The sequence below is a fragment of the Passer domesticus genome, chromosome 2 (genome assembly GCF_036417665.1).
Source record: "Passer domesticus isolate bPasDom1 chromosome 2, bPasDom1.hap1, whole genome shotgun sequence".
NCBI classification, from domain to species: Eukaryota; Metazoa; Chordata; class Aves; order Passeriformes; family Passeridae; genus Passer; species Passer domesticus.
Window position 1 is genome coordinate 125,591,376 of NC_087475.1, and position 71,203 is coordinate 125,662,578.

The 71,203-nt window shown below is 46.1% G+C and overlaps 1 long non-coding RNA gene across 1 annotated transcript; it reads right to left on the bottom strand.

The window, feature by feature from the left end:
* Window positions 1-39,786: 39,786 nt before the first annotated feature.
* Window positions 39,787-46,173, bottom strand: LOC135295068 (uncharacterized). The gene is made up of 3 exons (XR_010357135.1): window positions 46,046-46,173; window positions 40,875-41,020; window positions 39,787-40,719 (listed from the first exon to the last, which is right to left on the bottom strand). It is a non-coding gene; the product is annotated as an uncharacterized LOC135295068 (long non-coding RNA).
* Window positions 46,174-71,203: the final 25,030 nt, after the last annotated feature.

Here is a 71,203-nt window from a genome sequence, read left to right on the forward strand (position 1 = left end):
CTCTGAGATTACTGACACTGCTTTTATTGAGGGTGAAACATGGGTCTTTTATTAGAAGAGTTAATGTAGAACATAGATGTATACAGATGGCATTAATTAGATAATATTTTTAAGCTTTTTTTCCAGAGATATGCAATGTTCCCTAGATTCCCTAATTTCCAGCCTCCTTGTCTATCCCTCCCTTAGGTAAAGCACAGCTTTGGCTTGACATTGCCCAGTGGCTTGAGAGCTTTTCTGCTTTGGCTTTGGTCTAAGGAAGCTCTGCTGTGGTTTGAGAGATTCCTGCTCCTTTCATTGTTCTCTGTCTGTTTTTCCCCTGCAGTTTCTGCCTCTCCTGCCTCACCCCATCTCCCAAAAGCCTCTTCCAGCAGGTGTAGCTTGGGCCATCCTTGAATTTCTGTCTTCTCACCTTGATAAGGTATTACCACTCTGGTTCAGCCTTTTCCATTTGTCCATCTGTCTTGGTTGTGAGCTGCAGATGAGTTTTAGCCTTTTCCATTTGTCCATCTGTCTTGGATGTGAACTGCAGATGACTTGTAGCATATTTCTGCATTCCTGAATTGATTCCTCTCACATCCTCCTACCCTCGTCCCTGTCCCCCTTCCCCACACACTCCCAGGTTTTTGAAAATCTGAGTGTGTTACACCGTCTGATATCTGGTAATTTATAGCAGAGTCTAATCCCTTCCCTCTCTGTGGTTCCTGGCTGTACCCTAATAATAACTCATTAAATGATTTAGACAGCTAAGCAGTCTGTTTTGGCTATCTCAGATCTGTGTTTCAGTGCTCAAAGCCCATGTGGTTTTGTTTTCCCCCTGTCACATGTGTGTCCACTTGTTTGTCTTGCTCTGTTTCCCGAACTCCGCCATTCTCACTCTTTCCCCAACCCTGAAAGCCTTTCCATGCCCTCCACACTTTTGGAATTCTCCTTTCCTGATGTACCTGCCCTCCTCAGGGGACACTCAGCTCAGCTCAGCCCAGCAGGGAGGTCCCCCATGGTGCTGCACAGGTGGTTGGTGTGCACAGCCACATCTGGGGGCTCTTCCCAGGGTTATTCTCTCTCTGGTGACAAATACAGGGCTGACTTCCCTGGCTGCTGTCAGGTTTTCTAGTCAGAAGATTGTCCCCAAAGTCACTGCAGAGGTTTCCCCTTAGAAGGGTAACTGTGACTTTGCAAGGCATGTCCTACAGTGGAAAGTTTACTGGAATAGGAATTTACTTTACAAAGGAATGTGATTTTTTTTAAACTTGTTTTTAAAAGAAATACTTGGACCAGCAGACAGGCTATGATAGGTGGAACAGTATCACTAAAATGTGCTGATATTGGAGATTGGGCTCAAATTCTGTGTCTTCCTCTGAGCAGAAGTTTTTCTAGATTTTAACCCATAAACTTTCTTGTTGCACCAGTCCCTACAGGCAACTATAAAAAATTCTGGAGAAATGAGCATTTTTTCCAAGGTGATGTAAAACTAGTAACTTTAGGACCTTGCAATGTCATGTTTATTGATATTTTTAGAGAGGGACTTCACTGACCAGCTTTGTGCCTTCAGCCATTCTCTGAGGAGTTATTTCTGAAGTTAAGTGGCATTCCAACCTTTCTGCTATCCATACTGACTATTTAAAGCAAGACATTTTTTGCAGAAATTCTACTTGCAAAATGGAACAGTGTTTAAAATGTGACTGCTTGAAGAAGCCCTGCAGGCTCCTCAGGAGGATTGTCAGGTTAGCACAATGTGGTGGAGAGAGCCCAGGCCAGGGAGGTTATTCCAGCTCCTCAAAAAAGGGGAGAATTCTTGGTGGGGAGAGTCATTACCTAAGGAATGCAATGACAAAACAGCACAGTATTCCAGGGTAGTACTGGACATTTTGCAGGATCATAAAAATCTTGGCTTCCATTCACGAGGGCCTTTAAGCAGCTGAATGATCCAACTACTTTCAAATGCTTAGCAGAACAAGTGTTACATTAGTAGGGTTTGGAAATCTAGCAAGCAAAACTACGTGAAGTTCATTAAAATGAAAAAGAAAGTATTATATTTCTTCGGGTAGAGAGCTGTGTTCCTCTGTAAATGAGAGGATGATCAGGGACTTTAAAAGAGTGCAAATACCTTCTGGCTTCATAGAAAGTCATTATTGTAATTCATAGTTTGAACACAGGCTCCTCTCAGGAGAGATCTGGAGATTACTGGATTATTAAAATTAGTTGTTTGTTTTTTGGGGTTTTTAAAAATAATTGAGTGGAAAATAATTCTTGTTTTCATTCACAGTGAAAAAGATTCATGTGTTTGTTCCAGTTACACTGTTTTGCATCTTTCAAAGGTTGGGATGGATTATTCATGTTGCTCACAGCAAATCTCTGTACAGTAGTAGAATAGTTTGGAAAAGCTGATCTTGATTTTAAATGCTTGTTGCTGTAATGTGGCCATTACCTGGTCCTGCAAACACTTGAGTTATAGCACAACTGAGGCTTTTTTGGACAATTACTCCAAATTTTGTAGGCAGGCTTTGATAACAGTTTGGCTGGACAAGTCTGCCAGTCAATTATGGACAACTCCTCCATTTACCATAAACTCTAGAGAATTAAATGTATGGTGGGGTTTTTATTGATATTTAGGGTGTTGGATGAGCAGGATGGATTTCACGATGGCAAACCAGGAGACAAGAATGCAGGCCTGCACGTGCCATGCTCCTTCCTGATTCATCTTTTAAGGGCTCGTTCTAAAAATCTTGGATTTGTCGGTGTCAGTTTATCCACAGTGGGGGAAGGGTGAGCAAGGTATGAACTGAAGGTATTTACATTTGAACACTAAGCAATTTCTGAAGAATGAGGTAGGAACTAGTTATTGCAAGAACTGTTGCATAGTTTAATTAAACCCAGCTGGGTCTGGAAGAGATTCCAGCCAAAAGCCTGGGGCTGCTTGCCAGGAGCCTGTCACATTTGATAGCTCACACTGCTCTGAACTTGGCTGAGAGGGGTCAGGCACACAGCACAAACTGAGCTCTCCTCCTCTGTATCCAGCTCGCTCAGAAATGCAGAGATGCTGCCAGCTGACTCGAAAGCCTCTCTCCTTTCAGCCTTGTTTGAAGAGGCCCCCGGGTTCTTGGAAGTGAGGGAGCCCAGCTCTGGGAAGGCACGGGAAGGTGTTCTGCACATGGAGCCACGGGAAGGTGTTCTGCACATGGAGCCATGGGCAGGGCTGCTGCGGGATGCCCCAGGCATCTGCTCCCAGCAGAGCCTCCCTGTGCCTCTGAGCTGGCAGCTGGAGCCAGCCCCTGTTCTGGGAAAGGTGCACAGTGTGTGCAGCACTGCTCATCCACTGCTGCTTTAGATATCCCTGTGCCAGAAATACCACCTTCTTTTTAGGGGACCTCCCCCTCGGGTGTTTGTAGCTTTGTTAAAGATTAGGAAAGTTTGTGCAGCGTAATTTGGCACAAACTGTCACAGCAAATATCCCACATCCATCCCATTTTAAATCTCATGAATTTCACATTCCTTTCCCTTCTTGATAACTACCTGAATGGTAGGATAAACCAACAATTTTAAAAGAATATTAAGCATGTGGTTAAAGGCAATTTATTTGCTATTGAACTGCAGCTTTCCTTGTAAACTCGCGTGGTGAGTATAACTGTTTATGTTGTTTGAAAGAGCTAAGCAGGCAACTCTTTTCCCCATAGAGATCCCTTGGGTTTCCTATGTCCATTTTCTCTTTTTTTACCTCTCTTATGTCCATAACCACCATGGGAGAACTCTCTCAGCCTCTCCAGAAAAGCATTTCCACTTTGCCTAAATAATTAAATATTCCTTGGACCAGAGGACTGGAACCTCTACAAAGGGCTTATTTTTTCCCGTTTTTCTTTATTCTTTGTTTCCCTGGTACTCAGTGAATATTTAATTACAGGCTGGAAAAGTCCAACTGGAGAGATGAAATCAGGGAAGATCCTCTAGGTCAGGGGAATTGGCTTTCAAACAGCATTGTCCCACTGGAGTGAAACAAAATAATCCTTCCATAGCTGAAGATCTGGCTCATTTAATCCAAAGCACTGCCCTTCTCCTTTTTCATAATAAAGACATTCAAGGAACACTTCTGTGGAAAACTCAAACTGCTATGAACCTGATTGCTAACTTCAAAATAACTGTTGCACAGGTTTGTTATTACTGAATTTAGCAAGTAAGATACAGAAATAAAGTGTTTAAAGTGAGGGGTTTACCTATCTGGGGAACAAAGAATGGGGTATGGAGATTCAGAAGAGAACTCTAGGGATGTGAACCATCCAGATCCATGTCTGGTTGCAAACAAAGCTTGCTGCTACTGCAATTTAGTGCTACTAAATGCAAAGATAACCTATAAAACTTCTTCCTGCTTGTGTGTACATAAATATGTAGCATCTTTGTCATTTTTGGATGGTATTCTCATCAGACAGGCAGCTGTAGAGAATGCATTGTCTTCTCTTGTATTTCTATTTAACAGCATCTACCTAGGTAGAGGGAACGTGTTTCAGATGTGGTCTGGACAGAGACAAAAATCAGGAACAGATTTCTTGGCCACTTCATTGTGTAAGCAGAGAGAAACACTCTGAGGGCAAAGTTGAACACTGGGTGTTCAAGTACAGTAATTTTGGCAGTCAGGTACTAGAAATAGATAGTTAGATGCCAGATGTATGTGTTTATACTTGAACTGAGTTCCACCTTTTTGGAGCACAACACCTGTTTTCATTTGGTCAGGTGTAAAAATTGTTTACAACGAGGAGAGGCAAAGCTCTGACCTAAGTCTGGGATTCTAAAGGTGTGATGTGGGTGGCTGGGCAGAATCAGGCGGAGATGCATCATTGATTATTTTGTGTCCTCTCATACATTGCAAAGGTAGAAAATCTGCCTAATTGAGCCCAGTTCAAGCTTTTAATAACTTGGGTCCCTGAGCATTTGCCCATTGCTGGACTGAGATAGAGCATGCAAGTCAGTGGGGATCCAGTTGAGGCCCGTGACTAGAAGTCTGTGATGTTGTAGGACATTTTCCCTGGTGTTCATGTTAGGAATTCAGCTGCCTGATATCTGCTGGCTTAAGCAGCACTCACAGTTTCTGTGGCTACAGCAGTCCTGTGTTCTCTCAGGTACCAGGTGAAAGATTCAGTGTACTGTAGGTTCTTGACCCCAGTCCTGTTTAACCTGAGCAGTCCTCCTGTGGCATTCCTACCTTGGCTCTTGGTCTCAGCTGTAGCAGAAGGACTGCAAAGGCTTTTCATTCTTTGGTCTTGCTTCAGTGCTCACTGTTAACCAGCAACAGGGTGTAAACAGAGCAGCCCATCATGCCTGTGATGCCTGCTGCAATATTAATTTATATTACACTAAAAGCAATGATGTAGTCTATTAAAGTGACCTTGTGGATTATAGCCTGACCCTGAGTTTTACATAAACAGCATCAATATTGTCAATTATGGATTAATTCTCATTTTCCCCTTCCCTGGGCTCCAGGGCAATATTTTAACATACTGTAGAGGGATTGTTAAGGTTTAGGAATGGTATTCTCCAGTTTAATGTTCCCATTGGAACACCCCGCACTCTGTCCTGGCCAAAAGGAGCAGACAGGATTTTCTTTACTGCTTCTATTCACTTCATAGTTTTTGTTTTCCCTTTCTTCCCATTACGAGTTTTCTTTGGCTTTTCTTTTTTTTTTTTGCCTCTCCTGTCATTCAGTTTTTAAGTTTTCCCATGGCACTTGAAAGACACTGAACTGCAATAATGTTAATCATAGGTTTAAAGTGCACCTTAATTGTAGATATCTCTACTTATTTCCTTTTTCTTTTCTACTTGTTTTTTTTAAACTTCTTTTATTGATAAACAGTGGACAACTTCAATTTCAAATCTTGGGTTGCATTTTTTTATTGTTTTTATTTCAAGCTCTCTATTTTAAAGCTAATTGTATATTTCATCTGAAGTCTAGATACCTCCTTAGCAATCAGGAGCATTTTCCAAACAAGTTTTTTCCTTGTTTCTGACCAAAAAGCAAAAACTGACATTTATTTGTAGCAGCACTAGGTTGTAGTACAGTAAAACTAAAAGCAAAGCACTGCCAAGTTTTCCAGCTGGAATTTCCCCCTCAGCTGTGCTGATCCTCCTTTCTGTTCCTTTGGATAATTAGTGATGTTCCTGAGTGCTTCTTTTATCAGCAGGGATAATCTCTGTACGTCAGCCTTGCAGCTTTCCATGCGGTCCAGGACATGTTTGCCTCAAATATAAACAAATCTTGCAGTACACTTTGTCCACCCCAAATGGCAGCACTTTTTGGATGGGTACACTGCAGACCAGCACTGCCAGGACCAGACTTTCCTCAATCTTCTTTAACCCCATCTCTTGATGGTTTAGTTATTTTTGTGTTGTCGCTGCAAAGTTCTCCTAATGCAAGGACATATCTCAGATTTTTGCATCATTTGTCATATCCAAAAAGGAAAAATAGATTTATGCTGCTGGGAGATATTTCAGCTGCTGGTGATTCAGCAGCTCATGAGAAGTTCTGCAGCTCTGATGGTGCATTAGTGAGAAAAGTATGTAGAGACTAATCAGGATAAAAAGGGGCAAAGTCTTTTATTAGTTTTAGTATTGCATCAATGTCATGCTTGATGGGAGTTTACTCATGTTCATACATATTTAATGAAATAATAAAAATCAAGGATAACTGAATCATATTTGACTCAGTTTTGTCCTTACTCACACTTGGATAGGGAATTTAATGGTAAAGATATAAAATCTGTTTCCACTTCATGCCGTACATTCTTGGTGCAATTATTTGTTACTATTTTCACATCATCCTAAAGAAAAATTTGCAATGTAATGTCATCCTGCAATGGAACAAATGCCCAGAGATTGCCAAGAGTCCTGAAACTTTCGCCTATTCAACATTGTCTAATGTGAATTTTATCTAACTTTTACTCTAGTTCCTGTTGTTTCTTTTGTCTAGAAAAAAATCCAACCTCACAAACAAAACACCTTCAGTTAATTCCTGTATAGTAAAACCCAAACAAATAAATAAGAAAACAAAGAAAACACCGTCAATATGTCTTGGTATTTGCTCAGAGACACTCCTAGTGAAAGAGCAGAGTGATGACAAGGAGGGAGAATGCTGAAATTAAAAAGACTTGCAGGCAGGAACAAAGGTAGAAGCATTTGCTTTGAAGCTGGGAGCCTCCCAAGCGTGTCCCAGGTGTGGGCCACATGAGCTGGGGAAGGAATGTGGCTCTGAGGGGTGATGACAGCTCCCAGTCTGTTCTGCCTGGGTCCCAACATGCACCGGTGCAGCTGTTGTGCGTTTGCAAAGGATTTGTCTTTTTCTTGCTTTCTCTTTCCCTTGGTGAATTATTCAAACAATTTGAGTAAAAATTGAAACCATTATTCTGAACAGAAGCACAGAAAGTCTCTGAAAGAAGATGTCTTCTGTGAAGACAGGTTGAGGGAGTTGAGATTATTCATGCTGGAGAAATCTTACAGGATTTTCCAATACCTGAAAGGAGCCTACAAGAGAGCTGAGAGGGAAGTTTTAGGATAGGACAAGGGGTAAGCTCTACCTCACCACTCAGGCCCCTAAGCATTAGAGCCAGACTGAAAAGATAAATGTTAAGAGCTATGTAAACAGTTGTGTGTTCCATCCATTTTCATCAGGCAAGAAATGTAGCTGGTTTTATTACAAAGGAATAATAAACAACATAATTTAATGATAGCATACTCCACTTATACTCAACTTATATCACCCAGTCATCAGTGGGGCCTGGATCCTGGCTCAGAATGTTACTGTGTTTAAGAGAAAATGCTATGTGGAATAGAAATCATAACATCATTTATGTTGTTGGAAAAGACCTTTAAGACCGTTCAGTCCAACTGTAAACTCCATAAAACAACTCCATTAATAATTTGTTCAGTTTACTGTGAACACCAGTAAATAATAGAAGCAGGACTGTAGGATAAAGTGAGAAAGATTAAGAAATAGAGAATAAATGCTTGCTTGGATATTGTTGTGAAGTTTATTTCAGAGAGTCCAGTTATTGCATGGAAATTAAGAGCTATGACCTCAAATGGTTGACAAAATTCATCCATCCATCCAAAATTCGCCTGTGTTCCAAAATTGCTGATAAGTGTTAAAGTTTTAGAAGGAAACAAACAAACCAAGCAACCCTCCCAAATCTAGGGCTCAGTCAGACACCTGCAGAGTCCCAAGGGAGGGCTGGCTGTGCAGCTGGCTGAGGGGAAGATTATTTGTAACCTCCCTGGTCCCTTCTCATATCCATTTATCCAGACCATTAGGGCTTTTTTGTTGTCCCCAGAGCTGGAATTCAGAGCAGGCTTGTGCTAGGACAGTAAATCTGGTGTAGAAAACATGAGGTTCTGAACTCACTTTGGCAGGTTTTTAATTTCTTTATGATTTTCAAAAAGTCCTGCAGCCAAGCAGAGAGGGACAAAGTTGAGGTCTGTGCAATTGCCAGTATTGAGTCCTTGCCTTATATACCAGGGCTGAAGGGAATCATCTGCTCCTCAGATGTTTTTATTTATTATCTTTGTGCAGTGAGAGCTAATCTGCAGTAATAACAAAGATTTATTATAAATGTAATAAACTGCTTTTAAAACTCCAAGTGACTGTGGAGTGGCTTTGGTTCAATGAACCAGTGGAGGTTTCTGGACTTTGAGCATCCCTCGTGAAGGCAGAAGCTTCTGAATTCAGGATTGCACTAAAGCAAAAAGAAAACCAAGAAATACACACTTGCAGGAGAAGATCTCAGGCAGGGTGGTCCCCAGCCTTGCTGGTCTCAGTGTTTCTGTTTTGCTGAGGAAAGCAAGAGAAGCCATGTGAGACATTGTCCCAGATGTGGGGCCTTCACAGTGGCCACCGGCCAGGAGAAAGCAGAGAGCAAAACCAATTTCTAGGATGAGATGGGAGAGGGGGAAAGAGGTGGGAAGGAGCAGCACCCAGCTGAGCCAGCCAGCAGTGTAGGTCTTTGCCTTTCTGCTTTTATTGTGGCTGTGAAATGCACAGAATTGCTGCAATTTTGGGGAAAGCTGTGGAAATCACCCCATTTCTCAATTCTTTTGGTAGAGCCTGAGCCTTCTGTTCCTCTTGGCCCCCAAGACACAGAACATCAGGCCCATCATTGAGATCTCTCCTCTGTCCTTTCCTACTCTGTCTACCTGTATGACCATGGTTGTGTGGCTTCTGAGAGCAAAAAGGGGACATTTCCTACAGTCCTCTCATTTGAAAGTAGTGTGAGTAATCTGACTGGATCTGTAACTTTTTTTCAGATAACAAAAGCAAAGCAACTGGTAAAGACAAGGTCATTTGACCCTAAAATTCATAATGTGCACTCTGCCTCAAAATATTTAGGATGGAGTTTTCATAGAATACTTTCCTACTTGTTTAGAAGTAGAGATCAAACAAAGCACAACTTGAATTCTAGGTAGAAAACCCCAAACAATTTTAACATTAAACCAAAACCTCAGACTGTACCGAAATAAAATTTTTTATCTTCTCTCTTCTGTCCTTTCTTTCCATAACATAGAATTGTTCATAGTTCCCATTCTCTATTGGACAACTTTTTCTTTTTTTCATGTGCTTAAAAAAATAATTAAGCAGAGTCTTTTTTGCTTAAGAAAGGGACAATAAGTGCCCTTCTAAAAGTATCATTATAGATTTTCTCTTTCCTAATGCATGCAGCTCCTCCATTAGGATGATTAAACTCATTTTAATGCAGTGCCAGCTGGGTGGAATTGTTGCCTTCCATCAGAGAACCATTGCAAACAGATAACCTGCTTTGTTTATATTATTCTCATGTAGAAGGCTGGTTTCTGTCTCAGGACCTGCTAAATCTTTGGGGATATGTCAGCTCTTTCATCTTTTCCCTGAGCTTGTTTTAGAATGGCATTCAGTGGCACTGTGGATGTGGTGGGATTTGCTGCACAAGTGATAAGGTTATCAAATTTTGAGTCCTTCTCTATGCAGCAGTTTAACTCCCCCTTGTTAAGTCAAGTTGCCTTTGGGGTTTTTTTCTGCTCTCCATTCCCCCTCTGTGACAGTAGCCAAAACAAGGAGTTGTTAAAATCTTTACAGATCTGAACAGGACCTTGAAAACTGGTACCAAAAATCATGGCACCTTATTCTGAGATTAATCCCAGCTTCTTGACAGTACTGGGTCTTTCAGAAAATCACATTTTCCCAGGTGCTAAAGGCAGTGGTACCACTCCCATCTCTTCCATCACTCATCAGACAGAACAGGATTTACATACACCTCCATCCTGTATTAATATATGCATTCTATACAGTTTTGCCATCCTTATTTGCTAAGGAACAGAATTTCTTATCTCATCATGAATTTTCAACCCTTATCTGTAGTGGGTTTATAACTAATTGGCTCTTTTCCTATTATGATCATATTTTTCCATTGAAATAAATTCTAATTGGATTGAATCTTAGCAAGAAAGGCCAAATGTTGCCAGAGAAAATGTGCTCTAGTCAGTAAATCTTGTGGTTGCACACAGATGACATTACTGAAATAGATAATCCTCTACAGATGCATTAATTTCATAATCTAAAAATGCTCTCTAAAGTATTTTACAGGAACAAATAAAGGCCAGCTAGATGACACAGCTTACAATGGTAAATAAATAATTGCTAACGCAAGTCTGTGATTTGAAAAAAACTTTTGAAACCAGCATTTCCCACTCGATCAAAATTTGTAACACTACTTTTCCCACAGAATGTCTCTGTAACCATATTTACAAACTCAGTTATTTTACAGAAGTAGGTGATCAAAACTTAGAAGAACCTGTAGCAAGTCCTGTTTGCTTGACACTTGGAGCAGTTGGCATCCAGCCTGGTGTCCTGAGGATGTGCTGCCAAGGGAAAAAAATATGACATGCATCCTTGTAAAACTTGTGCTGCTTTCTTTGGCACTCCCCCGTCCCAGGGCCCGTGTCCATGTGGTAGTTCTGCTTTGTTTTTTCTAATTACTAACAGCTGAGAGAGCTGGTGGCCAGGGAAAAGATCTTGAAACGGCTCTAACAGGTGTTCCAAGGCCAAAGTTTCTGTGCAGCACAGGTGTAAAATGAGATGTTTGCTGCACCTGATCCACTGTTGATCAAATGGAACAAGCACTGGACAAGAAAATACAAGCCTGTTTTCCTAAATGGCTGCATTGTCCAAGGCACTGTGCTGAAAGAGGTGTGAACTTTCCTTTAACAACTCTATTCTCTGTCTTTTCCAAAGGCTTTCAACAAATGGGTTGAAGTCTCTTATCTGTCATGGGCATTTCCAACATGCTGGAAGTGTTTCAGTACTCTGGAGAACATGTGTACCTTTCCTGAAATGCATCCTTTTGTTGGCTCTTCAGATATTGCTGGGATCATGGACATGGGCAGCTTTAACTGAGGTTCCTGAAAACTACTTATGAACCTTTTTCCCTTGGAAAATGTTACATTAACAGCCCTCCTTATGCAATGTTTGGAAACAACTGAAATGTTTGTAGCAGATGATAAGAAATAGAAAATATATTCTGCCCTTCTACTGCAGTCAACAACACCTGTGTGAAGTTAAGGCTTATTTCTTTTATGCTTTGCAATGAGTAAGGTTTTGTACAATCAGGTTTTATTTTTATATTATTTTTGGTAAGGTGTTTATGAAATCCAACATGTAAATTTTAGTACCTGCAGTTAAGTCCAGTCTGTTGGGTCTCAGTGCATCCAAGGGGTGTTTCAGGCCATGTGTGAGCAGTATTTTCACAACTGGGTGTTTTGTTTGGATGGAGTGACCTTGACATGATTCTTTGAGCCCTAGATTTTTATTGTGTTCATAGTGGAAACCTTTATCCTGCTCCCTGCAGTGAGTGCTGGTGTGCTGCCTGCTCTGGGCCTGAGACAGGAGTCCTTCTCCTCTCAGAGTAAGATGCAGGGCACTGGGGTAGGTTTGTCCCTTTTCAAAGAGTCACTGGTGATTATTCTGGTGCAAAAAGTATGGAGAATATTGCAGAAAAAGTCAGTACAAAAATAGGGTGTGGAGTCTTGGAGTGATGGGAAAGGACTGGCTTTTCTATGCTTATATATGTTTGTGCAGATGGTGATGTTCATAGCTGTGTGCTTTAGAGCTGTTGTACCTGAGCCTGAAAATGGAGCTGTGGCCTAAACTGAACTAAATTTCAGCAAGAAACAATAAATTCACTGAAAATATTGTGATGGGACCTGCCCTATTATGTCAGCCCCCTGACACAAGCTGCAGGTGCTCTGTACTTGGCAACTTCTGTGGGGTCTGGAGGATTTTTGTATGGAAGCTCTTATGGCTGACCAGGGACTGGGGTTTTGTGTAGCAGGGTGATGCCTGAGTGTGGTTTACTCTTTAACACAAAGCTTGCTGCAATGGCAGTTGCTATTAAATTCATCAAAGAATTATTAACACTAAACCAAAATATCTACATAGAAATCACTGTCCAGTTTCTCTCAACAAAGCACCAGCGGAGGAACAGGCAGGAACTGATGCCCAGGAATTCCCCCTGCACAGGAGGCAGAACTTCTTCCCTGGGCACTGCCTGAGCCCTGAACAGATTGTCCAGAGGGTGTGCAGCTCTTAAATTCATGCTAATATAGCCAAAAACAGTGAGAGAAGCCTCGAAGCAAAGAAGGAGAGACCCAGAAGAACAAAAAATATTGGCCTCTAGACAGAATTTCGAGTGTTCTGGCAAGGATGAACACAGAAATTACTCTAGAGGGAATGAAAAAAAAAAACCCAGGGAACATTTGGAAGAGAAAGCACAATAAATGGGGAAAATTGGCAATGAACAGCAATCTTAAATTAACTGCAACCTTGTGTTAAGTCTTCTGTTTTGTTGATTCTCACTTCAGATTTATGTGACACCTGATATGTTTCAGTTTCTCAATAAAGCATAATCTTGCATTAAGATAATGTAAAATTGAAAAAAATTACTGAGAAAAAATATATATCTAGGCATATGAACTGTGTTCATGTGTATTTTTTCATAGTGTAGTGACTGTTAACTACTGCTGACTGTTATGCGGAAAACCCTGTGCTCTGCTTCATCATGTGCAAAACCCCCAAGTGACAAAAAATATACAAATAGATTTAAGAAATAATCATTAGCTAATAAGGAGTAAAGTAATAGTTTTTGAAGACTTGTGTGTTGTGTATTTCAAATAACAGAAATAGGAAAGGTAGAAAGAGCTGGCCTCAAGGTCTATGACTTTCTTTTCACTTTTGGACAAAAATTTAGTGGGCAGTAGGAAGTACTGGTCCCATTTAGGGTTTCCTCCCACATTTTGTCTCATAAAAGGATAGTTAGTGAGCACTTGCCTCAGAAATGGCATTGGTAAACTCTTCCCTTGGCCTCTTTTCCTCAGCTTTTAGGAAATTAGAATTTTCTCAGATCTCTGTTTAAGACCCTTAACACCTTCCATACTTACCTGAAATCGAGTTTAGGGCAAGATTCCTCCATATATGAACACACACTGACCTTAAGTGCAGTAATTTCTTACAGATCGGGTTAAAGTTTTGTCCTAAGTCACTTCTGCTCACCAAACCTTGGGAGGGCTGATGTACCTCACTGCCATCCTCATTTATTGGGCCAGACTTTCTGCCTTTCTCTTAAAATTTGTCCTCCTTTTTCACAACACCTTTCTGGGTGTAACAATCTCTGGGTTCTCTGCTTGTTTATCTTCATGGTGCACTGGCCCTCTAACAGATGGTGGAAAAAAGCTGATAATAGTTCACTGGATTACGTCCTTTACCATGGGCACTGTTTTGAGCAGCTTTTGGAAATCTGTTTTATCAGAGTTATTTAATGATAATGTCAGCAGTGAAAGTTCTGTGATCATCTGCTACATTCTAAATCGTGAAGAATTTCTGTTTCGTTCCAGGCCATCTGTGATTCTTCTGTTGCTGTGAAACATTTGTTTCACTTGTGCTACTAAAAACCTGCAGTACCTTCAAGTTTCTAATTATTGTTATCGATCTCTCAGCAGATAAAAGAGTCCTCCAAGCCCATGTCTGGCTTCTCTTTGGTGTATTGAAATTATGTGGGGGGCAAAAGGGCCTTTTTTCCCATTTAATAATGAAAAAAACCTATTGGCCAGCACATTGAATTAATGCTTTCATGTAAGATGTGTTTTCTATGGAGACCTGCCATGTTTGTTTCATGTGAAGAGAATCACACTATTTTAGTGTGCAGGAAATGTCTGATTATCTCTCCATCTTTTCTCCCAGAGCAGTGATTAATCACTCCCTTTGAAAAACTTGTATTTTTGCAGTTGGAAGGAAAACATTGATAACTGATTAAATTCTAGCTCTGCAAATGCTGCCTGCACACAAATACAGCATTTACACACATAAATAATTATTTAGGTTTTAGACAGACTTGCCTGTAATTTATGCTAAAATACCTGAATACTTGGAGACTTTGTGAGTTAACTTTGGAGTTTGGAGGTGTTTCAATCACTGTTATGGAAGACCCACATATTTTGAGTAGTGGTGAGTTTTCCAGCTTTGATGATTCTATGAAACTACAGATCCCAGGACAAATTCCTGCTGGAATTCCACTGGTAACTGGCTTTCAACCAGGGTGAAAGAAATATTCCCAGCTTCTCCCAAATGCTATACCCATGTATCTCTGTTAAAACTTAGTGGATCTTCCAACATTTAAATGTTCCTATAACTCCAGCAGAATTTGCTTGGTGACTCCCTGAGTACCTATAGTTTGTAACCTGGCTTATCTTTTTGCTCCATTATTCTTCTTACTTACATTATTCTCTTACTTACTGCTGAGATTTTGAGTGCTGTAGACTGTGAGCTGCAGTTATTTCAGATTCTGTGATAAAGGCCAACACAACAAGGATTATGTCTCAGGTGCTCCTTATGCAAGGGACTGTCTCCTTCCATCACCAAAATTGAATTTCAATTTGCTGAATTTAAATGGTGTCAGGAATTCACTGCTTCTTTTTGGAAATTCAGGAGTGGCAGCTGAAGCATCTAACACCCACTTAACAGCATACACTGGAATAATAAAAGCTCTCAGAAACAAACTACCAAGCTCACTGATTATTGCATTGACTTTGGCATCCTGTGGCCCAAAATTTTTTTGCAGCATTTCATGTGCTGGGCAGCTGAAGTGTGTGTTCCTCCACACAAATGTTTATGTAGATAGCCTGAAATGTTATGTAAATAAAAATTAACTCCACAGCCTTATCATGATTTATAAAACCTACACTGGGATTTGGAAGCCTGTTTTGCAGCACAGTTTGCAGTGGAACACGAAATGGGACTGGAATGGAGCCTGGTTTGTGTGAGAGGCACAGTAAAGTGAGAGGGAGCCAAGCTACAGTCACCAAGCTTGTTTCCTGCAGCACCCCATCTCTTTTCTTGGTGGTCTCCTGCTCCTGGCCAAAACAGGAGCATGGCAGAGGGGCAGGTTTCCTCCAAGCACCTCAGATTCCTAGCACAGTGTAAATGGGAAAAGCAAAGGCAACACTTAGGAGCATTATCCTGCTACTCAGCTGTGTGTAGGGTGAGGCAAACATTAAACATGTTACTGTCCTGTATCCCCAGGATGAGGTAAATTTAAACACTTCATCTTGTTGGCTTAAAAACCACGCTGGAATTCACAGGAATTTTCACGGGAGTGTTCACAGGAATATTCACAGGAACCTGTGAGCATTCCTTAAGAATGATTGGACTAAAAATTCTGTCACAAGTCATTCTGGTGTGACCTCATGCAGAGCCAAGATTTAGCCAGCACATGTCTTGTTGGATTTCCCTCTGGAAAGCTCACACTGTGGTTTGATGCTCTGACCATTTCAATGCTGATTTTTTTTTCTCCCCCCACCTTACCAAATTACATGGAGTAGTTCTTGAATTTTGCAGTGGTTGTGAGAAAATAAATGTAATCTGAGGGCCAGATCTGTTAGGAACTGGCAGAGCTCCATGGACTTGCTAAGGTTGTGCTGCCCCAGCATTCATAAAGGTCAGATGGTTACAGACTCAAGAGAGCAGCACAACATTTAGGGCTTTGGCCAGGTTCCAGATTGGTGTGGTCAGTCTTGCTTTTCTTCAGACTTTGGGGCTTATTAGCTTATATCTACTTGCCCTCTGTAAATATGCAAAATAACCTTTTTAAACATGGCCTACTTAGCAAACCAGAACACTCGGCTTGCCCAAATATGTCTGTGCTTTCTCTTACAGCTTGTGGCTCTGTGTGGAGTTCTCCTTCAGTGATTTTGCACATCTACAGCTTCTGTGGTTGTGGGTGCAAACCTCACAAGCAGGTGAGTGAAATTGTAGTTCCAGCTCAGGTCCTCAGTCACAGCTCTGAGACTGCAGATGAAGATTTTTCTCCACAGAGAAATAGGGAGGAGTTATGATGTTGTGACTTATTCTATAGGACAGCAGCACCTCTCTTATGGGCCTCATTTTCTTGAAGATGAGAACAAAATAATTTTAGATTATTAAATTTGGATTGTTAGGACTGTCAGAGTACCTCATTCTTCCACAATTTCATTCATCTTCCTGAGGAAAGAAGCCTTTGCATCCAGCAGCTGACAGGAAACAGCAACTAATGATGATTATTTGTATAATCTAGAAGTACTTTCTCTTCCTTTCATTTGGGAACACTTGCACTCTCTCTGTGTCCCTGAGTTCAGCTGAACAGCAGCCAAACTGCATCACTCAGTTATTTCTTCAGTCTTTTAGAAAGGGCAGGACAAGCAAATGAGCAAGACTGAAGTAAGAAGGGCTTAATTTTGGGGGTGGAAAAGGTTTCTCTGTGCTTTGACACTGAATTGGAAAACCTGATTTTTTCAGAAACACAAGAAAAATATTTAATATTCCTGATTGTAAGATGAGCAGGAGCAAAGGAAGAAAAAAATTAATGGGTAGAATTCTTTAAGTTCATTAATACCTTTGGAGGAAAGTTTGCTGTAAAATGTTATCTCTGATTTCTTGCGAGCCTGTGAAACTGTAACAGAGGTTCTGAGGCCTAAAATACATCAAATGCTGAAGAAAAAGTATAAATGGGAAATCAAATTTTATATCAGTTAATTGGTCATTCTTTTCATAGACTCACACTGTCACAGGATGGTTTGGGTTGGAAAGGACCTTAAAGCTCATCTCCATTTAATCCATGCCACAGGCAGGGACACCTTCCACTGTCCCAGGCTGCTCCAAGCCTCATCCAGCCTGGCCTTGGGCACTGCCAGGGATCCAGGGGCAGCCACAGCTGCTCTGGGCACCCTGTGCCAGGGCCTGCCCACCCTCACAGGCAGGAATTTCTTCACAATATCTAATCTAGACCTGCCCACTTTCATTTTAAAACCATTCCCCCTTGTCCTGTCATTCAGGCCCTTGTGAATAGTCCCTTTCCATCTTTTTTGTAGATTGCCTTCAGGTACTGAAAGGCTGCTGGAGGTCACCCTGAAGCCTTCTCCAGGCTGAATAATCGCAATTTTCTCAGCCTTTCCACTAATCTGTATGTTGTAGTTTGGCAAGAATGGCAGGGAGAGACATCTCAGCAGAGATTTTCCATGGGAATTGTGTTTGATGTCATTGGGAGGACTTTTATTTCCATTTCTGATGCAATAGTAGGTTTTCAGCACGTACAGCATTTCCCATTTGGAGTTCAAGGAAAGCTAATTTCCTGATTTTTATTCTGGAAAGACACATGAAGTCTAAGTAATAGGTAAGTTTAAGTAATATAATGCTTTAAAAAGGGAGCAAAGTGTTTGCACTATTTGCATTATAAATTAGTGTTTTTGTTACTTCCCTGTCCAGAGAAAATTGGTGTGTTCCTGTGCCTGAGGACATCATGTGGGAAGTGCAAAGCAGTTTTTGCTGGTCTACAGTTCATTAAAAAATAAAAATAAAATAAAAAAGCAGCTTGCCATTAGTGGGTCATCTGATGCTGTAACTGTGTGCTGGTCCTCAGCTTCCAGGTAGGTTTTACAATAAAGTTTGTTTCTGGGGGTTTTCCATTTGATTTTTGAAAAATTATTTATCTGTACTTTCTCAACAACATGCTTTGTCCACACCTGTTATTCCAGTCTTCTGTGCTGCCAGGAGGCTTTCCCAGTTATCCTTTTGCCAGTGTTTCACTGCAGATGTCTTTTGGCATGGAAATGACATCCACACTTTCTCTTTGCAGTCTGGCAGAGCTGTGAGTGGCAGCCATGACCTCACTGATGCCATCACCACTGTGCAGAAAACGTAATTATGGTGTAGTTCCTAAAGATCTCTGCATTTTGTGTGGTGGTACCTTCATGCAGACAGCAGGGATTTCAGGGAGGATTGTTTTATTCCCTGTCCATTCCTCCCCCATTTGGCTGGTTACCTGCTCCCAGTCCTGCCTGCCAGGTGCCTCTGCTGAGAGGAAGAGCCAGTGCCCCCTGTGCCTGGCCATGGCTGAGGGAACAGCCTGCAGAGGGATTTTTTCAGCTCCTTGTTTATCAGAGGCTTGGAATTGAGCTGGGAATCAGAGTAAGTCTGATTTGCCTGTTAGCATCCAGCTCTGGTTAATATCAAAGACAGCTGCAGTGCTTGCACAAGACAGGGCCTTAGCTGATCAGCTAGCTCGGTTTACTGTGCAGGAAAAGGCCAGAGAAAGCTTTCATTTTAATGGAAATGTGGTTCTGCAATACATAAACAAAGTTTACTCAGAAATCCTGAGCAACAATCACGTTGTAAGAAGTTGTCTCTTTGTTTTGTGTTTCTTTTCAGGGTTTCTGGTGTCCTTTCCAGTAGAGGGGTTGTTCATGTCTGGTGTTGTGGGCCAGGAAAAGAAGGAGCAAGCCTGAAAAACCCCTCATTTTCTTGTAGGACCAGATCCTTCCTTTGGATGTGCTTCCTATTGAGTACACCAGATATTTCCTAAGTGGAGCTAAGCACAGAGCTTGACCTGGTGATTTTGCAAGCCCCAGTTTAAGTTTCATGTGTGCTTTTATCCAGTTAATCAAACAGCTGTTTCTCCTGTGAGATGAATGCCCTCCTCTGAGATGTCTCCAGGCAATGTTTGGCTGCTCTGTCTTTTCTCCTGCTTCTCACAAACCCTCTCTCTCTGACCACTGGGTGTCAGTAAAAGACTGCAAAGTGATTTTCTGTAATTAAATATACATGAGTGGCTCTCAGGCTCTGTGGGTGTTCCTTACTTAAGGTGGCCAAGACAAATTTGAGAATACAACTCACACACACACCAGGAGTGTAGAATAATTAACAAAAGCAGCTCAGATAAGTAAGTTTTTCCTCAATCATGTTACTATTCTATTTGAATTAATTCATACTATAAAGAAACTAAATAAATCAAAGAAAAATAATTTATCTTTTTTTTTTTCTTTTCAAGCAAAACCACTATTCCCAACATAATCATGAGGTACAAAGCTGTTATATTTTACTCCATTCACATTTCTTCTGCTTTAGCCATTATGTGAACTGGAGGTTCCAGTCCTGAAAGGTGCTGTCCTCATGCAAAGTCATCTGTAGGAAAACGCCCTTACAAATGTATGAGGGCACTATTCCACACCATTTAAAAAAAACCTGTGTTTTCAAGGCTCGTCCTCCTTTCACCAGTGGGGAAAAATTGTGCTCTGGATTCTTGTCTGAATGAACTCAAAAGATGTGAATATCTCACCTGAGACATGAGCTGAAAATGTAGTGACAGCTGAAAATAGTTTAATTGAATGGAATGGTTAATTCTGTGTATGCACTTAATAGCTCCTCTATTTACATGTCACATTTGTTTTATGTTGAATTTTGTTCAATATGTTGAAGGTGTAACAGCATTGGAAGAAACCTGAAGAGTTTTGGACATCTGTCAGGAAACAAGTGGCCCCTGGGAGCTGGGCAGGTATCACAAATATTTGGGGTTATGTAATAGGCACATTAATTGTATAGCACTGCAAAAATGAACTGCTGTCAAAAAAATGAGTTTCAGTCAGTTTGGGCCTACCTCTTTAGGCTGCAGAGTCCTCTGACCACTGAAATAAGTTAAATAGTCAAACGACTGTGGTTTTCTGCTCCATAATGCTGCCATGTTCAGGAGGTACTGCTGCCTTTGCTCAAACTCTACTCAGACTTAAAGGCAAATTTGAAAAATTAAACCATGTAAATACTTACTTTAAAATAACCTATTTTGATGGTAATTTCTTAGAACAAAACAAATCTGCAGCAGACTCTAGGGCCATATAAATAAAATACACATTGAACTCCTGTTCAGAGTACAAATAAAACAAAACAAGATTTGTGCCAGAAGTTTTCTTTTGCATATACAAAATTGAACACTGAATTTCCCCTCTAGGTTCTTTCTCTTTCCAGAGTGGATGGTAAAATTCCCAGTATTTGAGACTTACCATGCTACACAGTTATGGTGTGAAGCAAGGAGCAAAGGTTTATTTAGCTGAATCTGTGTCAAAAACCTCTTAATAATGTGATTTGTAGGTGTACCCAACCTGTGTGTCCAAATTAGGGGGAAATAACAGCTGAGTACTGCTGAATTCCCATTTCTTCCCTGCCCAGCTCCTGCCCCTACTCCTGGTGGAAAAGAGCTGCAAAGTTTCCACCATTGTCATTAATGTTACAGCAGCTCTGGAGGTCGAAGGCAAAATCCCTGGGCAGCTAAAATCAAGAATTACCATTATTTTCATTGTATTGTCAATGAAATAAAAAATAGCATTTTTGTTTTACTCTAAAGCTTAAGTCTTCAATCTGTATCTCCTTAAGTGTGCTAGTGAACCACACCACTTGTTTTAATTATAAGAATTTCAGTTCTTTTGAAACAGTGATGCTTGAAGATTTTTTAAAGAAGTTTTTATTTCAGCAATGGAACAAAAGACTCTTAACTGGTCTGTTGTCATTTGTAGTGGTTGGAACATGCAATACTTCTCTGTTTTAACAGTATCTAGTACCGAGAGTGTTCCGTGTGTAACATGCTCTTAAATAGTTCAGATCAAAGCCTATGAACTGGATGTCTCTCAGCATTAATGAGAACAGATAAGCTGGAGCCACTCTGCTTTTACAAACTTGATTTTATTAGACATAAACAGATCACATCCCAAATTAGATTTGTGCAGTGGCAGAGAACCAGCACATATATTGAATTTGCAGAAATCTAATATTTTTGTAAAAAATAGGTACTTCAGGCAAATGTTTCTTCATCTAAGTAAGACATGATTAATTTCAAAGTTGCTCAATAACAATGTAATACTTTAATATTTTTGTACATTGCCTCACCATTTTAACCACCATGACTTCAGAAAGGAGTGAAAGTGAAATAAAGGAAGGGTCAAACATCTCAGAATTGTATTTTTTGGGAAATTTGAATAGGAATCCCACCTGGCAGCTTTAGGATGGTTATCTGGAGGGTGTTTGCTGGACCTGGTCCAGTTCCTGCCAAGCTGGAATGGAGAATCCTGTTAAATTATATCTTTTTTTTTTTTAGGAAGAACCCCTTGTTTCCAGAGAAGGAATCACCTCAAGCTGTTCTAGACCTCCAGGAATGATAACTTTTATTCTCCATTTTAGACTGAGGTAAAATGTAGCAAAAAACGAGTTAGCAGTGAATGGTGGTTTTTCACAATCAAGATAATCCATCTCTGGACTACCCTCACATGAATTGTGATGAATTTTTCACTATCAGAATTTTCTATCAAAGTCTTAATATTTTATAATACGCAGTAATTAATTTGGGAATGACCTTTGATATGTGCTGTACAGGAGATCAGACTCCTACAGTGGTCACTTCTGGCCTTATGATTTATGCCTGTATTTGCTTCAGCAGGTATTTCAAATGTTTAATATTTGCAATTTTGGTGTTTTATTTCATAAAATTAAAACTCTTGTGTTGGTGGCACATGTCACGTTTCCCAAAAGCAAACAGCATAGAAAAAACTACTGCATTTGGCTGGTTTGAAACTAAACAAAAATTTAATTAAATCTAAGGGATTAGTGAATGTAAAAAGGAATGAGAACAAACATAGAAGTAATTTAAGAGATCAGAAATAGCCAGCTAACTTCGAGAGAGTCAAAAAATGGCATGAGTTTTAAAAGTGCATGTTAAACAAAACAACAAAATAGCACCTGCAGCCTCCTCCTGTATAATTGAATATTTTAAATTATGCCATCAAATTTGGGGAATACTAAACAGCGACCCAAATAAAATTACTTCAAATAACACTTTGTTTTTTAATAGAAGTAGTGATGATTTAAATGCAGTTTGAAATAGAATGAAACATAAGTATATGGGTAAATGTATATACAGGTGAAAAATCACTTTAGAACAAAGAAAATCTATCTCCTAGGAAGCAATCTGATAATTTCCAAGATAAACTCTCTTTGAAATGTGGCTCTGCCCCTGAGAGCACCCTGCCACTGGTGCTGGTCCAAAGTGACCTCCTGGGAGAGTTTTTGGCAGAAAATGCCCACCAGGCTTGGGCTGGAGCTGGTGTGGGATGGCAGGGACAGGGAGAAGTGACTTTCTGCCTGCCTGGGCTCTGCCTCTCACTCCAGAGCACTCCAGGCCTTTCTGAGACATTCCTCAACCTCTCCCACCCTTTCAGAGAAGAAAGCTTTTGGCAGTGGTGTGGGTCAAGCTGTAAAGCTCTCTTCAGGGGTTCAGCATGCTGCCTTCATGGAACAGATTAGGGACTGCAGTTAATACTTCACTGGTTGCTGATGAGGTGTGGAGTGACAGGGACATAGGGAAGCTGTGTTTTCCAGCTTCCCTTGCTTATTTGCTATCTCTCCATCATTTACTTTCAATTAAAAGATTAGTGGTAGTTTACTTCAACCACTGTGATATGAAGCTCCTGCTTCTCTAATTGCAGTTGAGGAGGGAGGAAGGATAAAGAAATAATCTTGTAGGCTTGGAGAAGGAAAGAAGGAAGAGCTGTCTCCTAGCAGCTGTCTTTGCCCTGAACTCTGCCATGGCCACTGAAATTTGCTGTTATGTGTGTCAAGAATGAGATGCAAATTATTATCTATAATAATTACCTGCTGGAGTATTTTGCATTTTAAGGGTTTAATTGAAGCTCATTTGGTGCCAATGTGTACAATTATTTATTTCAGCTGAAATAACCCTCTTTAAGGGAGTATTTGGCCAGTAATGCAGGCTTGCCTCTGAGGGCAAATCCTCTGAATGAAATGAGCTGCAGATCACAACACCCAGGCAAGTATTCCACACAGAAGGGTTATTTTCTTGGGCTTTTCTATTTTTTTTTTTTTACCTTTTAAATCCTCTTTTCTTTTCTTTGCAGAATAGTGGGCCTTTTTTTACAGTTACAGAATGGCCCTTTCTTTATGGGTTACATGATTGTTCCTGGAAAAAGGATGTTATGCATGCAAGTCACCCAGGTCAGTTTATGTGTAATGTGGGTAATGTCTGCTTAAAGCCTGATTTGGTGAATGTAGCCTTGCCATGCCACCTGAAATTTGGCTCTTGGAACCGTTTCCACAGCCTTCTCACCAGCAATGGGGCTGCTGCTTCTCCCTGCTGAGGTTTTTTGGAGAGATCTGAAGGGATCCTGTGCTCAGCTGGACTCTTTTGTGAGTCCTGCAGGTGGAGAGACAATGGGAAAGGTTTCACTGAATCTCTCCAAGTGCTGGATAAGAAGCTTGGGTACATTAGGTACATTTAACATGTCAGTTGTAGCTCTAATTTTCTCAGTGGCAGGCAATTGAAACATTCTTTCCAGAGTTTGGCATTAAGATGCTAAACCCACCTATTTGCTTTGTTACTCAAACAATTGTATCCACCCTCAGGCTGCTCCTGTTGGTTTCGTGGGAAGCTGAGCCAATGAGTTCTTTGTGGTGTTACAGGTGGCATTCAGGTACCTGAACACCAGAGTGACTTCAGAACATGTTCCATTTATTTAAAAGGTCATTTATGGGAGAAAACCAACCAAGTAACCAAAGCACAGAGCAATATCAGCACTCTGGCCTCAGCTCAGCGTAACTGAGCATGTCACAGAGCATATGTGGGAGCCACACAGGAGCCATCAGGAAATAAATTAATGATGCCCTGTTGAAAAGTGTTTTTTTCTTGGAGTTCACTTATGGATCAACTCATCAGGCTGGAAGATAATAAAAGGAGAAGGCAAGATGACATCCAGAGCTGGTCAGCTGTGTGGGGGTCACAGAATACCTTAAATTCACATTTTAGCTGATACTGCTCATTTTTGACCCTCTTCTTTGTACATTAACTCCTCTGGGCAGTCATTCATGCTCATTTAAAGGCTGAATAACAATGTCTGCATGTTTTCAGATCTAACAGCAATCTATACTATCTCATTCAAAGTGCACTTTTCAGCAAAGATGAGCAATTACCTTGCTGCATTTAAAATTAAATTTATTTGAATAGTGCTTGATTCTACAGCAGTGATATCATGGGGCCTGAACAGCTCATTGCATGTGTTCTTTCTTCTTTCAAAAGCTTAAAAGCCTGTATTATTTTAAATTGTTGTACTTCTGTATTGTTGTATAGCTGGAAGTCCACTAGACTCTCTCTTTAAGCCAGTAAACTTGAGTCCTCTTTATTCCTATCAACTAAAATGAGATTCATCAGCTTCAACTGACATCTTCCTTATGAAAACCCATTCAGGAAGCGTTGCCATTAATTCCATAAATGAATTAGCCCAAGTCTCCCCCACTTTTTCCACAAAGATGGAGCTGAGAGAAACCACCAGTGCTAGAATTCTCCATCTAGATATGAAAATTATTAATTGCTGAGTGGAACTAATAAACACCCCAAAAGCAGGTTTGCTTTCTACTTCATTGTGGCTGATACTCATCAAAATCAGTGTTAGGAATAAGTAGGTAGAGTTTAAGATTCCTGCCCCTAGAATATCAGCAGTTGTCTCACCCTGCTGCCGTTGAAATCCTGTCCTAAATTGTAGGTGCTGATCCCAGTGCAGGCTCAGAGAGGGGTGCCCTCCAGTACAGTTTATTTGTTCAGGACAAAACACAGATCAGCATGTTTAAATCAGAGTGAAGATAGTAATAATAATAAGAGTAAAAATCTTGGTCCATTCCTTCATCCTTCTTCACTAATATTGCAGCATCTTTTGATCATCACACACTTTCTCATAAAAAAAAAATATTGCTAAAGAGTTTCTGTTAGTTTTGTGTCAGTAATCACTGTGGAGTTTTATCTTTATTAGTAAAATAGGGTGATACCACTTAGTCATGCTCCCATACTGCTTCGTAGTCTGGAAATATGAAACTTTAAACATATGTGGAGCAGTATTAACCTTGCAAACTCATCTGGGCAAGTGTTGCACCCAGCTCTGTTTATTCTAAAAATACATTTTTCTTCAAAGGGATTTAAGTTCCTTGAGTGCCATCCTCCCCTGCCAAAGCAAACCCATCAAAAGAGATGCCAAGAAATGGACATTTCTTCCTGATATCCTCTCGGAGCACGTTTTCTTTGACAATGGCAGGAATTTTTCTTCCACAGATGAAGAAGCAGAGTCCCCTGAACGTGTTCACTGCTCTGCTCACTCTCACAAACCCTGCCTTAAAACCCAAACCCACCAGCAGATCCTGAGGCCTGACAGATGGTCCCAGGCTGAGTGCAGGGTGTTTATCTGGGCTTGAAGCATGAGCTCATGTGTGTGATGGATCCTCACTGCTTCTTGCTCACTCTTTAAACATCAGTTTATTGACTGAAAACTGAGGTAGAAGATGGAATTTGCCTGGGGTTTTTCATTAAAAACTGTGTCCTGTCTGCAATTCATGCATCCTTTTTTTTTTTCTTCTTCTTCTTTTTGTGGATTGCTGTGTTCTGAGCTCAGGGATTCTTTTAAAATGCAGAAAGGAGCCCCCAGACAATGTTTAGGTCTTGAGAGTATGTGACAGCCTGTCAGAAATGTGTGCAGCCACTTGCTGTTGTTTACATCTGCTAAAGGTCTGGATTCCTGCTCTGCTGGAAGGTGGAATACTGAGGAAATCCACAGCTGCATTTTAAATATATTTCCTTAACTTGTGCTCTATGAACTGTCATATCAGGGCATAAACAGAGCACTAAATAAGGCTGCCAAAAAAAAAGGAAAAAAAAAGAACTGCTTTTTATTAACCATTCACAGGATGTTTGCCAACAGCAGAAATCATAATCACATGAGAGAACTTCAGGTCTCATTTTGTAAATTGATAGTGATTTTCTTTTTCTTTTTAGGCTTTTTTTTCCCCTATGGGTTTGAAGCACAAATTTCCACACCTCTGTGGTGGTGTTTGCCATACAATAGAACTTCCTGAAGGACAAACGAGAAGAAACTCCACTTTTTCTGGGAGAGGATTTGGAATGCTCTGGCCTGTCCACATCCTTTGCCTTGCAGATGATTGATGTCACTGTGGTTTCATGCAGTGACATCCTCACTTATGGAGGAAAATGGTTTCAGTCTAAAGGAACACTGCCCAAAATGACCAGGGTGTAAATAACACCGTTTGTCATCAAGCTTTCTGGGAAAAGGTCACTTCATGCAAAGATTTACTGTAAATTGGGGAGAGCAGGGTGGGTTTGGGTTTACACTTGGAAAGCTCCACAAGGCTTGGGAAAGCCAAGGTGGGAGATCACCCTTGGGGTGCACAAGTGAGGGGTGGCACAGAACAGAATTCCTCTGATCAGGGAAGTTTATGTAAAAGCAAGATTTCTTGAGGAAAAAAGGGTATTATGTTCTCATTTTCTTCAGCAGTGAAGTCACTGTTATGAGGATTGACTAAAAAGGACTGGTGTGTTTTAGGGTGGGTTTTTATGCACCAGTGACAAGATAATTGCCTTGAGATTCCTGGTAGTTTTTATGAGACCTTGTAATTGCAGGTGACCTTTCACTGTGCAAAACTGCAGAGAAAAAAAGCTAGACCTGCACTCAGAATAGATGGATAGATTGCCTGTATAAAATGGTTTTAATTCAGTCACTCTCCAAACTCTTCTCTCACCCAAGTACCTCTGAATTTATCAAATTTTCTGTAACTGTGGTGAGAAGAACAAGGTGAAAATCGCCTTCACCAGTATTTATAAATTTGCCCCTTAATAGATTTTTGTAGTAAATTGAGGATTTGGCTCATTGGAAATACTAAAACCAGGGAATATCCAGCTCATTAGAGACACTCAGCTCGTACAAGACCAGAGTGCTCTTACACACAGTTCAGAAATGTCTGCCAAATTCAGTCTAAAACCTAAAGAGTATATTAGTTCTCAAAACATTAATGCTCCCAATGGTTTTAGGAATATCTGGGAAATACAGTCTTCAGGCTGTTTACCCTGTAAAAAAAGGGAATTAAGGCAAAATAAAATGGAATCCGGAAAGCATATTTAATCCAAAATGCACTTGAGTTAATTACAGTGTACATCATCTGCAGTAGCTGTGCTATCAGCACTAAGAGTGAGATTCAACTGCTTCATTAGTATAATACAGGAAAGAACCTAATTGTTACACAGGTTTATGCCTCAAATTATAAAATTACAGAAGTCCACAGTGACTTTACAATGACCACCACTATTCCAGTTTTGTTGGTGTTTGCTACCGGAGTTTCTTGTGATTCTTTTAAATCTGCATGGCACTTTAGGTCACCCTTTCTAGGAACTGTTTTCTAAGGATTCTGTTGGAATGCAAACTTCTGCCGCAGAATACCAACCCCAAAACCAGTGGGAAATCAGGAACCCAGTGTCGACTCCCTGTGAGACACTTCAGTTGTATTTCCTATGTGACAAATCCAATGTGTTCAGGTTTTCCTGTGAAAATTCACTTTTACTTCAAAAAGTCCAGCTCTTGATATATTTTCCACAGATTTCACAAAATATTCTGAATGACAAAGGATCCACAAGGATTATCAAATGCAACTTTTTAATAGATGTGCCATTAGAGGATGGAACCCATGACCTTGGTGTTATTAGCTCCATGCTCTGACCAACTGTGCTGATCCCAGGTATTCCCCAGGGTTTGTGGTTCTCAGGAATATTTTGGTCAGTCAAGGCTTTCTGTGGTGGAAGAGACTTTCTGATGGAAAGGGCTGTGTATTGGAGCCATCCAGTGCCACCCCCTGCCATGGGCAGGGACACCTTCCCCTGTCCCAGGTGGCTCCAAGCTCCATCCAGCCTGGCCTTGGGCACTGCCAGGGATCCAGGGGCAGCCACAGCTGCTCTGGGCACCCTGTGCCAGGGCCTGCCCACCCTCACAGGGAAGATTTTTTTGGTTTTTCAGCAAGTGTGAGTTTTTGACCACTTCATATTACAGAATATCCTGGACAAGAGTCCAATCAAGAGAAGTTTTTTTAATTTAATGGGATTTTTTTTTTCCATGGACTTTTCTAGGTTTTGGATGAGTATCTACAGAAAAGCATCTCATAAATTGTAGAATAATTGATAGTTGATGACAAGAGTCTCAAATGCAGGCCTGCCACTGCCTTGGGGTAATAGAAGTTACATAAATCTGGGAATAATGAAATCATCCATTTTTTCCACAAACAAATGGGATCCAGAATTGAAGCTGTGAAACCACATCTGACGTTAGACGAAGGGAATATTAACATATTTATGTTCCCAGCTTTGGGAGCATTTTTTCAGATGTGTGTCCTTTCATTCTTGCCTTCCTGGCAGCTTTTTCCAATTCCAGGTTTTCCAGGTAAAGCAGTGCACAGCACAGGTGAGAAAAGCAGGTGAATATCAGGCCTTTGCTGATGTCTGTTTAAAATCTACTGATCACAGGGGCAGGATACAGATGCTGTGTTGTTAATGCTACTTTAGTCATCAACCTTTGTGATTGTGAGTCATTTGAAAATATTAAACAACTAAATAATAAGGATACACTTTGATAGATCAGATCTGTCACTTTGATTTTGAGAGGATTGCTTATATTCCCAGAATATATTTGGAGAGACCTTTTGACCAATCATCCCTTGTCCCCAGCCCAGTGCACTGAGTGCCACATCCAGGGCTTCCTTGGACACCTCCAGGGATGGGGACTCCAAACCTCCCTGGGAGACCCTTCCAAGGCCTGACCACCCTTTCCATGGAGAAATTCCTCCTGGTGTCCAACCTGAGCCTGCCCTGGCACAGCCTGAGGGCGTTTGCTCTTGTCCTGTCCCTGTTCCCCCCTGGCTGTCCCCTCCTTTCAGGAGCTGTGCAGAGCCACAAAGTCCCCCCTGAGCCTCCTTTTCTCCAGGCTCAGCCCCTTCCCAGCTTCCTCAGCCTCTCTTGGGGTTCCAGCCCCTTCCCAGCTCTGTTCCCTTCCCTGCACACTCTCCAGCCCCTCCATGTCCTTGCAGTGCAGGGCCCAGAACGACACAGGATTTGAGCTGTGGCCTCAGCAGTGGGTGACAATCACTTCCTCATCAATCCTTCCAGAGGAATCACTTGACATGCATCCAAAAAGTCAGCTTGAAGTAAACTCATGTGACTGAATACATTCTATTCACTTGTTTAGCTCGTTTGCATGAGCTGTAAATTTGATTTTTACATAAAATACAGTCTTAGTGCCCTGAAGTCCTTCTGAAGGAGATTAAGTCTACCCTTAACTGTAAATCCTCTTGTGGATTTTCTCAGACCTTATAATGCACGTGATTGTCCATTATTTTCTGTACTATATGATCATTATAGATTGCTAGAAGAGACCCATCTTTAAGAACATTCAAAATAAATGGAAAGATTATTTTCAAAGTTGGTGGCAGGCATTCAAAATCTGCTTGTAAATGAGAGTATTTTTAAAATCAAATACAAAGAATCCCTTTAAGTATATGTTTTCTTACCTTGAGGCTCAGACTGAAGTTTTTGTGAACGATTTGTTGATACAAAGGTTAGATCTGGCTTCAAAAATGGCAAAGTATCTTTACGTAAAGTCCAAATACGTCAGTGTCCACACAGTGCAGCTTTCTAAAACCCTGCACAACCCAAATCAAAATGTTTATTTAAACCTGTTCCCTCCTTCCAGAAAGCCAAAAAAAGAAATGCAACAAAATTCAAACTGCAACACCTCAGTTGAATCCTTTTTCCATGACGGTTGGTCCCAAAAAAAGCTGTTTCCAACACATTTTTTACAAGAAAACAGAACTCTCAGCTTATCTTGGTACACGGTGTATTTCCATGGAAAAGTGCAGCCCCTGTAAATTGGGGTTATATGTGTGCTCTCTGTTTGGCTGTGTGTTTGTAAAGCTTCACTTGATGTGTGCAACCCTTAGGTTATGACCCAGTGGTCATCATGTCATGGTTCAGGTTGTTTTAGAGACTCCCAGAATGAATTGGGTTGGAAGTGACTTTAAGGATCATCCCATCCCACCCCTGCCGTGGGCAGGGACACCTTCCACTAGCCCAGGTGGCTCCAAGCCCTGTCCAGCCTGGCCTTGGGCACTTCCAGAGATCCAGGGGCAGACTCTGGGCACCCTGTGCCAGGGCCTGCCGACCCTCACAAGGAAGAATTTTTTATCTGTAAGAAAAATTTATGAAAATTTTTCGTAATTCCCCTTTTTAAGCAAAAGGAAAAAAAAAATGGCCTAGAAAATTAAAAATTCTTCTTAAAAATGTATCCATTATATTTATACTTCCTGAGTGAATGTAGGATCTGTGACAATGCCAGACTTCTTTTTACAAAGGACTTCTTTTAATTTTTAGAGAAAGAATCATATTTACGTGACCCCCCTAAAAGAAATAGAAAATTAGATAACAAAAATATGCAGTTATCAAGTAGTTATTCTACTTAAAAATTATATTAGAAGCTATGAAATAATAAAATTGAACGTCATTGTATATTCGCTTATCCCAAGAAAAAGTAACCAATAGAAACCATCAAATCCCATTTCACAGCTCTGCTGGGAGAGATGTCCCTTCTTCAGAAGTCTGCTGCTGTGTAGAACTGTCCACAAAGTGTAACTCAACTTTTGAAGGTAATAACAACCTGGTTTTATCTGTCTTAAAAAAAACTAAAGATCTCTTGTGGGTGGGTGGAGCCTGGTAGTGTTTGGGTTTTTTCTGAGGGATGTTTTTTGTATTGATTGTGGATGCTGATTCTCATTTCTTCTGAAGAAAAAGCTCCATAATCTAGATCCCACAGTTAGATCTCAAAGTGCTGAACAAAGGTCAGTTCTGCTTTCACTTGGACCTGGTTATGTCTGTTATTTTCAAGGAGTGCAAAATATTTCTGCTTTTAGGTTTTTGCTAACTCATTCCAGAGCTGATTTATGTAAATAACTTATATCTCTCCTTCCCTGGTTTTCCTGGCTGCCTCTGTTCTGCTGCTGGTTTTAATTCAGGTTGTAAACTCCTCAGTTCAGGCCCTGCTTTCTTGAGCATTTGTAGAACTCCCAGTGAAGTAATTCACTGATAAATGGGAGTAAAGTTCTAATTTGGGGCCTTGGATTCTTTAAATTGCTAATATATACTCCTAGATACAACATCCTGAAGTTTTGTGTTTATGAGCATGAATTCTTTTTGTTCCTTGCACTTGATGAAATTTGTTCTTTGCATTTGTTGGGCCTTTGAAAAGGCCGGATGAGCTCCTAAAGTGGGCTCTGTGTCACTGTTGTCCAAATCAGCTCCTCTGACCTCAAACAGATGAGATTTGTGGGTTTTCCAAGCTCAACTAAACCTCAATAACTGCTGCTGCAAGCTGCTACTCCAGTGAGCTCTGGGAATGCAGGGATTGCTCCCATTTTTTGGTGGGACAGCAAAGGCCAAAAATGACAGTGGCTCCATCCCCTGAGGAAATTCAAGTCTAGATCCCTCTGACACCCAATGGTGTCACTCCTCTGCTTACACAAAATGCCTGTGAAGGTCAACACACTTTTGCCCATCATGAAATTTATCCCGCTTTTTTCCAAAATGTGATTATTTACCAAAGCAGGCTGTCCTCACATTGGATTTTTTGAGCCTCTGTGCCTTAAGTCCTGAAATATGTGGAGTTTGTTTTACTGAGAAGAATACTTATGGTGTATAGTGAAAGCATTTGGCTTCTGACTGCTGGCTCTGGTTCCACCAGTTCAATCATGAGGTGGTTAAGGGTTATTTATAGCTCTTAGACATTCTTTAGGGATGAACACATCGGCTGAGAAAACAAACAGCCGTGGTGCTCCTGGGTAATTTATGGCAATTTTTAAGTTAGGAGAAACCTGTGATCTCATACTACAGGCTGAAAACCTGTCCATTCATTACTGCACAGTGATGGAATTTGGTTGGGACACTGACATGCTCTGAGGAAACTGAGATCCACAGCATCCAGGTACCCCTGAGCTGGGAAAGGCTCAGTTACGTGTCCTAAGGAATTACGTAACTTTTCCTTCTCTCATCTTCTACTAACACAGGCACAGAGTCAGAAAGAACATTTTTTTCAGTATACTCCACTTTTTCTTTAACTTGAATTTAAAAATTAATCCCACCAGTGTTGAAATACATCATTTTGCAGAGAGCAGAGACTCTGGGTTTATTTTCAGCAAGATGTTTCTAAATTCTAAATCATATCTTAAATCAGAAGTTGGTTTTTTAAAATACCATACTTCATTGCCTGTAATTTAAGTGCACATTTACATCAGTCTGGGTGCACAGTGAAATCCAGCCTGAGTGTGATGTCACTACAAGACAGAGAACCCATCACCTCTCCTGTGAAGTTGTGTCACTGCTGAGATGTTTCCTGGCCTCAGGATCAGTGCTGAATTCACTACACATCTACTAATACTAAATAGACCTTTTCTCACATAAAACTGAATGCTGCCACTGCAGGTGATGGAGGATGGCAGTGAGCAGCTTGTCTGGCTCTCAGTATGAACTGCTGTGCCATGCAAGAGCCATAGATTTGCAGGGGAGGGAAAGGAAATACCTTTATGACCTCATGCTATCCATTTATACTCTGAGTCATTAAAATGATTGCTTCTTGTAAAAGTTATCTTTGCTAGCAGAGGAATATGTGGGCAAATGCTCCCTCTGACAATCAGTGTGCTTTGGATCAGACTCAAAACACACACATTATTCAAACTTAACTTTCCTTCACTCCTACTGCATGATTTGCCCCCAAAAGAAAACATCTGACTCTCCATAAAACTGCAGGCGATGGCGAAATTCCTGTCAAGCACTGGAGGTCCAGTGTGCTCCTCAGTTAATTGTAAATTACTCTGGAACCTGCTAGGCAAAAATGAGATTTTGTTCCACCTGTAGCCCACCAGTGAATAGGGAACAGGAGTCTATTGTCAGTAGACCAGATTTATTGCACAGTGTCCTTTCCATCAATGGAAAAATTTAGGGGATCTATAAAAAAATTAGGAAAAAATTTGATTATATTCCGCTGTGTCCAAACATTCAACTTCCAAACAAGTTGCCTTTCTGTGTGTCAGTTTTAATTATAGAATAACTTATAGTTGACTGTAAGTTATTTTCTTGAAGTGTTAAAGGACTTACTGGAGGAAAATGAAGAGCAGTGGAAGGGCAGAAAGAAGGACAGATGAATTTCATAAAGCTGTGGTTCAGTTCATGCACACATGTTTAGGTTTTCTTTGGATGAAATGAAGTTACAGGAGGGGGATGATTCAGAACAGATCTCACTCTGATGTGGCAGTAAGGACTGAAGGACCTGAACACGGAAGTAGGAATTGCTCCCAGGTCCTGCAATTTAAATTAGAAGAAAATAGATCTTCCTATAGCAGTTAAGACAGCAAACTCCACCAGTTCATCCAGTTAAATCCACTTTTGCTCAAGCACTCTGCAGGCTAATGCAATTCAGACCCTGTGTCATTCCATTTCTCAATCATTTCATTTCACTTAACCACATTTTGCTAGTCACTATTTGTTTTTGCAACCATAGTGATGAAATATATTTATTGGCGACATAAGCAGGTGCCTGGCTTTGTCAAATTGCAATAATTCAGAACATCTCCTGTCCATAATACTAATAATTGAATTTTTAGCAATTTTTGTTCTGGTGTTAAATCCCAAACCTCTAAATTTGGGATTGGCTAAAAAGATATGAGACTATTTATCCACAGTTCAAGATTTCTGCCAGTGTCTTGCTAATAATTTAGTCTAATTTTTTACGTTATTGTCATTTGGTACGTGTAGTTCATATTTCCAGTGAATTTGTGTCTTCTCCTGTAGCACAATTATAAATGTAATCTGTTATGATATTGTTATGACAGTGACATCTGATACTTTTTGCACTGACAATTGATACTTAGAATATATTTGTTGGCTCATTTTTATGCTGTCATTTTCCTTCAGTGCTGTTGGAAATATCCTTATAACCAAAGGATTCTCAGGTTCAGAGAAAGTTGCTTTCATTACAAAATCCAATTACCCCCTACCTTTTATTACGGGAGACATCAAATCTTACTTGAATTTTATTTTGGGGTTTCAAAAATGTTTTCATCATTCTTTGATTATATTTAATTCCCTTTACTTCTTTACAAGTAATCATAGACTCATGAAAATTCACTAAATTTTACATTTGCCTCAGCTATTTCAGTATTGCAAAATGCTGTATATAAAATATACTCTTAAAAGCCCTGATAAGGAACTTTAATACTTTTAAACTGTGTTGCAGAGGAGAGAGCATTTTATCCTCTGTTCTTCATACAACTTAATCACCTTTTAATCCATAACAGCATCCCACCCCGTGACTACAAATGTCTTGAACTACCTCAAGGGAAAATTTCCACATGGTCAAAATTCAGAATATTGAAAATCAATGGCATTATATGATAGAAATTTATCCTGAAATAGGCACTGAATTATCAGAAGGAAGTGTGTATGAAAAAGGAAGAAGCTTTGCTGTTATATTTATATATTGGTATAATTTTTATTGATTATCAGTCTCAAGATGCCACCACACAAAGAACATGTTTGAAAAGAGAGATGTGCTTGAACTTGATCGCGTCAATATGACCATGACTGATTCATTATTTGATATGGCTGAATATTCAGCCATAGAAATGACACAGTGGAAATCGAAATAGCAATAATTTGTAGGACTGTCTCATGTGTCAGTGGCAAAAGGAAAATTTTTAACCAGGTTGGAGGAATTGAGAGGTAGTCTCTAGTTTTTGTCTAAATATTTTTGCAGTGGGTGCCCACAGCTGGCACTCTTGATACTGGTCCTTCACCTTCCTCCCTCCAGCTGTTTGCTGCTGTTTTATTTTTCCTTTCCTAAGGAGATATTGAAATGGAGCTAGGCTTGGAACAGGAGCTGATTATAATTTCAGCTTGCTTTCAGTTTTTGGCAGCTGAACCTGAAGACTTCTGGAAACCTTGAAAAATATATATGCAAGGGAGTTTACTAAAGCCATTAGTCAATTGGGAAACATCCCCCTTTCCCAACCACACAGAGTGGAATAATGAATAACATGGACAAAACTACCATTGATGTCAATTGTTGTCACTGCGCTGAAGTTGATGATGAGACAATAACTCAAATTTATGATCTGAACTCTTGCTCCTCTCCATTTCCCATAAGTAGATGTATTAAAAGGCTTATTAGAGGATATGGAATTTAAAACAGGAATGACATGTGTCCATGGAATTGACTGAAGCATATTGAAGGAACTCCATTTGTTATTAAAATTTAATTGGAAAGATAAGATGCCAGCAAAATGACTGGAAAAATGTAATTTTCTTTCTCCCCAGAAATATTATTAAATACTTACAGTATAACAGTCCACGTGGTAGATTCCTAAAGGATACTTTCCTTTCTCTGTTGCTCTATAGCTCCTTCCATTCCAAGTACTGCATGTTTCTTCTATTTATTTTCCTTTTATACCATAAAACTCCCCTGTCACTCGCTATATTTTGTTAGGATACAAAACAGCCCACTCAGCAATTGTTTTTCATTCACACCTTGCATTTGAAAAGAGGGAAAAAAAGCTGCAGTACGAAGTGCAGCTGAGGACAGGCAATATAATCTGTCTTACTTGTGTTTCACTCTATGGAAAATAACTGGCACTATTAATGAAGTCAACTGCACTTCATCCTAAGCAAAGATGGCAGAGCTCAAGTGCTTTTAAGGGAGAGGGAAATGAAACTGGGTAGTTTTAAATTGTGAACACAGGAAGAGGTTAAAGAAAATTTTTTCCCTCTAGTTTTGAAAAATGTTTGGCCTGGAAGATACAATAGACACATGATTTCCTATCTCAGGGAGTGCCACCCTTAAGGCTTACATGTCCCAGGATCATAAAGGTGTCATTGTATATAAGAGGATTTCAGGTCAGACATCAAAACTGAGGAGATTGGCACCATCCCTACATACTTAATATCTAAATTATCTCCCCTTTATCTAAAGCAAAGTCTTACACACTTTTTTCATTTCCTCCTGAGCAGTTACAAAGAAATCATTTATTAGATTGAGCTGAAGGAGTAATAGTGATGTTTTTATAGACAGGTTCCTACTGACTGCTGCCTGTTTCCTGAAACCACTGACCTGTGCAGGTGAAAATACAAAGCGTGCATATGATGCAGTTGATGGGGGGATAGAGGACACTGATTATTGATGGAGGGATGTAGGACACTGACCATTGCCACCTGTGATTCCATAACTTGGAGAAGCTCTGGAGAGCCACTGGGGAGCCTGAATTAGTGTCTAAGTGACAGACCCAGGTCCTCCAGGTAGAGAGGCCCAGAACTGCTCTGTTCTCCTTCCCCATATAATTCTCCTATAATTTCTTTATGGGAAGTCTTCTCACAGAATTCTGTGTTTCATCCTTGAGCAAAGAATGCTCTGTAACTTCCTTCTTTGCAATTGGAGCGCCTTCCATCCATCATGCTCCAAGTTGCAGCATTTGGCATTGTTTAAAATGATACCAATCTATTTTTGTGATCCTTGGCAGGGTCAGCTGCTCTTTGTCACACAGAGAGCAGCAGCAATTCAAGTGGTTATTGTGTCATTGATCTGTAGCTTAGTTTTAGAGGTTCATCATTCACCTCATCAGTTCACTTGCTCCTAATTAATTTGCTCAAACAAATGATATCCCTTACTAATAACCTCATAAGTGAGATTCATGGCCAGTATTGTTATCACAGCCGTGGAGATAAAGGCGAAATCTGTCTTCTGTGGATATTTAGCTTGCCTCATCCATTTTACCAGCAGCTTTTCTTTTTTCCCAATATTTTTCCTCACATTTTATAGAATTAATTCAGTATTGACAATGAAACTCATATTGCAGTAACCAGTAGAGTCTCCACAATTAAAAATTAAATATTACATTAAAATATATACAAATAATGAATTGAAATAGGGAAAGAAAAGAGGCTTGAAACAGAAGCTGGCTTTGAAATAATGTATTCTTATGTCAGCCTCAGGAGATCTGCCCAACGTGGAAGGCTCTGCACTTTAAATGCCAGATTTGTTTTATGCATTGTGACCAAGTATTTTGAAAACTTAAGTGAAATAACAGCTTCAATCACAGATCAGAATTCATAAAGTCCCACTCTTGTGCTTGGTCTCTTTCCCACTGGCATCTCTTGGCCTGTGTGGATTTAAATGAGGTGGTGCAAAATTGGAGCTTGCCTGGGAAACCAGACCTCGCTCAGCCATGCTTTAATAATGTTAATATTTTAAAAAGTGGTATTTTTTCAACGTTGAACCATGCTTTAGAGAATATCTTTGGTAGTTTTTTCTTTCTGAACAATGTGTTAAGAATCATTGCAAGGGAGAAAGGCAGTTTGGCTAATGGATGATGATGGAATTGTAGTTTCCTCTCATCTGCAATGGCAAATATGAGGTGAGTGGTAACTATTGAAAACAGAGAGTTTTTAAATGGGAGTAAAAACACAAAAAGCACAGGAGAAACTGAAGTCATAAATTTCCTGCTATTTCCAGACTTATTAGGTGATCTACTTGTGTGTGCAGTGATCATTGGTTTTTCATCACTCCAATTTGAGAGAGTAAAGCAAAACATTGAGTGTTTATAAATATTATAATTTATAGTAGCTGATGTGCATACACAACAACAAGGTAATTACCTGCTACTGGGTTTTACTGGATTAAAAGATGGGCAAATAGTTCAGTGTTTGCAGAAACATCTTTATCAGCTGAGAAGAAAATGCCTTTTCTTGTGAAAAATTAGAGTGCAAAAGGCCATATGCAGGTTGTTCGTAAACATCAGGCACTTTGGAATTCCACAGTTCTGTGTTCTGCTTGTTCAGACCTGGGAATGGCAGTCAGACATGGATTAGCAGGTTAGAAATGTGTATTATGTTACTTATATAACATGGGGGGAAAAAATGTTGTGTTATATTTGCTGTCATACAGTTTTCTTGTTAAATTCATCAGTATTAAAGCTGCTCTGAGATTTCAAACAAAATCATACAACCACCTCTTCCCCCCACCCCTGCCAACCCCTTCCCACCATAAAATCCTATGGGATGAGAGAAAAAATAATAGCCTGTCAAAATGCTCAAGAAATAGGGTGGGGAAAGGACTCTGACATGCAGGCAGCCATTCCAAGCAGATGTTTTGCCCAAACATGGGATCCTTCATGGCACAAAGAGAGGTCACACAGCCTTGCTCAGGAATGGAGTTCTCTCTGCAAGACAAGATTTATGGTTTTGTTGCCTGGCCCTCTAACAAGATAATTCCTGTCAATATGGCAAGTTGGTGGGTGAAGCAAGATCCCAGATTAAACATTCTGCTTTTGTGCCAGGTGGGAGCTGCTCCTGGGCACGTGGGCTCTCTGCAAGAGGTGTGCACGTACATCCTGCTCCAGGCAAAGAGTATCAGGGCAAACTCTGGGCAGTGCCAAGGGCAGTGCCCTCTGTTTTGGATAGGCAAATATGTAAACACTCAGTAACAACAATCTCATGATGCAGAACTCCATACAGCAACAAGAAATCCTCCTGGTTCAGTTTCAAGGAGGCTGCTCCCAAAACTGAGAATCATGGAATTATAGAAACATAGAATATACTGAGTGGGAAGAAACCCATAAGGATCGTTGAATCCAGTTCCTGGCCCTGTACAGACACCCCAACAATCCCACCATGTGCATCCCTGGGATGCAGTGTCCAAACACTTCTTGAGCTCTGTCCCACTGGTGCTGTGACCATTTCCTGGGGAGCCTGTCCCAGTGCTCAACCACCCTGTCAGGGAAGAAACGTTTCCTAAAATCACAGTTGGTGATTCCCAGCCCTCTCATTTGTCTGGGTCTCTCTGCAAGGTGTCTCTGCCTTGGAGAGAGTCAACACCTCCCAATTTAGGGATTTCTTCTCTCCTGTAATTGTACAGTTAATTTCTCTTGAAGTTGTTACTCCAGGTAGCTCTCACTGTGCCTACTGAAGTTATTTCTGACCCCTACTCTCCTTTGCTAAAGGCTGATTCCCCTCCACTCTAAAGGGTGCAACTGAAAGCACAAAGTGGAGGATTTGCATCACAAATGAGCCCAGGCTTTACTGAAATAGCTGTGTACTGCCCAGGTTGAAATGCGGAAACTTGGTCTCTTCCTCAGTTTTGACTTTGTAAAACGTGTTGGGAGGCTGGATCTCACTTGGTTTGGCCAGGCTGGGTTGGAGGTGGTGTCCAGCTGGGAGGCCAGCACGAACTGGGAGAGCAGCAGCTCCTTCCCAGCAGGACAATGGGCAGGAGAGCATCCTCTGCCAGGACAGCAGGGCTGGAGCAGCACAGCTCACTGCATCCCTGGCTGGATCTCTGCACCTCTGCCAGCTCTCCAGGAGGCACTCAGACCTCATCATATCAACAGCTCTTTCTTAGGAGGCATGAATCAGACCAGCCTTTTCAAGCCTTTGTCATATGCAAAAAAAAAAAAAAACAAAACAAAAAACAAAACAACAGAAAGCCTTTTTTAAGGTTAAAACATTTTAAAAAGCCAACAAATCCCAGATATATGTGTGTGTGTATATATATATATATATATGCATCTGTTTATGTACATGTATTATTCATCTTCTGAAGCTTTTTTGCATGTGTGCTTGTTTTGGCTGAGGTAATTTTCTTCCCAGTGGCTGGTGTAGGGCTGCATTTTGGATTTGTGCTGAGCACAGCGTTGATGGTATAGAAATGTTTTTGTTATTGCTGAGCAGGGCTCACTCAGAGCCAGGTCCTTTCCTGCTTTTTGTGCTGTCACACTGGGGAGGAGGTTGTACTTTAGCAACAGGTAAATGGAGGTGTTGAATAGATGTTTTCTGTTCCTGAATAAAATCCCCTGACTAACTTCTGTGAGGAGATTCTGGAGTTCATGATCTGTAACGCTGTCTTTAAGATTGTTGTGTTAAAGCTGATCTTGTCAAATTAATCCTTTAAAAAGAAAAACATAGAGAACAGATTTTTGAACTTTCAGTCTAACGTCTTCATCTTTACTCTCAGTTAATGTTTGTGTTGTAACTTGTGCTTCCTGGTATCTTAGCTACTCAGGGCATGCAATAAATTCACTGATTTTAGAATTCTGTGAGAGGATTATTAATGTCCTTATTCCTACTAAAATTTCCATGGAATTTGGATTGTCTGCTGAGTGTTAATTGCATCCTTAAATGTAGCAAGTTTTCTAATTGTTTCAGCACTTACCAATAAGAAAAAAACCTTTGTCTGGTTTGAATAAATGTGGTGTACTTAAAAAGAAAATACCCAGGACTTCAGAAGTGCCTCATGTCCTTGTGAGTTGGCTGCAAATAGGACACTTGGAAATGAAGCATCCTGGTTGAATGGGATGGTTTCAAAGGATGCCTTGGCCACTTTCCTCCTCCCGGTGCAGTGACATCAAAGAAATCCCATTTCTCCTGGAGAGTTTGTGTTCTCCGGGGACTCTGTGGCCTGGAACAGGATTGCACACTCAGATGGTAGCTCATGGCAGTGAGTGATAAAAACATTTTACATAACTTGAAACCAAACTGAATTGCAGGACGATATGGATGAGTGATGCAGAGGAGGAGGAGAGGAAAATAGTGTAAACAGAAATGAAAACTTACGTAAGAGCTTAATGCTGGGTCAGACTGAAGTGTCAGATCTTCTCTCTCAGCTGGTACTCGGTTCTTAAAAAGGAATTCATGTGAACCAGGCATGCTGAGAGTCTTTAAACCAGTGAAAGTTCCCTGGTTTTGTTGTTCTCCCTGCACTTTGGGAGGTGAGAAGAGTGGTGTTAACAGGGTTGTGTTCGTGTTGCAATTTGTTCTCAGATGCTTCTGATAAAAGCATTAAAACACTGCTGAGCTCAAGCACTGCTTTCATACAGTGAAAGCTTTGCCTCAGCTGCCTGAAGACCCTGGTGCAGCAGCTGAACATCCCTGAAGGAGCTGCGGGTATGCAGTGGGTAGAAGCTGCTATTTCAATTTGTCTTGATTTCTCTCTGTCCAAATGAATTTTATTTGGCAATAAATTTAATTTTTCCCAGGCTGTTTTGCCTGTGATGGTAACTGGTAATCTCTCTGTCCTAATCTTAGCCCAATACATTTTTCCAATTTGTTATCCCCCCTTTTCATGGATGAGGAAAGGCACAGTGACAAAGTGGCTCAGAGGGAGGCAGAGAACCTGGAAGGACTGTCCCAAACCCGTCTTGGGGTGGTGTGACAATGCAAAATTATAAAACAGGGAGTCCTGGTTCCAGCCAGGAGAGGTTTAATTTTTACAATAGGCACAAGGGCTCATGGCCAGGACCAGGAGTTTATTCTGTACCACCCCAACCACTCCTGGGAACAGGGGAAGGGGCCTTTGGGAAGGACCCAAGAGGCATTGCTGGGCTTTTGGGAGAGCTGCTGTGGAGACACAGGGAGTTAAAGAGCTGAATCCCAAGGCATTATCCAGATGGTAATATCATACTCTTTCACAGCTTACTTGGAAGTTTAGAAAGCAGCTCTTACTGAAAACAAGCAGGATATAACTTAAAAAAAATATTTTTATGTCTTTCTTGCATGATTTCAATGACCAGTAAACTACTGTACACCCCAAGCTGATTAAAATGTGAAGTAAGCTTCTGAAAATTTCAGAATGTTTCCTTTCATTCAGGCACATTAATCTTTCCATATTTGTTTTAGGAAGCTTCTTCTGCTTCTCTTAAGGGGTTTTCACCATCAGCAAAAGAGCAAATCGTGTCCTGATGTGCAGAGGTGTTCCTTTAGAGGCACTGCTGTTATGGGATGAACACCATTAAGTTCAAGGGTAATGAGATGAGGATGAGACAAAGAACAGGGAAGAGTGGCAGAAAATGGAATATATCAGGCCCCACTGTGGCATGCAAACAAAAGGAACAGAGAAATCCCGCCTATCTCTTTATCTTTTCTGGCCTTGTTTTCTTTGCCAAGTTACAAGGTCTCTGTACCTAATTGTGGATCAAGGTCTTCCCCTTCCCCAGGAAAGAACGTGGATGTGCAGCCCTTGGGTCACATCACTTCTGTATTTGCCTCTTGTTTCACCTTCCCCACCCTTGAATGTCTGAGGGCTGGGAACTCTACTTCGTGGCTGTGCTAAAAAACCCTTGGGAGTGAGATAATATGATCAGTTCAACAGGAACAACACCACAACAAACTAAAAACACCCAAAACCCAAAAAAACCCAACAAAAAAATCCAAACCCACTGAATTTCATGCATGATCAGATAAAGAATGCTTGGATCTAGCATCAAAATCTTGATGTCAACCAATTTTATGCTGTTCCTTAGCTAAGAATTGCATTTGGAGAAAGTAGAGGGTGAACGGGGTTTATAAGACATCCAGAAATTTTAAAAGTTCTTAGAAAATGCAAGCAAACAATAGATGGGGAAAAAATTAACTGATGGCTGAATAAAATCAGCAATTCTAAGGTGTAAATAAGGACTGAATAAGATTGGCAATTGTAAGGTATAACACAATAATATAAAATATTAACAAACCCCTTAGCCTTAGTGCATACAATTCAGCTAATTTCTTTGCATCTATTTAAAAAGAAGATAAAACTTGTTTTAACTCTGGCAATGTGAAGGGTTAAAACACTTCAAAACCATGCTTTGTGTATGAAAATGGTAATTCCAGTCCTCTCCTAAACAGTGGGATTGAAAACCATCTCTGTGATATTGCCAGGCCCTCTTTGCAGACCAACGATATGTTTATATTCTGGAGTTAGGATAAGATTCAGATAAGAGCCCATTTTCAGTTGTTTGTTCTAACTGAAGTGATAGGTTTTGCAGTTTGCCAGTTGCTGAAATGCTTTGTATGAAGATCAAAAAAGAAACATTTCCTTTGTGTGAGGGGCAAGTATTTCTGTGTGAATATTTGGGGATTTTTTTATTATGTAAAATGATATTTTTTAAATGGAATTTCTAGAACTCTCTTCTGAATGAAGCAATATCTGTTGTATTTTTTTTAAATGTTTCTAGTATGCAAGGCTGTTGTGCTGGCTCTGTGTTTGCCCTCTGTTTATAAACAGTGTTGAGGATCATGCATCATCTGCCCTGGACTTCAAGATGATGACATCTGGACTTCATCCTCACAATGCTGTAGCACTGACACTTCAAACAAACTCAGCAAACGCTAAAAAAAAGAGCACAACTTACAACCATTCCACAAGCATATCTGTGTGCAAACAAAGGGCTAAAATACTCGTTTCGCTGGAAATAATTACAGTTTTGGGGTTTTTTTGTCTTGGTTTGGTTTTTTTTTCCCCCTCTTCCCTTTTCCTGGCTTTAACTTATTGAACTTTTTAGCTAAGGCAGCCTGAAGGCACAGAATTACAGATGGTGCTCACTCATCCTAAAATTAAAAACTTCCTCTTTGCAAAGGTAATTGTTTCCAGTTGATACTTGCCACTTGAAGGGGATAAGTCAATCATTTCTAGAACGAAAATAGCTCTTACTTTCCTGAGAAGGGAAACTTCCTGACAAGGAGGGAAAAGAGATTGCATCTTCTTTCCTTCACCTAATTTTAGGTGTCAGACCCACACACAGAAACTTTGGCAGAAACAGGGAAAAGTTGCAAGACTTCCTTGATATTTGTAGTCTATGAATGCAAAAATGTAAGTGGAAAAAGTAGATAATATATTTGAAAATATTTAATGTTTCAAAACTTTCTTACAGAGGCTGGTCTTCAAGATCTAGAGCCTGTAGCCTTTTTGAAATTTGGAGAATTTTGAACAGCAGATCATGGAACAACTGCAAGTGTATGTAAAAAGAATATGCCATTTATAGTGTGCTTGATTATGTTTCTCACCCCCATTGGAAAAAAAAATCCTGAATGATGGTATCTATTTAAATAAACATCTTTACAGTCAGAAATATAAGACAGGTTCTTTCTATGACTTTTGATAAGCTTCTTGAGGGCATGCTGGCTAAGGATGTTCTAATTATTTAGCAGCTCCAGACTGGGAGTAGGAATCTCTGGTGTTTTTTCTTTACTGCTCAGCAGAGATGCAAGGCCAGAGCTTGAGGGAAATGAGCTGTGCCATTTCTCACTGGGTTTGATAAATGTATACAGGCAGTAAAGGCCTGCTGAGTTTTAGGAGTCCTGCATCTATTTCAGCTCTGAAGAATATCTCCTTTAGGGTTACAAATTTCTTTTCTTCTGAACTTTCCTCTCATTGCCTTTTTCTCCCAACTCCTCTCTCCAACTCTTATCCCAGGCTTTTATTGTCCCCGTTTGCCCTCTTGGAAACAAACAAACAAACAATTGACAGCTTCTATTTGTGTCTTTCAAACACAATTTTGACATCTTTTATTTGTGTCTTTGAACTATTTCTGAGCTGTGTCAGCAGAAAAGCTGCCCTGAGTGCACACTTGAAAGTGATACAAGCAGCTTTGCATGCAAGCTCTCAGAAAAGTTTCTGTGACAGATCTGAGCAGCAAGACCTAAATCTGGTGCTTAATTTGAATCATCCCAGTGAGCTGGACTCAATCAATACCTGCCTTTGCTTTATTCAGGAACAAACACACTTCAGGTCATTCCTGTTCCTGTCAAAACAAGGCCATTTCCTACTGTCTGTTTGCACCTTGATTTACTTTAGCTGAATCTGTTAAGGGTTGCACTTTAGGACATGTGAAATTAGCAGCAGCTACCTAAAATTTGTGTTCTCTCTGGGAAACCAGGTGCTTGTATTTCCCATTTATGACTCATTTTTTCAAGGGGAGCAAAGAGGAATGAAGCCCAAAGCACAGCTTTGTAAAATTATTATAAAATGTTCAAGGGAAGGCATAAGAGCTGTATTTCTAGTAAAAGAGAAAGGGGAAAGGGGAAAAAAAGAAAATAAAAAGAACTGCAGAACCTGCTCCAGTAATGGGAGAGAAGGACTTCACACAAAACCTCCAGGTCCAGGGAACACCCTGGGGCTCCTGAGATATTGCAGGATCTGTCTCGATGCCTGACTCAGTAAGACTCAACTGAAAAACTCCTTGTGCTTTTCAGGACTCTGGTTTTGGAACTGAAGAAGTGTTTGTAGGCTGGAAAGCTTGTCCATGTTTTTTTGTAGTCCCACTATGCCAGCTGCTCTAGAAAAAGTTGTTATCTCCTGCAAATCTTTCTCCTCAGGAAAAAAAATAGTGTATTTATGCTGTTTGATTTGGTTGGGGTTTTTTTTTTCACTTTTAGGATTGAGTCACACAAATAAAAACCTTATTACTGTTTTAACAGAACTCTAAGGGATATAAAACCACTTGCAAATCCCTCTACTTTCTGAAAAGGGAATTAAGGGCTAACAAAGTTAAAGAGGCCACTTTAAAAAGAAAATAAAAGATAAAGCACAGCATGTGCCTAAGTATTTTGCTGACTATGATGAAATTAGGCATATTCTTGAGTGAAATGGGGCCAAAACATCCTTGAACGTTCTCCCTGCTGGAAGGTTCAGGGGGGATGGGGGTGCCAAGGGAAAGCTTTTAAACAAAGCTGTGTTAAGTGAGTAATTCCAGTTTCCAGGCACAGTCTGTTTATGAGAAAGGGAGGCTGGCCCATGATAAACACACTGCAGAGGAACTCTTTGGAATTATTTCATGCTTCCATTGCAAACTTCATGAAAAATATCAATTAAACCCAGGCGTGTTAAGAAATTACACATAGCTATTTTGTATCTTCACAATATAATTTAAATTGTTCTTTTAATTAAGGTTTCTTGATGCTGAAACTAAAAGCAACATGTTTAACATAATTTAAGTTCAAAGCTGAAGACAAAATGCTGAGAGTTTTACCTTTTGTTCCTCCAGTTCTTCTCTCCATCCTACCATGGGGAAGAGGGAGTGGTTTAACTCGAAGAATTAAATTGGAGAATACTATTCCCAAACCATGGCACAACCCTCTAAAATTTTGCTGAAATTTTGTTTTTTCTGTCTGTAGTTCAAGACAGAATAAGCAGAACTGCATTAACTGAGCGGGGACTGTTAGTTCTTTATGAAAACTGGTGGTTTCAAAAGCATCCCCGTAGTTGCTGGGTACCATGATCAAACAATATATATCACAGAATATTTGCTGCAGAGAGATTGAAAATCAGCTTCAAAGAATCCAGTTTAAAAAGTTGTGGTAATGAGCACGTTAACACTCAGCACCTGTGGAAGGCAGGTCTTTCTCATCACGTTTTTTTCCTCCCAAATTTGCTTATGAAAAAGAATGCTTAGAGAGAAGCAAAACAGCAATTACACCTCCCTTTTTCTTTTTTTTTAAGTTCCAGGATGCCTCCAGAAACTGATAATTTGGAAGGACACAAAAGTTAAACTTTTAAAAAACGTAGCTCTATTTAGTCATTGTTCTTATGCTGAGAAAAAGGAAATGTATTATAATAGATGGCACTAGAAGCCAGTCTGGTGGCTTGAAAAAGCAGCTCAGGTCAAGGCAGTGAGGGTGGTGAGTGGAGAGGAAAGAAGGTGATCTCATTAATAAAACAAAGCCTGGAGTGTCTTTACAGAAGGGTGGATTATGTTGACAATCAAGTGAAGGATGCACTTGAAAGGCAAAGGTGCCGCTGGGATATTTGACCGTGGTGCTCTGAGACAAAGCTTGATTAAAAAACGGAGAGAACAGTCAATCCTCCATAAATGCAGGATTGTGTCCTGCTGCTCCCCACACAATGGCTCCTTTATGGGCTGCCTCCTGCTCTCTGTGCTGAGCCCCAGCTCTGACAGAACAGGTATGACTTGGACCCTTGAAGATTTTTAATGTTGGGTTGTTGTGGGTTTTTTGTTGTTTTTTTTTTTTTAAACACACTTCAGATCTCCCAAGGAACACAAAGACTTAGCTTGTTCTGAACCCAGGGTTTTAAAATTCCCCTCAAGTATAAAGAGGAAAAATTAGTACTTTGCTACCTGAAATACAAATAAAGCATCCTTTGACTACAATTACTGAACCCTGGCAAAATATTATTTTAAGCTGGGTAATCTGATGCTATTTCCATGCTAAATAACACTCAAGCCCTACGATAGTAATGTGGAAACTCACTGGCTGAAGCAGGGGGTGTGTGTGAGGGGGAATTATTGTTCATCATAAAAGCAAAGGAATGCAGTTAAGCAGCAAGAAAGGAAAACATGAAATTAATGTATTTCCCCTGTTGTTTTAACAATGCCTGTTTACTGTGGGAGAAGAAAGGCCTTCAGATTAGGAAATCTCACTTGTGGATTAGGAAAAGGCCTCCATCACATCCATCAGTTTTCCCCAGGATATATTGTAATATTTTGCCTGAACCCTTCTGCCATGAAAAAGCTGCTGTCTTAAGTGAAAAAATACTACAATATTTCAGTTTCCAACATACAGAAGTTGTATTGTTTTTGTGAAATTGTTGCTTTGGTCTCTGCCAGACACTTGAGTTGCCTAAACACCTGATGCCTGCACTTTCAATCTCTCTCCCTGCAGGGATCTGGCAGAAGTCCCTCATCTGCTGAAGCCACGGGAGTTCCACACTGATGCAAGAGGAGCATCTTTGCCTTTGGAGTGGGAGCTCTGCTCGCTGTGCATCCAATGAAAATTTTTATTTTGTTGAGTCAGCTCAAAGCACAAAGTGCTTGTTAGTTTTCCCATCCAGTGTTGGACCTCACTCAACAAATAATGAATCATGGGTGTGTTGTGCTTCCATCCTTTTTCACCTTTACCACTTGCTAATTTTGGAACTTGCAGTTTATAATTACAGTGCTGAGCCAGGGCTCTTGGCTTGGGAAATGAGAATGTTTTAAAGGGAAGCTTAATAGCTGCATCTTGGTTGAATACGCCGTGAAGAGCTGAGTCTGACCTACATTAAAAGCTTAGAGAGCTTTTCATTTTGCAAATGAATAGAGGGCCCTAACACTGAGGGGAAAGCACATACTAATTTCTCTCTAAACCATTGGGATGCACAGAAATAGAAATGGAAGGGGTTTTGTGGGACCTCTCAGTGCTTGTTTTGGGATGGTATGGGGCAGTGCACTTTGTCAGGGTTTGAGTCAGTGCCTGCTGCAGTAACCTGCTGTAAACTGGACTAAGCAGATAATTTGCTTTGCCCTAAAACATCTCCTGAATGCCAGCAAAATAAAGGCCACTTTTATGTTACATGTTTAATTAGTTTTAAGTAATGCAGGTAAAAGAACAGCTGATTAAGTTATTTGCAAGACTTTTCTGATGCTGCATCAGAGAGTTCTGCCTTTTAAGCAGAAGACATCCTTGACACCTTGGTTCGGAGTCTGCATCTCGTCATGAAGAAGGGAAGCTTTTCATAAGGAGGAAGACAATTTGAGAATAATTTCCTTCCCTGAGGCTGCACCTACAATCAAAGGAGGATATCAACTATTGCAAAACCCTGAGCATGGGGAATTTTACTCCAGAGGAAGTCCGTGATCAGGGTTCTTCTCTCTTTGGGTTATTAAATATTCTCTCAAAATAAATCATCTGATGATTTTCCACTGACTGATCCTTAGCTCTGGGAAAGGACAAATTCATTTTGCCAAAATTGCCTCTGAATTAGGATGTTGCATACCCCATTGCTGGGGACATGGACTACTGCAGAAAACACTACAATTCAATTACACTAGTGAATGCAATATTATTTGTGAAATAAAATTGCCTCATTGGATATTTAGCCTTCTTGGATCTTTAAAAAATCATCAAACAAAGTGATTCCCTATTACCTCAGTAAAAAGGAATTAATGAAAGAGCAAAATTATCAGAAAGGTCTGAAAGGAAATGATTATGAGTTATCCTGATGTCAGCAGAGAGTTCAAAAACATTCACATTTGTCATCTGGTTTGTCACCTTTGATAAGGCTCTTTGTCTCCCTCTGCTTCACTTATTTCATCCATGGCATCACCTTCAGTTTCTCCCTACCTTCCTCTCATGTGTTGATTCCTCCCAAGCACAAAGCAGGGAAATGGATGTTTCTGACTATTTACTGAACTGGAAAATAAAACTTTGTGTTCAACTGGAATAATAATGTTTTGGTCCTTCATCTAAAAGGGCTAAAAACAGAAGCCAAAAAAGTCCCCAACATATTTTCAGTCTTAACACTACTTGTCAGCCTATTGTACATGATACTTCTTGGGGTTCTCTTTTTTTTTTTTTCCTTAAAGAGTTGATAATTTGTAAAACAAAAGTCCAAAACTATGAAACCTAAAGGAACATTTCCTTTTGCAATTCTTACGTATTTTGATATTTTATAATGGAATCCTCCCTTGAAAAAATATTGTCCGTAATAGGACTTAAAATGCTTCTCAGTGTAACCTGAATTCATTAAAATATGAAGTTTTCGATGAATTTACTGTCCATAGAAAATGTGTGGCCATGCCTACATACTAACAATGAGTAACAACACACTGTTACTCCTATTGATGTCTTATGCTTTGGCTTTAATTTTACACTGTTTTATTAAAACAATTTCAAAATACATTCTGATTTCAATAAATGCCCCTAGTGCTTCTGATGAACAGTGCATTGTCTGCAATCAACTTTGAAATTTGAAACCTATGGATTTCTCTGGGACATTCAAATTAATTCAGTGTTAGTTTTATCTACTTATCTCACATAAATACCTTCCATTTCTTGAAATTTCTCATCTAAAAGCTATGAAATAACAAAGTAGATAATAAAAACCCAAAAAAACAAAACCACACACCACACACAAAAAAAACCCAAACAAAAAAAAATTTGCACATTTGTAGTGGATTTGTAATGAATTTAGTCATTAAATGTCCTGAAGATGTTGACTTCCTAACTTCTTCAGTCCTGGAATGGCAGAACACTGTGGTTATAGTTCTGGGCTCACCTGTTCCCAAACTGAGTTTGTGCAGAAAGCATCCAGGGATGCTTTATTTTCATGAAGGGGAAAGTAAATCTTTGGGTGTCTGTGGGGATGTTCATAGGGAATCACAGAGCAAGCTGGAATAAGGTTAATTGATTGCTAAGAGGAAAAAATAGGAGAGGATAATGAGGAAGACAGGTGGTAGGAGGAAAAGTAAAACTGTGATGCACAGCTGAAATGGATTTGTGAAACAGGGATTGTTAACCTGGGGGGTGGGAATGAAAGAACTATAAGAAATGTCACACTGGGGAGAAAAGGTTGTGGACAATTGGAAAACCAAGAACAGGGCATTTATGGTAAAAAATGGAATGGCCTGCACTATTACAGGACTGTGAGAGGAAATGCTGATGTACCTCAGAGGGGACAGCCAGAACTTCAGGGGGAAGAATGGGGTTTCCTGGCATCATTTGTAGGACAGGGAATCAACATTTTGGAGATAAAGTTCAGGAGTTTTATTTCCAAAGGATGGTGGGAATCAATGCAGGACATATAGTTGATATTTTTGGTGGGAAAATCTGAGGGGAACTATAGGGGGAATAGTTGCTTTTGGGAAAAGGCAGGAAAACTCTCAGGTAATGTGGGAAGGATAGACAGAGAAAATTTTGTGATAAAAAACCTCAGGTAATTTTTGAAGGCCAGAAAGAAAATTTTAAAGGTGAAACCTCACACAACATGCAGGAGACTAAATGAATATTTTAGAAGGAAAAACCTGAGGTAATTTGTACGGGACAAATAAGGAACAATTCTGAGGCAAAATCTGACAGAACTCAGTAAGGGGAAAAATGATATTTTGGAGAAAAAATCCAAGGTAATCACTAGGTGGCATTTTGGGGCTTAAATCAGAGGTAATATATAGATGTAGATGAGGAGGTACAAAGGGAAAATGTGAGGTGATCTCAATGGAATAGAACATTCTGGAAGAAAAATCTGAGGTAACTGATAAGGACCAGTACGAACACTGAGGGAGAGGTGGGTGACCCTAGTGATGATGAGGTGGCGTGCATGTCCCTGCGGGCGGGTGGGTGCCGCTGCGCTGCTGATGGCCCCGCAGGGCGCGGTGCCCGCCAGGGGGCGCCCTCACCCCCCAGCTCCCCTCATGCTGAGGGCGGGAACACGAGGCTGCCCTGTCCAGCAGGGGGCGCCCTCATCCCCTCACGCTGAGGGCGGGAACTCGAGGCTGCTCTGTCCAGCAGGGGGCGCCCTGGCCCCCAGGTCCCCTCACGCCGAGGGCGGGAACACGAGGCTGCCCTGTCCAGCAGGGGGCGCCCTCACCCCCCAGCTCCCCTCACGCTGAGGGCGGGAACTCGAGGCTGCCATGTCCACCAGGGGGCGCCCTCACCCCGAGGTCCCCTCACGCTGAGGGCGGGAACTCGAGCCTGTCCTGTACAGCAGGGGGCGCCCTCATCCCTTCACGCTGAGGGCGGGAACTCGAGGCTGCCCTGTCCACCAGGGGGCGCCCTCATCCCCTCACGCTGAGGGCGGGAACTCGAGGCTGCTCTGTCCAGCAGGGGGCGCCCTGGCCCCCAGGTCCCCTCACGCCGAGGGCGGGAACACGAGGCTGCCCTGTCCAGCAGGGGGCGCCCTCACCCCCCAGCTCCCCTCACGCTGAGGGCGGGAACTCGAGGCTGCCATGTCCACCAGGGGGCGCCCTCACCCCGAGGTCCCCTCACGCTGAGGGCGGGAACTCGAGGCTGCCCTGTCCAGCAGGGGGCGCCCTCATCCCCTCACGCTGAGGGCGGGAACTCGAGGCTGCCCTGTCCACCAGGGGGCGCCCTCATCCCCTCACGCTGAGGGCGGGAACTCGAGGCTGCCCTGTCCAGCAGGGGGCGCCCTCAGCCCCAGCTCCCCTCACGCCGAGGGCGGGAACTCGAAGCCGCTCTCTCCGCCGCTCTTGGCGAGGCGGCGGCCGGGGTTCCATGTGCGGGCCGGGAGGCGCCCTCAGGCAGCCCCTGGCCCGAGGCAGAGGAGGAATGGACGGTTCTCCCTGGTCTGCACGGTGTTTCGGTTGGCGGGAGGAAGAGATGAGGTAAGTCTGAGGGAAGAAAAAGAGCGTCATGGGGGAGGAGTGCTGCAATTGCCTGGCATCCCCTGGAGAGCACAAAATGAACATTTTGGTGTAAAATTGAGGAGTGTGGGACCAAAAACTGTGGTGATCATGTGGTGTAATTTTTGGAAGGAAAACCTTTTCCCTCTGAGAGAAAATTGGTTTTGGGGAAAAGTCTGAGGTAATTTTGGGAAGCTGGGCAGAGAAATTTTTCAACAAAAAATCTATGGTCGTTTTTAATGGCCAGAAGGAACATTTTTTGGGGGTAAAATCCAAGGTAGTTTGCAAAGCACTGAAGGAATATTTTGGAAATAAATTCTGAGGTAATCCGAACGGTCGGCAATGGAAACTGAGGGAGAGGTGGCTCTCCAGGTGATGCTGAGGGGATGTGGGTGTCACTGAGGGAATGTGAGTGTCACTGAGGGGACATTTGTCACTGGGCTAGTGGCAGGTGTCCCATGTGTCACTGAGGGAATCACTGGTGACTGAAGGAATGGCCGATTGCCCGAGTTCTCCTGAGGGGCTGTGAGTGTCCCTGAGGGGAGGGAGACGTGAAGCCCAGAGCTGGGCTGGAAACCAAAACTCTGTGGTCAGGTGGCTGCAGAGCAGGTGTTTGTGTATTCAGAGCTGGGAGTGAGGTGGATGTCTCTGGCAGACCTCACTTAACATTGTTTTGTCGTCAGTTTCCTTCTCAATTGTAAAGTCACAAAGTATACTTTGCATTCTCATATTTGTGTGAAGTTGTGTCATGGTTCTGTGAGAGTTTGTTAATTTTGCTTTTGCGTCAGTTTCTTCTGTGTGATCCTATGTCTCGTGGTGGTCTTTTGATGAAGACTTCTGTTGTCTTCCTTAAGCTTGCAGTGTTTACATCTGTCTTCAGACAATGGCTGATGATTCTTTGTTGATCTCAGGCTAACTTGTTTTTAGGAATTTTTGCAGTCTGCAAGTTCCATTAAAATTTGTATTTTGCTCCTGGCGGTGCTTGCTACCTAACTGGCTTTGCTGTCTTGGTTGTTTCACCTGCACACATTGGTGCGATCTTACTTGTTGCAATCTTGTTATAATGACTTGATATAATAGAATGTGTAGTTTTTTGTTATTAAAGCTTAGGATTCAGATGCCAGTTTGTGTTTCCCTGAGGGGGAATATGAGAGTCTGATTGGAGGGGAGGCAGGTGCCCCGTGCTCCTCTGAGGGGCCGTGAGGGTCGCTGAAGGGCTGGTAAATGCCCCGCGTGCTGCTGAGAGGGCAGGCGGGCACTGAGGGAGCGGTGAGCGCCCTGCATGTTGCTCAGGGGACACGAAGGTGATTGGAGGGGGAGGCAGGTGCCTCGGTTGTGGCTGTGGAAGCCGTGCGAGAGGCATGCGGGGTGCCCTGCATGTAACTGAGGCAGTGGCAGATGCCATGCGTGCCACTGAGGTGGCGTGCGTGTCCCTGCGGGCGGGTGGGTGCTGCTGTGCTGCTGATGGCCCCGCAGGGCGCGGTGCCTGCCAGGGGGCGCCCTCACCCCCCCAGCTCCCCTCACGCTGAGGGCGGGAACTCGAGGCTGCCCTGTCCAGCAGGGGGCGCCCTCATCCCCTCACGCTGAGGGCGGGAACACGAGGCTGCCCTGTCCACCAGGGGGCGCCCTGATCCCCTCACGCTGAGGGCGGGAACTCGAGGCTGCCCTGTCCAGCAGGGGGCGCCCTCATCCCCTCACGCTGAGGGAGGGAACTCGAGGCTGCCATGTCCACCAGGGGGCGCCCTCACCCCCCTGTCCCCTCACGCTGAGGGCGGGAACACGAGGCTGCCCTGTCCACCAGGGGGCGCACTCATCCCCTCACGCTGAGGGTGGGAACTCGAGGCTGCCCTGTCCAGCAGGGGGCGCCCTCACCCCCCAGCTCCCCTCACGCTGAGGGCGGGAACTCGAGGCTGCCCTGTCCAGCAGGGGGCGCCCTCACCCCCTCACGCTGAGGGCGGGAACTCGAGGCTGCCATGTCCACCAGGGGGCGCCCTCACCCCCCTGTCCCCTCACGCTGAGGGCGGGAACACGAGGCTGCCCTGTCCAGCAGGGGGCGCCCTCATCCCCTCACGCTGAGGGCGGGAACTCGAGGCTGCTCTGTCCAGCAGGGGGCGCCCTGGCCCCCAGGTCCCCTCACGCCGAGGGCGGGAACACGAGGCTGCCCTGTCCAGCAGGGGGCGCCCTCACCCCGAGGTCCCCTCACGCCGAGGGCGGGAACTCGAAGCCGCTCTCTCCGCCGCTCTTGGCGAGGCGGCGGCCGGGGTTCCATGTGCGGGCCGGGAGGCGCCCTCGGGCAGCCCCTGGCCCGAGGCAGAGGAGGAATGGACAGTTCTCCCTGGTCTGCACGGTGTTTCGGTTGGCGGGAGGAAGAGATGAGGTAAGTCTGAGGGAAGAAAAAGAGCGTCATGGGGGAGGAGTGCTGCAATTGCCTGGCATCCCCTGGAGAGCACAAAATGAACATTTTGGTGTAAAATTGAGGAGTGTGGGACCAAAAACTGTGGTGATCATGTGGTGTAATTTTTGGAAGGAAAACCTTTTCTCTCTGAAAAAAAATTGGTTTTGGGGAAAAGTCTGAGGTAATTTTGGGAAGATGGGCAGAGAAATTTTTCAACAAAAAATCTATGGTCATTTTTAATGGACAGAAGGAATATTTTTTGGGGGTAAAATCCAAGGTAGTTTGCAAAGCACTGAAGGAATATTTTGGAAATAAATTCTGAGGTAATCCGAACGGTCGGCAATGGACTCTGAGGGAGAGGTGGCTCTCCAGGTGATGCTGAGGGGATGTGGGTGTCACTGAGGGAATGTGAGTGTCACTGAGGGGACATTTGTCACGGGGCTAGTGGCAGGTGTCCCATGTGTCACTGAGGGAATCACTGGTGACTGAAGGAGTGGCCGATTGCCCGAGTTCTCGTGAGGGGCCGTGAGTGTCCCTGAGGGGAGGGAGACGTGAAGCCCAGAGCTGGGCTGGAAACCAAAACTCTGTGGTCAGGTGGCTGCAGAGCAGGTGTTTGTGTATTCAGAGCTGGGAGTGAGGTGGCTGTCTCTGCCAAACCTCACTCAATGCTGTTTTGTCGTCAGTTTCCTTCTCAATTGTAAAGTCACAGTTACAAAGTAGTCTTCGCATTCTCATATTTGTGTGAAGCTGTGTCCTGGTTCTGTGAGAGTTTGTTAACTTTGCTTTTGCGTCAGTTTCTTCTGTGTGATACTTTGCCTAGTGGTGGTCTTTTGATGAAGACTTCTGTTGTCTTCCTTAAGCTTGCAGTGTTTACCTCTGTCTTCAGACAATGGCTGGTGCTTCTTGGTTTTTCTCAGGCGAACTTGTTTTTAGGAATTTTTGCAGTCTGCAAGTTCCATTAAAATTTGCTATTTTGCTCATGGTGGTGTTTGCTACCTCACTGGCTTTGCTGTCTTGCTTGTTTCACCTGCACATATTGGTGCAATCTTACTTGTTACAGTCTTGTTACAATGACTTGATATAATAGAATGTGTGGTTTTTTGTTATTTAGCACTAAGGATTCAGATGCCACTTGTGTTCCCCTGAGGGGGAGTATGAGAGTGTCATTGGAGGGGAGGCAGGTGCCCCGTGCTCCTCTGAGGGGGCGTGAGGGTGGCTGAAGAGCTGGTAAATGCCCCGCGTGCTGCTGAGAGGGCAGGCGGGCACTGAGGGAGCGGTGAGCGCCCTGCATGTTGCTCAGGGGACACGAAGGTGATTGGAGGGGGAGGCAGGTGCCTCGGTTGTGGCTGTGGAAGCCGTGCGAGAGGCATGCGGGGTGCCCTGCATGTAACTGAGGCAGTGGCAGATGCCGTGCATGCCACTGAGGTGGCGTGCGTGTCCCTGCAGGCGGGTGGGTGCCGCTGTGCTGCTGATGGCCCCGCAGGGCGCGGTGCCCGCCAGGGGGCGCCCTCACCCCCCCAGCTCCCCTCACGCTGAGGGCGGGAACTCGAGGCTGCCCTGTCCAGCAGGGGGCGCCCTCACCCCCCAGCTCCCCTCACGCCGAGGGCGGGAACTCGAAGCCGCTCTCTCCGCCGCTCTTGGCGAGGCGGCAGCCGGGGTTCCACGTGTGGGCCGGGAGGCGCCCTCAGGCAGCCCCTGGCCCGAGGCAGAGGAGGAATGGACAGTTCTCCCTGGTCTGCACGGTGTTTCGGTTGGCGGGAGGAAGAGATGAGGTAAGTCTGAGGGGAGAAAAAGAGCGTCATGGGGGAGGAGTGCTGCAATTGCCTGGCATCCCCTGGAGAGCACAAAATGAACATTTTGGTGTAAAATTGAGGAGTGTGGGACCAAAAACTATGGTGATCATGTGGTGGAAATTTTTGGAAGGAAAAACTTTTCTCTCTGAAAGAAAATTGGTTTTGGGGAAAAGTCTGAGGTAATTTTGGGAAGATGGGCAGAGAAATTTTTCAACAAAAAATCTGTGGTCGTTTTTAATGGCCAGGAGGAACATTTTTTGGGGGTAAAATCCCAGGTAGTCTGCAAAGCACTGAAGGAATATTTTGGAAATAAATTCTGAGGTAATCCGAACGGTCGGCAATGGACTCTGAGGGAGAGGTGGCTCTCCAGGTGATGCTGAGGGGATGTGGGTGTCACTGAGGGAATGTGAGTGTCACTGAGGGGACATTTGTCACGGGGCTAGTGGCAGGTGTCCCATGTGTCACTGAGGGAATCACTGGTGACTGAAGGAGTGGCCGATTGCCCGAGTTCTCGTGAGGGGCCGTGAGTGTCCCTGAGGGGAGGGAGATGTGAAGCCCAGAGCTGGGCTGGAAACCAAAACTCTGTGGTCAGGTGGCTGCAGAGCAGGTGTTTGTGTATTCAGAGCTGGGAGTGAGGTGGATGTCTCTGCCAAACCTCACTCAATGTTGTTTTGTTGTCAATTGTAATTTGCAAAGGATACTTTGTAACTGTGACTTCTCAATTGTAAAGTCACAGTTACAAAGTAGTCTTCGCATTCTCATATTTGTGTGAAGCTGTGTCCTGGTTCTGTGAGAGTTTGTTAACTTTGCTTTTGCGTCAGTTTCTTCTGTGTGATACTTTGCCTAGTGGTGGTCTTTTGATGAAGACTTCTGTTGTCTTCCTTAAGCTTGCAGTGTTTACCTCTGTCTTCAGACAATGGCTGATGATTCTTTGTTGATCTCAGGCTAACTTGTTTTTAGGAATTTTTGCAGTCTGTAAGTTCCATTAAAATTTGTATTTTGCTCATGGTGGTGCTTGCTACCTCACTGGCTTTGCTGTATTGCTTGTTTCACCTGCACACATTGGTATAATCTTACTTGTTACAGTCTTGTTACAATGACTTGATATAATAGAATGTGTGGTTTTTTGTTATTTAGCACTAAGGATTCAGATGCCACTTGTGTTCCCCTGAGGGGGAGTATGAGAGTGTCATTGGAGGGGAGGCAGGTGCCCCGTGCTCCTCTGAGGGGGCGTGAGGGTGGCTGAAGGGCTGGTAAATGCCCCGCGTGCTGCTGAGAGGGCAGGCGGGCACTGAGGGAGCGGTGAGCGCCCTGCATGTTGCTCAGGGGACACGAAGGTGATTGGAGGGGGAGGCAGGTGCCTCGGTTGTGGCTGTGGAAGCCGTGAGAGAGGCATGCGGGGTGCCCTGCATGTACCTGAGGCGGTGGCAGATGCCGTGCGTGCCACTGAGGAGACGTGCGTGTCCCTGCAGGCGGGTGGGTGCTGCTGTGCTGCTGATGGCCCCGCAGGGCGGGGTGCCCGCCAGGGGGCGCCCTCACCCCCCCAGCTCCCCTCACGCTGAGGGCGGGAACTCGAGGCTGCCCTGTCCAGCAGGGGGCGCCCTCATCCCCTCACGCTGAGGGCGGGAACTCGAGGCTGCCCTGTCCAGCAGGGGGCGCCCTGGCCCCCAGGTCCCCTCATGCTGAGGGCGGGAACTTGAGCCTGTCCTGTCCAGCAGGGGGCGCCCTCATCCCCTCACGCTGAGGGCGGGAACTCGAGGCTGCCCTGTCCAGCAGGGGGCGCCCTCATCCCCTCACGCTGAGGGCGGGAACTCGAGGCTGCCCTGTCCAGCAGGGGGCGCCCTCAGCCCCAGCTCCCCTCACGCTGAGGGCGGGAACTCGAGGCTGCCCTGTCCACCAGGGGGCGCCCTCATCCCCTCACGCTGAGGGCGGGAACTCGAGGCTGCCCTGTCCAGCAGGGGGCGCCCTGGCCCCCAGGTCCCCTCATGCTGAGGGCGGGAACTTGAGCCTGTCCTGTCCAGCAGGGGGCGCCCTCACCCCCTCACGCTGAGGGCGGGAACTCGAGGCTGCCCTGTGCACCAGGGGGCGCCCTCATCCCCTCACGCTGAGGGCGGGAACTCGAGGCTGCCCTGTCCAGCAGGGGGCGCCCTCAGCCCCAGCTCCCCTCACGCTGAGGGCGGGAACTCGAGGCTGCCCTGTCCACCAGGGGGCGCCCTCATCCCCTCACGCTGAGGGCGGGAACTCGAGGCTGCCCTGTCCAGCAGGGGGCGCCCTCATCCCCTCACGCTGAGGGCGGGAACTCGAGGCTGCCCTGTCCAGCAGGGGGCGCCCTCAGCCCCAGCTCCCCTCACGCTGAGGGCGGGAACTCGAGGCTGCCCTGTCCACCAGGGGGCGCCCTCATCCCCTCACGCTGAGGGCGGGAACTCGAGGCTGCCCTGTCCAGCAGGGGGCGCCCTGGCCCCCAGGTCCCCTCATGCTGAGGGCGGGAACTTGAGCCTGTCCTGTCCAGCAGGGGGCGCCCTCACCCCCTCACGCTGAGGGCGGGAACTCGAGGCTGCCCTGTGCACCAGGGGGCGCCCTCATCCCCTCACGCTGAGGGCGGGAACTCGAGGCTGCCCTGTCCAGCAGGGGGCGCCCTCAGCCCCAGCTCCCCTCACGCTGAGGGCGGGAACTCGAGGCTGCCCTGTCCACCAGGGGGCGCCCTCATCCCCTCACGCTGAGGGCGGGAACTCGAGGCTGCCCTGTCCAGCAGGGGGCGCCCTCATCCCCTCACGCTGAGGGCGGGAACTCGAGGCTGCCCTGTCCAGCAGGGGGCGCCCTCAGCCCCAGCTCCCCTCACGCCGAGGGCGGGAACTCGAAGCCGCTCTCTCCGCCGCTCTTGGCGAGGCGGCAGCCGGGGTTCCACGTGTGGGCCGGGAGGCACCCTTGGGCAGCCCCTGGCCCGAGGCAGAGGAGGAATGGACAGTTCTCCCTGGTCTGCACGGTGTTTCGGTTGGCGGGAGGAAGAGATGAGGTAAGTCTGAGGGGAGAAAAAGATCGTCATGGGGGAGGAGTGCTGCAATTGCCGGGCATCCCCTGGAGAGCACAAAATGAACATTTTGGTGTAAAATTGAGGAGTGTGGGACCAAAAACTGTGGTGATCATGTGGTGGAAATTTTTGGAAGGAAAACCTTTTCTGTACAAGAGAAAATTGGTATTGGAGAAATGTATCTGAGTTAATTTCGGGAGATTTTTGCAGAGAATATTTTGTGACAAAACCTGAGGTCATTTTTAATGGCCAGAAGGAACAATTTTTGGGGGTAAAATCCAAGGTTATCTGCAAAGCACTGAAGGAATATTTTGGAAATAAATTCTGAGGTGATCCGAACGGTCGGCAATGGACTCTGAGGGAGAGGTGGCTCTCCAGGTGATGCTGAGGGGATGTGGGTGTCACTGAGGGGAGGGAGATGTGAAGCCCAGAGCTGGGCTGGAAACCAAAACTCTGTGGTCAGGTGGCTGCAGAGCAGGTGTTTGTGTATTCAGAGCTGGGAGTGAGGTGGATGTCTCTGCCAAACCTCACTCAATGTTGTTTTGTTGTCAATTGTAATTTGAAAAGGATACTTTGTAACTGTGACTTCTCAATTGTAAAGTCACAGTTAGAAAGTAGTCTTCGCATTCTCATATTTGTATGAAGCTGTGTCCTGGTTCTGTGAGAGTTTGTTAATTTTGCTTTTGCGTCAGTTTCTTCTGTGTGATACTTTGCCTAGTGGTGGTCTTTTGATGAAGACTTCTGTTGTCTTCTTTAAGATTGCAGTGTTTACCTCTGTCTTCAGACAATGGTTGGTGCTTCTTTGTTGATCTGGGGTGAACTTGGTTTTAGGTATTTTTGCCGTGGTAATTCATAGGGGCAGCCAGAACTGCAGAGGCCAGCAATGCTTGAATTTCCTAGCTTCACCTGTGCGGCAAGGATTGAACATTTTTGGGTAAAATTGAATTGTGTGAGAACAAAAGCTGTGGTAAGCTATGGAGGTTGGAGAGCAGACATTTTTCGCGGGAATTTCACAGGGGATCTCTAGGGAAGAAAATTGTTTTAGGAACGAATCTGAAGTATTTTGGGCAGGTAGGGCACACAAAATTTTCTGATAAAGCCTGAGGTCCTTTTAAAGGGCCAGAAGGAACACTTTTGATGTGAAATCTCAGTTCCTCTGCAATGGAATGAATGAAAGTAAAATCTAAAGCAGTCTGTATGGTAAAGAACTTTTGAGGAGCAAAATCTGTGTTAATCCGTAAGAGATATTTTAGAAGGAAAATCTGAAGAAGTGCATGGAGGAGAGAAAAAAGATTTTTGGGGTAAAATCTTAAGTGACATATAGGACACAGGTAGGGGACTTTTTGGACAGAAAATCAGATGCCCTCTTTTGAGGGGGGGGAAAGTCACTTTCTTGTCAGAAAACATGAGGTAACTAAAATAAAACAAATAAGCACTTTCTGGATGGGTGAATTTGGGATAACTAAGAGAGGAAAGATGATCACATTTGAGGGAGAGTCGGTTGTAACTCAGCAGGAGGCAGCTTCTTTGACAGACAATCTGGGACAATTTAAAAGGGAAAGAGGTGACATTTCTATGTGAAAAACTCGGATTTTTTAGAATGGTATTGTCAAGGACTGTGGACAAAAGTCTCATAGAAAAGCCTTCCTGATGAGTCGTGACATTCAAAAATGACCCCCTTGCCTATTAAACTCCTCAGAGAGCAAGCTGACTGAGGGTAATACAATCACAGCATCAAAATTTCTCCACATTTATGTGTAACACTTTATAGATGTAACTGAATCTTTATTGAATTTTCTTCTTCAAAATACAGGATTACAAACCACATATACTCAAATAAACCTATATAAATTATTAGATAAAAATTTTACTAAAGTAAGTTAATCAAAAACATTTACGACACCACAAAGATGCACTAAAAACTAGTGTAGAACAATGCATTGTATTCAAAGACCAATGATTATGTCAACCCTAACAAAAAAAAACAATTCAATGAAACCTAATATAACACTAGCATGCGAAAAAATGTCCCTTACTTATTTATGAGAGAAAAAAGAAAGGTGTCTGAAACTAGGGAGGGATTATTACACACAGCAAGACAAAAATAAATATCTCGGAAAACCAACTACTGGTATTTCACACTGACTGGGTCAAGGCTCAGGCTACGGGGCGGTTGGGTGGCGGTTCCCTTCAGGCACAGGATCTGGAGTTTCTCAGGCCTGAGTGTGTCGTCGTGCATTGGCAGAAGCCGTGGGACGACGAGGCAAGAGCGGCAGCGTCTTCGAGATCAAGTGTGGAACGGCGAGTCAAGAGCGGGCATGGAGCTGCAGAGGAGCACGAAGGGCCCTCTGGGCAAAGGGCTTCTCCGCGCCAGGGCACCTTCAGGGTGCCGCGGCCGGCTTTGCGCTGGGCGACCTCCCTGCCTGCAGGGCTGGGTCTTTGCTGCACTTGGCCTTTTGCCTTTGCGCTCCTTTGGCTGCCCGGAGAGAGGGGCAACCCTGTAAGGAGGGTGAGAGCCCCTGTCTCCGCACCTGAGGGGGGGAAACAGAGCTCTCCCGGCCCCCAGCCCAGCCCCCCTGTAAGCAGGGCAGGGCTTTTCCCCAGCCCCGGCAGCTTTCTGCCTGCTGCTGGCCCCTGGCCAGCGTGACCCCCTGTACTCGGGGCGTGTCACAAACCTTGTCCCAGGCCTGAAGCGCCTCAGCCCCTGTGGCCTCCTCTCAGTGCACGGGCAGGTCTGATGCTTTCCTCTCCCGCTCTGCATTAGGAATGGCTCCCTAGAGGAGGCTGGCTGCACAGAACTTGCTCCCTCTTCTGGGACTGTCTTCCCCTCCCCTGTCTTCCCCTCCCCTGTGTTGGTGTGAGTGAGGAAGTGTGCTTGTGCTTTAGCCCCCCCCTTTAGAAATAGAGCAGTGTAGCTTAGACTTCCCAGGAGGGAAAGAGGAGCTCTGTGCAGCCAGCGGCGGGTGCCCAAAATGCACGGGTGGAGAAAGCGTCCGGCCTTGCCCCTGCTTTCTGAGGACGGCACCAAGCCGCTTAGCGGCAGCGTGGGCAGCGTGACCCGCCTGTAGCCAGGGCCTGGGCGTGCGCCCACGCTGCGGGTCGTGCTGGTGAGCTGCCAGCGTGCGAGCCCTGTACTCGGGGCTCGTGTCAGGACCTTGCGGCGCCCTTTGTCCCCAGGAGCAGCCCCTCCCAGGTCCCTGTAAGCAGGGCTGGGGAGGCTCCTTTAGCCAGGTGACAGGAACCAGCGCTCCCGGGCCCTTGCCAGGGGGCAGGCAGAAGAAGTGCTGTGCCGCAGGGCACGGTGGTCCCGCCTTTGCCTTTGCTGTGGGCTGGCACCACATCCCTGGCGGGCCTTGTTGAGGAGGCTCCCGGGGCTCCTGCAGACGGCTGTGTTGCCGTGCCGCGCTGCGGCCGGGCTCCGGCCTGTCCCTAAGTGGGGCGCAGGCCGGAGCCCGTGCTCCGTAGTGCTTGTTGGGGGGTGCCGGGCAGCAGGGGGCGGCCCCGTAAGTGGGGTTGTGTGCGTCCCCTGGCCTCGGCGGGCGGTTGGAGGGACCCCCTGTAACCAGGCGGGTATCCCTGGCCCCGGCCTTTCGGAGGCGTGGGGCCAGGAGTCATGGGGCCGGGCGTGTGCCCTCCCCGTCCTCGGGGCTGGGCTCGCGGCCCCTGGGGCCCCTCGGCTTTAGGCCGTGGGCTCCACTGCCTGACTCTAGAGTCCGGTTCCTGTTGCCTTGGGGAAAGGCCGAGCTCTGTGGCTCCCTGGGTGTGGACCGGCCTGTAAGCAGGCTGCGGGTCTGGGAGCCTCTGTGCTCCCTTCAGCTGGCAGCCTGCCTGGGGCGCCCGCCCCGTTAGTGGGGAGCGCCCCGGAACTGGAGACAAGGAGCCTCCACAGGCCTTGGGGGCCAGAGCCGCCCTGTAAGTCGGGGCCAGCGCTCTGGAGTCCCGGGCACTTTGCAGTGCAGGCAGCGGCTTGAGCCTCCTGTAAGCAGGGGTGCAGCCTCTTGGCCGCTGCCTTGCATGCCCAGCTTCATTTGCCCAGAGGGCCCGGCTCCCAGCGCGGCGTGGGACTGCGCCGGACGCGGCGACGGTGAGTCCGGCTGAGGTTGGAGGCTTTTCGGGAGCTGGGGTGGGGATGTTTGGGTGGTGGCGGGAGGATCTCCCTGTGCGGCTGTTGGGCCGCGGTTCCCTTTGGGAGCTGGAGCCCCCCAGGCCTGATTGTGTCCTCGTCAACGTTTGCAGAAGGCCTGGGACGGCAAGGCAAGAGTGAGCTGCAGGAGCGGCGGCGTCGAGCTCAAGAGTGGAGCGTCGAGGCAAGAGCGAGCCGCAGGAGCGGCGGTGTCGAGCTCAAGAGTGGAGCGTCGAGGCAAGAGCGAGCCGCAGGAGCGGCGGCGTCGAGCTCAAGAGTGGAGCGTCGAGGCAAGAGCGAGCCGCAGGAGCGGCGTCTTCGAGCTCAAGAGTGGAGCGTCGAGGCAAGAGCGAGCTTCGGCACTGGCTTCTTCGAGCTCAGGAGTGGAACAGCCAGGTGAGAGCAGCAGCTTTGAGCTGACGTTGGGGACTTTTGGGCAGCCAGGGGATCTGTGGGTGGCTGCTTGAGGATGTCCCTGTGGGGCGGTTGGGTGGCGGTTCCCTTCAGGCACAGGGTCTGGAGTTTCTCAGGCCTGAGTGTGTCGTCGTGCATTGGCAGAAGCCGTGGGACGACGAGGCAAGAGCGGCAGCGTCTTCGAGATCAAGTGTGGAACGGCGAGTCAAGAGCGGGCATGGAGCTGCAGAGGAGCACGAAGGGCCCTCTGGGCAAAGGGCTTCTCCGCGCCAGGGCACCTTCAGGGTGCCGCGGCCGGCTTTGCGCTGGGCGACCTCCCTGCCTGCAGGGCTGGGTCTTTGCTGCACTTGGCCTTTTGCCTTTGCGCTCCTTTGGCTGCCCGGAGAGAGGGGCAACCCTGTAGGGAGGGTGAGAGCCCCTGTCTCCGCACCTGAGGGGGGGAAACAGAGCTCTCCCGGCCCCCAGCCCAGCCCCCCTGTAAGCAGGGCAGGGCTTTTCCCCAGCCCCGGCAGCTTTCTGCCTGCTGCTGGCCCCTGGCCAGCGTGACCCCCTGTACTCGGGGCGTGTCACAAACCTTGTCCCAGGCCTGAAGCGCCTCAGCCCCTGTGGCCTCCTCTCAGTGCACGGGCAGGTCTGATGCTTTCCTCTCCCGCTCTGCATTAGGAATGGCTCCCTAGAGGAGGCTGGCTGCACAGAACTTGCTCCCTCTTCTGGGACTGTCTTCCCCTCCCCTGTCTTCCCCTCCCCTGTGTTGGTGTGAGTGAGGAAGTGTGCTTGTGCTTTAGCCCCCCCTTTAGAAATAGAGCAGTGTAGCTTAGACTTCCCAGGAGGGAAAGAGGAGCTCTGTGCAGCCAGCGGCGGGTGCCCAAAATGCACGGGTGGAGAAAGCGTCCGGCCTTGCCCCTGCTTTCTGAGGACGGCACCAAGCCGCTTAGCGGCAGCGTGGGCAGCGTGACCCGCCTGTAGCCAGGGCCTGGGCGTGCGCCCACGCTGCGGGTCGTGCTGGTGAGCTGCCAGCGTGCGAGCCCTGTACTCGGGGCTCGTGTCAGGACCTTGCGGCGCCCTTTGTCCCCAGGAGCAGCCCCTCCCAGGTCCCTGTAAGCAGGGCTGGGGAGGCTCCTTTAGCCAGGTGACAGGAACCAGCGCTCCCGGGCCCTTGCCAGGGGGCAGGCAGAAGAAGTGCTGTGCCGCAGGGCACGGTGGTCCCGCCTTTGCCTTTGCTGTGGGCTGGCACCACATCCCTGGCGGGCCTTGTTGAGGAGGCTCCCGGGGCTCCTGCAGACGGCTGTGTTGCCGTGCCGCGCTGCGGCCGGGCTCCGGCCTGTCCCTAAGTGGGGCGCAGGCCGGAGCCCGTGCTCCGTAGTGCTTGTTGGGGGGTGCCGGGCAGCAGGGGGCGGCCCCGTAAGTGGGGTTGTGTGCGTCCCCTGGCCTCGGCGGGCGGTTGGAGGGACCCCCTGTAACCAGGCGGGTATCCCTGGCCCCGGCCTTTCGGAGGCGTGGGGCCAGGAGTCATGGGGCCGGGCGTGTGCCCTCCCCGTCCTCGGGGCTGGGCTCGCGGCCCCTGGGGCCCCTCGGCTTTAGGCCGTGGGCTCCACTGCCTGACTCTAGAGTCCGGTTCCTGTTGCCTTGGGGAAAGGCCGAGCTCTGTGGCTCCCTGGGTGTGGACCGGCCTGTAAGCAGGCTGCGGGTCTGGGAGCCTCTGTGCTCCCTTCAGCTGGCAGCCTGCCTGGGGTGCCCGCCCCGTTAGTGGGGAGCGCCCCGGAACTGGAGACAAGGAGCCTCCACAGGCCTTGGGGGCCAGAGCCGCCCTGTAAGTCGGGGCCAGCGCTCTGGAGTCCCGGGCACTTTGCAGTGCAGGCAGCGGCTTGAGCCTCCTGTAAGCAGGGGTGCAGCCTCTTGGCCGCTGCCTTGCATGCCCAGCTTCATTTGCCCAGAGGGCCCGGCTCCCAGCGCGGCGTGGGACTGCGCCGGACGCGGCGACGGTGAGTCCGGCTGAGGTTGGAGGCTTTTGGGGAGCTGGGGTGGGGATGTTTGGGTGGTGGCGGGAGGATCTCCCTGTGCGGCTGTTGGGCCGCGGTTCCCTTTGGGAGCTGGAGACCCCCAGGCCTGATTGTGTCCTCGTCAACGTTTGCAGAAGGCCTGGGACGGCAAGGCAAGAGTGAGCTGCAGGAGCGGCGTCTTCGAGCTCAAGAGTGGAGCGTCGAGGCTAGAGCGAGCCGCAGGAGCGGCGGTGTCGAGCTCAAGAGTGGAGCGTCGAGGCAAGAGCGAGCCGCAGGAGCGGCGTCTTCGAGCTCAAGAGTGGAGCGTCGAGGCAAGAGCGAGCTTCGGCACTGGCTTCTTCGAGCTCAGGAGTGGAACAGCCAGGTGAGAGCAGCAGCTTTGAGCTGACGTTGGGGACTTTTGGGCAGCCAGGGGATCTGTGGGTGGCTGCTTGAGGATGTCCCTGTGGGGCGGTTGGGTGGCGGTTCCCTTCAGGCACAGGGTCTGGAGTTTCTCAGGCCTGAGTGTGTCGTCGTGCATTGGCAGAAGCCGTGGGACGACGAGGCAAGAGCGGCAGCGTCTTCGAGATCAAGTGTGGAACGGCGAGTCAAGAGCGGGCATGGAGCTGCAGAGGAGCACGAAGGGCCCTCTGGGCAAAGGGCTTCTCCGCGCCAGGGCACCTTCAGGGTGCCGCGGCCGGCTTTGCGCTGGGCGACCTCCCTGCCTGCAGGGCTGGGTCTTTGCTGCACTTGGCCTTTTGCCTTTGCGCTCCTTTGGCTGCCCGGAGAGAGGGGCAACCCTGTAGGGAGGGTGAGAGCCCCTGTCTCCGCACCTGAGGGGGGGAAACAGAGCTCTCCCGGCCCCCAGCCCAGCCCCCCTGTAAGCAGGGCAGGGCTTTTCCCCAGCCCCGGCAGCTTTCTGCCTGCTGCTGGCCCCTGGCCAGCGTGACCCCCTGTACTCGGGGCGTGTCACAAACCTTGTCCCAGGCCTGAAGCGCCTCAGCCCCTGTGGCCTCCTCTCAGTGCACGGGCAGGTCTGATGCTTTCCTCTCCCGCTCTGCATTAGGAATGGCTCCCTAGAGGAGGCTGGCTGCACAGAACTTGCTCCCTCTTCTGGGACTGTCTTCCCCTCCCCTGTCTTCCCCTCCCCTGTGTTGGTGTGAGTGAGGAAGTGTGCTTGTGCTTTAGCCCCCCCTTTAGAAATAGAGCAGTGTAGCTTAGACTTCCCAGGAGGGAAAGAGGAGCTCTGTGCAGCCAGCGGCGGGTGCCCAAAATGCACGGGTGGAGAAAGCGTCCGGCCTTGCCCCTGCTTTCTGAGGACGGCACCAAGCCGCTTAGCGGCAGCGTGGGCAGCGTGACCCGCCTGTAGCCAGGGCCTGGGCGTGCGCCCACGCTGCGGGTCGTGCTGGTGAGCTGCCAGCGTGCGAGCCCTGTACTCGGGGCTCGTGTCAGGACCTTGCGGCGCCCTTTGTCCCCAGGAGCAGCCCCTCCCAGGTCCCTGTAAGCAGGGCTGGGGAGGCTCCTTTAGCCAGGTGACAGGAACCAGCGCTCCCGGGCCCTTGCCAGGGGGCAGGCAGAAGAAGTGCTGTGCCGCAGGGCACGGTGGTCCCGCCTTTGCCTTTGCTGTGGGCTGGCACCACATCCCTGGCGGGCCTTGTTGAGGAGGCTCCCGGGGCTCCTGCAGACGGCTGTGTTGCCGTGCCGCGCTGCGGCCGGGCTCCGGCCTGTCCCTAAGTGGGGCGCAGGCCGGAGCCCGTGCTCCGTAGTGCTTGTTGGGGGGTGCCGGGCAGCAGGGGGCGGCCCCGTAAGTGGGGTTGTGTGCGTCCCCTGGCCTCGGCGGGCGGTTGGAGGGACCCCCTGTAACCAGGCGGGTATCCCTGGCCCCGGCCTTTCGGAGGCGTGGGGCCAGGAGTCATGGGGCCGGGCGTGTGCCCTCCCCGTCCTCGGGGCTGGGCTCGCGGCCCCTGGGGCCCCTCGGCTTTAGGCCGTGGGCTCCACTGCCTGACTCTAGAGTCCGGTTCCTGTTGCCTTGGGGAAAGGCCGAGCTCTGTGGCTCCCTGGGTGTGGACCGGCCTGTAAGCAGGCTGCGGGTCTGGGAGCCTCTGTGCTCCCTTCAGCTGGCAGCCTGCCTGGGGCGCCCGCCCCGTTAGTGGGGAGCGCCCCGGAACTGGAGACAAGGAGCCTCCACAGGCCTTGGGGGCCAGAGCCGCCCTGTAAGTCGGGGCCAGCGCTCTGGAGTCCCGGGCACTTTGCAGTGCAGGCAGCGGCTTGAGCCTCCTGTAAGCAGGGGTGCAGCCTCTTGGCCGCTGCCTTGCATGCCCAGCTTCATTTGCCCAGAGGGCCCGGCTCCCAGCGCGGCGTGGGACTGCGCCGGACGCGGCGACGGTGAGTCCGGCTGAGGTTGGAGGCTTTTGGGGAGCTGGGGTGGGGATGTTTGGGTGGTGGTGGGAGGATCTCCCTGTGCGGCTGTTGGGCCGCGGTTCCCTTTGGGAGCTGGAGCCCCCCAGGCCTGATTGTGTCCTCGTCAACGTTTGCAGAAGGCCTGGGACGGCAAGGCAAGAGTGAGCTGCAGGAGCGACGGCGTCGAGCTCAAGAGTGGAGCGTCGAGGCAAGAGCGAGCCGCAGGAGCGGCGTCTTCGAGCTCAAGAGTGGAGCGTCGAGGCAAGAGCGAGCCGCAGGAGCGGCGTCTTCGAGCTCAAGAGTGGAGCGTCGAGGCAAGAGCGAGCCGCAGGAGCGGCGTCTTCGAGCTCAAGAGTGGAGCGTCGAGGCAAGAGCGAGCTTCGGCACTGGCTTCTTCGAGCTCAGGAGTGGAACAGCCAGGTGAGAGCAGCAGCTTTGAGCTGACGTTGGGGACTTTTGGGCAGCCAGGGGATCTGTGGGTGGCTGCTTGAGGATGTCCCTGTGGGGCGGTTGGGTGGCGGTTCCCTTCAGGCACAGGATCTGGAGTTTCTCAGGCCTGAGTGTGTCGTCGTGCATTGGCAGAAGCCGTGGGACGACGAGGCAAGAGCGGCAGCGTCTTCGAGATCAAGTGTGGAACGGCGAGTCAAGAGCGGGCATGGAGCTGCAGAGGAGCACGAAGGGCCCTCTGGGCAAAGGGCTTCTCCGCGCCAGGGCACCTTCAGGGTGCCGCGGCCGGCTTTGCGCTGGGCGACCTCCCTGCCTGCAGGGCTGGGTCTTTGCTGCACTTGGCCTTTTGCCTTTGCGCTCCTTTGGCTGCCCGGAGAGAGGGGCAACCCTGTAGGGAGGGTGAGAGCCCCTGTCTCCGCACCTGAGGGGGGGAAACAGAGCTCTCCCGGCCCCCAGCCCAGCCCCCCTGTAAGCAGGGCAGGGCTTTTCCCCAGCCCCGGCAGCTTTCTGCCTGCTGCTGGCCCCTGGCCAGCGTGACCCCCTGTACTCGGGGCGTGTCACAAACCTTGTCCCAGGCCTGAAGCGCCTCAGCCCCTGTGGCCTCCTCTCAGTGCACGGGCAGGTCTGATGCTTTCCTCTCCCGCTCTGCATTAGGAATGGCTCCCTAGAGGAGGCTGGCTGCACAGAACTTGCTCCCTCTTCTGGGACTGTCTTCCCCTCCCCTGTCTTCCCCTCCCCTGTGTTGGTGTGAGTGAGGAAGTGTGCTTGTGCTTTAGCCCCCCCTTTAGAAATAGAGCAGTGTAGCTTAGACTTCCCAGGAGGGAAAGAGGAGCTCTGTGCAGCCAGCGGCGGGTGCCCAAAATGCACGGGTGGAGAAAGCGTCCGGCCTTGCCCCTGCTTTCTGAGGACGGCACCAAGCCGCTTAGCGGCAGCGTGGGCAGCGTGACCCGCCTGTAGCCAGGGCCTGGGCGTGCGCCCACGCTGCGGGTCGTGCTGGTGAGCTGCCAGCGTGCGAGCCCTGTACTCGGGGCTCGTGTCAGGACCTTGCGGCGCCCTTTGTCCCCAGGAGCAGCCCCTCCCAGGTCCCTGTAAGCAGGGCTGGGGAGGCTCCTTTAGCCAGGTGACAGGAACCAGCGCTCCCGGGCCCTTGCCAGGGGGCAGGCAGAAGAAGTGCTGTGCCGCAGGGCACGGTGGTCCCGCCTTTGCCTTTGCTGTGGGCTGGCACCACATCCCTGGCGGGCCTTGTTGAGGAGGCTCCCGGGGCTCCTGCAGACGGCTGTGTTGCCGTGCCGCGCTGCGGCCGGGCTCCGGCCTGTCCCTAAGTGGGGCGCAGGCCGGAGCCCGTGCTCCGTAGTGCTTGTTGGGGGGTGCCGGGCAGCAGGGGGCGGCCCCGTAAGTGGGGTTGTGTGCGTCCCCTGGCCTCGGCGGGCGGTTGGAGGGACCCCCTGTAACCAGGCGGGTATCCCTGGCCCCGGCCTTTCGGAGGCGTGGGGCCAGGAGTCATGGGGCCGGGCGTGTGCCCTCCCCGTCCTCGGGGCTGGGCTCGCGGCCCCTGGGGCCCCTCGGCTTTAGGCCGTGGGCTCCACTGCCTGACTCTAGAGTCCGGTTCCTGTTGCCTTGGGGAAAGGCCGAGCTCTGTGGCTCCCTGGGTGTGGACCGGCCTGTAAGCAGGCTGCGGGTCTGGGAGCCTCTGTGCTCCCTTCAGCTGGCAGCCTGCCTGGGGCGCCCGCCCCGTTAGTGGGGAGCGCCCCGGAACTGGAGACAAGGAGCCTCCACAGGCCTTGGGGGCCATAGCCGCCCTGTAAGTCGGGGCCAGCGCTCTGGAGTCCCGGGCACTTTGCAGTGCAGGCAGCGGCTTGAGCCTCCTGTAAGCAGGGGTGCAGCCTCTTGGCCGCTGCCTTGCATGCCCAGCTTCATTTGCCCAGAGGGCCCGGCTCCCAGCGCGGCGTGGGACTGCGCCGGACGCGGCGACGGTGAGTCCGGCTGAGGTTGGAGGCTTTTGGGGAGCTGGGGTGGGGATGTTTGGGTGGTGGCGGGAGGATCTCCCTGTGCGGCTGTTGGGCCGCGGTTCCCTTTGGGAGCTGGAGACCCCCAGGCCTGATTGTGTCCTCGTCAACGTTTGCAGAAGGCCTGGGACGGCAAGGCAAGAGTGAGCTGCAGGAGCGGCGTCTTCGAGCTCAAGAGTGGAGCGTCGAGGCAAGAGCGAGCCGCAGGAGCGGCGGCGTCGAGCTCAAGAGTGGAGCGTCGAGGCAAGAGCGAGCCGCAGGAGCGGCGTCTTCGAGCTCAAGAGTGGAGCGTCGAGGCAAGAGCGAGCTTCGGCACTGGCTTCTTCGAGCTCAGGAGTGGAACAGCCAGGTGAGAGCAGCAGCTTTGAGCTGACGTTGGGGACTTTTGGGCAGCCAGGGGATCTGTGGGTGGCTGCTTGAGGATGTCCCTGTGGGGCGGTTGGGTGGCGGTTCCCTTCAGGCACAGGG